At 44.2% G+C, this 72,089-nt stretch overlaps 1 protein-coding gene across 1 annotated transcript; it reads left to right on the forward strand.

Annotated features, from left to right (window-relative positions):
- Positions 1–33,655: 33,655 nt before the first annotated feature.
- LOC123407390 (peroxidase N-like) lies at positions 33,656–35,863 on the forward strand. Its single transcript, XM_045100518.1, has 4 exons — positions 33,656–33,945; positions 34,044–34,226; positions 34,317–34,482; positions 35,136–35,863. The coding sequence occupies exons 1-4, from the start codon at positions 33,721–33,723 to the stop codon at positions 35,555–35,557; spliced, it is 996 nt and encodes a 331-aa protein (XP_044956453.1). The 5' UTR covers positions 33,656–33,720; the 3' UTR covers positions 35,558–35,863.
- Positions 35,864–72,089: the final 36,226 nt, after the last annotated feature.

Below are 72,089 nucleotides of genomic sequence, written 5' to 3' on the forward strand. Positions count from 1 at the left end.
TCTTGCCGGATCAAGAAGGTGGACATCTTCACCAAGATGTACGTGTGCTGAACGTGGAGGTGCCCTCCGTTCGGTACAAGATCGGGACGGAGTTTGTAGGACGCTTACGATTCAGATCGCGAAGACGTTTGTCTACATCAACTGTGTTTTTAATGCTTCCCTCTTAGTGATCTACAAGGGCTTGTGGATCCGATCTCCCCTCTCATAGATGATCATCACCATGATAGGTATTGCGTGTGCGTAGGAATTATTTTGTTTCCCATGCTACATTCCCCAATAGTGGCATCATGAGCTAAGTTCACGAGTAGATAATATCTTGAGTAGAAAACAAAAGAGTTTGTGGGCGTTGATGTTCAATTTGCTGCCCTCCTTAGTCTTTTTCTTGATACGGCGATATTGTCGGATTGAAGCGGCCTGGACCAATATTACTCGTATGCTTATGAGAGAACGGTTTCATTGACTAACATGCAACTTGTTGCATAAAGATGACTGGCGGGTGTCTGTTTCTTCAACTTTAGTTGAATCAGATTTGACCGAGGTGGTCCTTCGAGAAGGTCAAATAGCAATTTGCATATCACCGTTAAGGCTTTGCGTAAGTAAGATGCGATCATACTAGATACCCATAGAAACCATGTCAAATTTGGAACAACAAATTAGAGGAAATCTAACTTGTTTTTGCAGGGTATGCATGTGATGTGATATGGCCAAAGACATGATATGATATATTAGATGTATGAGATGATCATGTTGTAATAGTTAATATCGACTTGCACGTCGATGCTACGACAACCGGCAGGGGCCATATGGTTGTCTTTAAACTAGCGTTTGTGCTTGCAGATGCTTTTACTATATCGCTAGGTTGTAGCTTTAGTAGTGATAGCATAGGTAGCACGACAACCACGATGGCGGCACGGTGATTGAGATCATGGTGCGGCGCCAGTGACGATGGAGATCATGCCGGTGCTTTGGTGATGGAGATCAAGAAGCACAAGTTCATTACCATATCATGTCACTTATGATTTGGATGTGATGTTAATCCTCTTATGCACCATATTTTTCTTAGAACAACGGTAGCATTATAAGGTGACCCCTCACTTAAATTTCAATATGAAATTGTGTTCTCCCCGACCGTGCACCGCTGCGACAGTTTGTCGTTTCGAGACACCACGTGAGGATCGGGTGTGATAGACTCTACGTTCACATACAACGGGTGTAAAACAGTTGCACACGCAGAACACTCGGGTTAAACTTGACGAGCCTAGCATGCACAGACATGACCTCGGAATAGAAGAGGCCAAAAGGTCGAGCATGAATCATATAGTTGATATGATCAACATGGAGATGTTCATCATTGAAACTAATTTCAACTCATGTGATGATCAGACTTGAGTTAGTGAATTTGGATCATGCGACACTCGAATGAATAGAGGGATGTCTAATTGAGTGGGAGTTTATTGGTAATATTATTATCTAACTCAATTATCTTGAACATAGTATAAGTAATCTTTGTAAAAATTTATGTTGTAGATCAATGGCTCGCGTAGTAGAAACCCTGAATATCAATGCGTTCCTAGAGAAAGCTAAGTTGAAAGATGATGGAAGCAAGTTTGTTGACTGGGCCCGTAATCTGAGGCGTATCCTTCAGGTTGTCCAAAAGTCATATGTCCTTGATCAACCGCTAGATGATGAACCACCCCAACCGGCATTGCCTGATGTTATGAACATCTGGCAGACGCACAAGGATGACCACTCGTTAGTTCAATGTGCAGTTTTGTATGGCTTAGAACCGGGATTTCAAAGACATTTTGAACGTCATGGACCATATGAGATGTTCCAGGAGTTGAAGTTTATCTTTGAGAAGAATGCCCGGATCGAGAGGTATGAGACCTCCGATAAGTTCTATGCTTGCAAAATGGAGGAGAACAGGTCTGTCAATGAACATGTGATCAGAATGTGTGGGTACTCTAACCGTCTAGCTGAGCTCGGGATTGTTCTCCCGCAAGATGCTATCACTGACAGAGTTCTTCAGTCACTGCCACCTAGCTATAAAAGCTTCGTGTTGAACTATAACTTGCAAGGGATGAATAAGTCACTCTCCGAGCTGTTTGCGATGCTAAAAGTCACAGTCGGAAATCTAGAAAGAGCATCAAGTGTTGATGGTCAATAAGACCACCAGTTTCAAGAAAAACTGCAAGGGAAAGAAGGGTAACTCCAAGAAGAGTGGCAAATCTATTGCCCCTCCGATGAAGAAACCCATGTATGGACACAAGCCAGAGACTGAGTGCTACCATTGCAAGGGGACTGGTCACCGGAAGCGGAACTGCGCCAATTATTTGGCCTATAAGAAGGCAGCCAACGCCAAACAAGGTATATTTGATATACATGTTATTGATGTGTACCTCACCAGCTCTCATAGTAGCACCTGGGTGTTTGATACCGGTCGTGTTGCTCACATTTGCAACTCGAAACAGGAACAGCAGAATAAACGAAGGCTGGCGAAGGATGAAGTCACGATGCGCGTGAGAAATGGATCCAAGGTTCATGCGGTCGTCATCAGCAAAATCTCACTTCAGTTACCATCGGGATTAGTGATGGACCTGAATAAATGTTATTTAACATTATATCTGGATCTTGTTTATTGCGATACGGTTACTCATTTAAATCAGAGAATAATGGTTGTTCTATTTATATGAGTAATATCCTTTATGTTCATGCACCCAATGTGAGGGGTTTATTCATGTTGAATCTCAAGAGTGATGATACGCATATACATAACATTGAGACCAAAAGATGCAGAGTTGATAATGATAGCGCCACTTTCTTGTGGCACTGCCGCTTAGGTCATATTGGTGTAAACGCATGAAGAATCTCTATGCTGATGGACTTTTGGAGTCATTTGATTTTGAATCACTTGACACATGCTAACCATGCCTCATGGGCAAGATGACTAAGACTCTGTTCTCTAAAACAATGCAGCATGAAAGTGACTTCATGGAGATCATACATACTGAAATATCCGGAGCGATGATCACAGAGGCGTGTGATGGAAATCATTATTTTCTCACCTTCACTGATGATTTAAGGGATATGGTTATATTTACTTGATGAAGCACAAGTCTGAAATGTTTGAAAAGTTCAAGAAATTTCAGAGTGAAGTTGAAAATCATCGTAGCAAGAATATCAAATTCATACGATCTGATCGAGGAGGTGAGCATGTGAGTTATGAGTTTGGTGCTCACTTAAGACAATGTGGAATTGTTTCACAGTTGACACCGCGTGGAACACCGCAACGCAATGGTGTGTCCGAATGTCGTAACCGTACTTTATTGGATATGGTGCGATCTATGATGTCTCTTACCGATTTACCATTATCGTTTTGGGGCTATGCATTGGAGACAGCTGCATTCACTTTAAATAGGGCACCATCAAAATCCTCTGAGACGACAACATATGAACTGTGGTATGGCAAGAAGCCAAAGTTGTCGTTCCTTAAAGTTTGGGGATGTGATGCTTATGTCAAAAAGCTTCAGCCTGAAAAGCTGGAACCCAAAGTGGAAAAGTGCGTCTTCATAGGTTACCCAACAAAGACAGTTGGTTATACCTTCTATCTGATATCTGAGGGCAAAGTGTTTGTCGCTAAGAACAGAGATTTTCTCTCGAAAGAATTGAGTGGGACGAAGATAGAATTTGATGAGGTTATAGAACCTTTGCTACAACCAGATGGTGGCGCATGATAGAAAGAAATTTCTCCCGAGGCTACACCATTTGAAGAGGCAGCTAATGATGATTATCATGAAACTTCGGATCAAGTTGCTAACGAACCTCGTAGGTCGACAAGATCACATACTTCTCCTGAGTGGTACATGAATCATGTCTTTTCTATCATGTTGTTGGACAACAATGAGCCTGCGAACTATGGAGAAGCAATGGTGGGCCCAGATTCCAATAGCTGGTTAGAGGCCATGAAATCCGAGATAGGATCTATGTATGAAAACTAAGTATGGACTTTGGAAGTATTACCTGAAGGCCTACATGCTATTCAGAACAAATGGGTCTTTAAGAAGAAGACGGATGCGGACGGTAATGTGACCATCTATAAAGCTCGACTTGTGGCAAAGGGTTTTTCATAAGTTCAAGGAGTTGACTATGATGAGACATTCTCACCCGTAGCAATGCTTAAGTCCACCCGAATCATGTTAGCATTAACTTCATTTTTTGATTATGAAATCTGGCAGATGGATTTCAAAACGGCGTTCCTTAAAGGGTTTCTTAAGGAAGAGTTGTATGTGATGCAACCCAAAGGTTTTGTTCATCCAGAGAATACTGACAAAGTATGCAAGCTCCAGCGATCCATTTATGGATTGGTGCAAGCATATCGGAGTTGGAATCAGCGTTTTGATGAGGTGATCAAAGCGTTTTGGTTTATACAAATTTTTGGAGAAGCTTGTATTTACAAGAAAGTGAGTGGGAGCTCTATTGTGTTTCTAATATTATATGTGGGTGACATATTGCTGATGGGAAACAATATAGAGTTTTTGGGAAGCACGAAAGATTACTTGAATAAAAGTTTTTCAATGAAGGACATGGGAGAAGCTGCTTGCATATTAGGCATCAAGATCTATAGAGATAGGTCAAGGTGACTAATAGGACTTTTACAAAGCACATACCTTGATAAGATTTTGAAGAAGTTCAAAATGGAACAATCCAAGAAGGTGTTCTTGCCTATGTTACAAGGTATAAAGTTGAGTCAGACTCAATGCCCAGTAACTGCAGAAGATAGAGAAACGATGAGTGTTGTCCCCTATACCTCAGCCATAGGGTCTATCATGTATGCAATGCTGTGCACAAGACTGGATGTCAGCCTTGCCATAAGTATGCAGGCATGTTTCAAAGTAATCCAGGAATGGAGCACTGGACAGCGGTCAAGAATATTCTGAAGTACGTGAAAAGGACTAAGGCAATGTTTCTCGTTTATGGAGGTGACGAAGACCTTGTCCTAAAGGGTTACGTCGATGCAAACTTCGACACTGATCCGTATGACACTAAGTCGCAAACCGTATACATATATATTCTCAATGGGGGTGCGGTAAGCTTGTGCAGTTCCAAGCAAAGCACACTCGATCCAATAAATCTATTATGTGAAAACACTGGTGCCATTGCTCTAGCCAAGGAACCAAGGGTTGACAAGAGTACCAGACACATTAAACAACGCTTCAATGCTATCCGCAATTACATCAAGGAGCAGGACATAAATATTTGCAAAGTGCACACGGATATGAATGTTGCAGACCCGCTGACTAAGCCTCTTCCAGGAGCTAAACATGACGAGCACCAGAACTGTATGGGTGTTAATTTTGTTACATTGTAAATCAAATAGAGATGTGCAGCTAGATTATTGACTCTAGTGCAAGTGGGAGAATGTTGGAAATATGCCCAAGAGGCAATAATAAAATAGTTATTATTATAATTCTTGTTTCAAGATAATCGTTTATTATCCATGCTATAATTGTATTGAATGGAAACTCAGATACATGTGTGGATACATAGACAAAACACTGTCATTAGTGAGCCTCTAGTTGACTAGCTCGTTGATCAAGGATGGTTGAGGTTTCCTAGCCATTGGCAAGTGTTGTCACTTGATAACGGGATCACATCATTAGGAGAATGATGTGATGGACAAGACCAGAACTATAAATGTAGCATGTGATCGTGTTATTTTGTTGCTACTCTTTTCTACATGTCAAGTATACATTCCTATGACCATGAGATCATCTAACACACTGACACCGGAGGAATTCCTTGTGTGTATCAAACGCCGCAACGTTATTGGGTAACTATAAAGGTGCTTGATACGTCCATTTTGCATCATGTTTTCATGTTGATATTTATCGCTTCTTTGGCTGTTGTTTCACTTCACGGTATAATTCTTATGCCTTTTCTCTCTTATTTTGCAAGGTTTACATGAAGAGGGAGAATACAGGCAACTGGAATTCTGGCCTGAAAGTGGAGCAAAGTTGAGATACCTATTCTGCGCAACTCCAAACGCCGTAAAAATCAACGAATATTTTTTCCCGATTTATCAAAAATATTGGGCCGAAGAAGTACCAGAGGGGCGCGAGGGGGTGGCCACAAGCCTGCATGGAGCGGCCACCCCCCAGGCCGCGCCATGGGGGCTTGTGGGCACCCTGCTGGCTCACTTGCCCCCCCCCCCTATTTTGCTATATGAAGGGTTTCGTCCAGGAAAAAATCAAGGAGGAGCTTTTTCGTGGTTTCGCTGCTGCCACAAGGCGGAACTTGAGCAGAACCAATCTAGAGCTCCGGCAGGACGATCCTGCCTGGGAAACTTCCCTCCCGGAGGGGACAATCGTCGCCATCGTCATCACCGCCACTCCTCTCATCGGAGGGGACTCCTCACCATCAACATCTTCATCAGCACCATCTCATCTCTCAACCCTAGTTCATCACTTGTAACCAATCTCCGTCTCGCGACTCCGATTGGTACTTGTAAGGTTGCTAGTAGTGTTGATTACTCTTTGTAGTTGATTCTAGTTGGATTACTTGGTGGAAGAGTTTATGTTAAGATCCTTGATGCTACTCATTACCTCTCTGATCATGATTATGATTATGCTTTGTGAGTAGTTACTTTTGTTCCTGAGGACATGGGATAAGTCATGCCAATATTAGTCATGTGAATTTGGTATTCGTTCGGTAATTTGATGTGTTGTATGTTGTTTTTCCTCTAATGGTGTTATGGGAACGTCGACTACATAACACTTCACCATTATTTGGGCCTAGCAGAAGGCATTGGGAAGTAGTAAGTAGATGATGGGTTGCTAGAGTGACAGAAGCTTAAACCCTAGTTTATGTGTTGCTTCGTAAGGGGCTGGTTTGGATCCACTAGTTTAATGCTATGGTTATACTTTGTCTTAATTCTTATTTCGTAGTTGCGGAAGCTTGCGAGAGGGGTTAATCATAAGTGGGATGCTTGTCCAAGTAAGGGCAGTACCCCAGCGCCGGTCCAACCACATATCAAACTATCAAAGTAACGAACGTGAATCATATGAACATGATGAAACTAGCATGACAGAAATTCCCGTGTGTCCCCGGGAGCGTTTTTCCTCCTATAAGACTTTGTCCAGGCTTGTCCCTTGCTACAAAAGGGATTGGGCCACTTTGCCGCACCGTTTCTACTTTTGTTACTTGTTTCTTTCTACGAATCATCTCACCACACAATCACTTGTTACCGACAATTTTAGTGCCTGCACATTTTACCTTGCTGAAAACCACTTGTCAGATCCTTCTGTTCCTCGTTGGGTTCGACACTCTTACTTATCGAAAGGACTACGATTGATCCCCTATACTTGTGGGTCATCAAGATTCTTTTCTGGCATCGTTGCCGGGGAGTGAAGCGCCTTTGGTAAGTGGAACTTGGTAAGGAAAATTTCATATAGTTTGCTGAAATTTATTGTCACTTGTCACTATGGATACTAATCCTTTGAGGGGCTTGTTCGGGGTATCTTCACCTCGAACGGAAGCAGAAAGAGTTTCTTCACCTACTGAAAATATTTTCTTTGAATTTCCTTCGGGTATGCTTGAGAAACTGCTGGCTAATCCTTTTACAGGAGATGGAACATCACATCCATACTTGCATATAATCTATGTAGATGAAGTTTGTGGTTTATTTAAGCTTGCAGGTGTGCCCGAGGATGAGCTCAAGAAGAAGGTCTTTCCTTTATCTTTGAAGGATAAGGCGTTGACATGGTATAGGCTATGTGATGATACTAGATCATGGGACTACAATTGGTTGAAATTGGAATTTCATCAAAAGTTTTATCCTATGCATTTAGTACATCGTGATCGGAATTATATTTATAATTTTTGGCCTCGTGACAGAAAAAGCATCGCTCAAGCTTGGGGGAGGCTTAAATCAATGCTATATTCATGCCCCAATCATGAGCTCTCAAGAGAAATTATCATTCAGAACTTCTATACTCGGCTTTCTCATGATGATCGCACCATGCTTGACACTTCTTGTACCGGTTCTTTTATGAAGAGAGATATTGACTTCAAGTGGAATTTATTGGAGAGAATTAAATGCAACTCTGAAGATTGGGAGCTTGAAGAAGGTAAAGAGTCAGGTATGAATTTCACTTTTGATTGCGTTAAATCCTTTGTTGAGACAAATACCTTTAGTGACTTTAGCGCCAAGTATGAACTTGACTTTGAGATAGTAGCTTCATTATGTGAATCATTTTCTGCTCATATTGATCTCCCCAAAGAGAAGTGGTTTAAATTTCATCCTCCTTTAGAAGTCAATGTAGTTAAACCCACTCCAGTTGAAGAGAAAGTCATTGCCTATAATGATCATGTTGTTCCTAATGCTTACATTGAGAAACCACCTTTCCCTGTTAGGATAAAGGATCATTCTAAAGCTTCAAGTGTGATAAGTAGAGGCTACATTAGAATACCTACACCCCCTGAGAAAATTAGAGTTGAACCTAGCATTGCTATTATCAAAGATCTTCTGTCTGAAGAAGTTGAGGGACATAATATTCACTTCTGTGAAGATGCTGCTAGAATTGCTAAACCTCACGCTAGAGACAAACATAGGCCTGTTGTTGGCATACCTGTATTTTCTATTAAGATAGGAGATCATTGTTATCATGGTTTATGTGACGTGGGTGCTAGTGTTAGTGCAATACCTCAATCCTTATACGATGAAATCAAAGATGAGATTGCAACTGTAGAGATAGAACCTATAGATGTCACTATTCAGCTTGCCAATAGAGATACTATCTGCCCTGTGGGAATTGTTAGGGATGTTGAAGTCGTGTGTGGTAAAACGAAGTATCCTGTTGATTTCCTCATTCTTGCTACTGCACAAGATAGCTTTTGTCCCATCATATTTGGGAGACCTTTTCTCAATACTGTCAATGCTCATATTGATTGTGAGAAGCAAACTGTCACTGTTGGCTTTGAAGGTGTGCCACATGAGTTCAATTTCTCTAAGTTTGGTAGACAACCTCATGAAAAGGAGCTGCCTAGTAGGGATGAAACTATTGCCTTAGCTTCTATTGTCGTGCCTCCTACTGATCCCTTAGAGCAATACTTGCTTCAGCATGAAAATGATATGCATATGGATGAAAGGGATGAGATAGATAGAATTGTCTTAGAACAATATCCTATCCTTAAGAATAATCTGCATGTTGAACAACTTGGGGATCCACCCCTACCAAAGGGTGATCCTGTGTTCGAGCTTAAACAGTTGCCTCATACTCTTAAGTATGCCTATCTTGATGAAAAAGAGATATATCCTGTTATTATTAGTGCTAGCCTCTTGGAGCATGAAGAAAAGAAGTTACTCAAAACTCTGAGGAAGCACCGTGCTGCTATTGGATATACTCTTGATGATCCTAAGGGCATTAGTCCTACCCTATGCCAACACAAAATTAAAACTGATCCTGATTTCAAACCAGTTGTTGATCATCAAAGGATATTAAATCCTAAGATGAAAGAAGTAGTGAGAAAAGAAATACTAAAGCTCCTACAAGCGGGTATTATCTATCCTGTTGCTCATAGAGATTGGGTGAGTCTGGTGCATTGCATTCCTAAGAAGGGAGGCATTACCGTTATCCCTAATGATAAGGATGAATTGATCCCACAGAGGATTATTACTAGCTATAGGATGGTGATTGATTTTAGGAAGTTGAATAAGGCCACTAGGAAAGATCATTACCCTTTGCCTTTTATCGACCAAATGCTAGAAAGACTATCCAAGCACACACACTTCTGCTTTCTAGACGGTTATTCTGGTTTCTCCCAAATACCAGTTGCAAAATTTGATCAGGAGAAAACCACTTTCACCTGCCCTTTCGGTACCTTTGCTTATAGACGTATGCCTTTTGGCTTGTGTAATGCACCTGCCATCTTTCAAAGATGTATGATGGCTATATTCTCTGACTTCTGTGAAAAGATTGTTGAGGTTTTCATGGATGACTTCTCCGTTTACGGGTCTTCCTTTGATGATTGCCTCACCAACCTTCATTGAGTCTTGCAGAGATGTAAAGACACCAATCTTGTCTCAAATTGGGAGAAGTGCCACTTTATGGTCAATGATGGCTTCGTCTTAGGACATAAAATTTCTGAAAGAGGTATTGAAGTTGATAAGGCTATGGTTGATGCAATCGACAAAATGCCATAACCCACGGATATCAAAGGTATAAGAAGTTTCCCCGATCATGCTGGTTTCTATAGAAGGTTCATCAAAGACTTCTCTAAGATTTCTAGGCCTCTTACCAATCTCTTGCAAAAGGATATTCCTTTTGTCTTTGACGATGATTGTGAGGAAGCCTTCGAAATACTTAAGAGGGCTTTGATGACTGCACCTATTGTTCAACCACCTGATTGGAACTTACCATTTGAAATCATGTGTGACGCTAGTGATTATGCTGTTTGTGTTGTTCTAGGGCAAAGAGTCGATAAGAAGGTTAATGTTATTCACTACGCTAGTAAAACTCTAGACAGTGCCCAAAGAAACTATGCCACTACAGAGAAGGAATTTTTAGCAGTCGTGTTTGCATGTGAAAAGTTCAGGTCTTACATAGTTGATTCCAAAGTCACTATTCACACTGATCACGCTGCCATTAAGTACCTCATGGAGAAGAAGGACGCTAAACCTAGACTTATCAGATGGGTTCTCTTGCTACAAGAACTTGATTTGCATGTTGTCGACAGAAAGGGTGCTGATAACCCAGTAGCAGATAACTTGTCTAGGTTGGAGAACGTTCTTGATGACCCACAACCTATTGATGATAGCTTTCCAGATGAGCAATTGAATGTCATCAATGCTTCACGTAGTGCACCGTGGTATGCTGATTATGCGAACTATATTGTTGCCAAATACATATCACCTAGTTTCACGTACCAACAAAAGAAGAAACTCTTCTTTGACTTGAGACATTACTTTTGGGACGATCCTCACCTTTATAAGGAAGGAGTAGATGGTGTTATTAGACGTTGTGTACCTGAATATGAACAGGGACAGATCCTACAGAAGTGTCACTCCGAGGCCTATGGAGGACACCATGCGGGAGATAGAACTGCACACAAGGTATTGATATCAGGTTTCTATTGGCCCACTCTCTTCAAGGATGCCCATAAGTTTGTCTTGTCTTGTGACGAATCTCAAAGAATAGGTAATATTAGCAAACGTCAGGAAATGCCTATGAACTATTCACTTGTCATTGAACCATTTGATGTCTGGGGCTTTGATTATATGGGACCTTTTCCAAAATCCAATGGGTATACTCACATCTTGGTTGCTGTTGACTAAGTCACTAAGTGGGTAGAAGCTATCCCCACTAGTAGTGTTGATCACAACACCTCTATCAAGATGCTAAAAGAAGTTATGTTCCCTAGATTTGGAGTCCCTAGATATCTGATGACTGACGGTGGTTCACACTTCATTCATGGTGCTTTTCGTAAAATGCTTGCTAAGTACGATGTCAACCATAGATTTGCGTCTCCCGATCAACCTCAGTCCAGTGGTCAAGTAGACATAAGTAATAGAGAGATTAAACTAATTCTGCAAAAGACTTTCAACAGGTCTAGAAAGAATTGGTCTAAGAAGGTCGATGATGCACTGTGGGCTTATAGAACTGCCTATAAGAATCCCATGGGCATGTCTCCGTACAAAATGGTGTATGGGAAATCATGTCACTTACCTCTTGAGCTAGATCATAAAGCTTATTGGGAAATCAAAGAGCTCAACTTTGCTTTCAAACTTCCCGGTGAGAAGAGGTTATTTGACATTAGCTCGCTTGATGAATGGAGAACTCAGGCATATGAGAATGCCAAGCTGTTCAAAGAGAAGGTTAAGAGGTGGCTTGATAAGAGGATACAAAAGGATGAGTTCAATGTAGGTGATTATGCCTTGATATATAACTCTCGTTTAAGATTCTTTGCAGACAAGCTTCTCTCTAAACGGGAAGGTCCCTATGTTGTTGAGGAAGTATATCGTTACGGTGCTATCAAGATCAACAACACAGAAGGTAATTGTCCGAGAGTTGTAAATGGGCAGAGAATCAAGCATTATATCTCAGGTACTCCCATAAATGTTGAAAGCAATATCATCAATACCATAACCCCGGAAGAATACCTAAGGGATATTTATCAGCCTGTTTCAGACTACGAAAACAAAGAGGTATGTGATTCGGTAAGAAAACAGAGTCCAAAACTTTTCCAGTAGGAATTTTTCTCCGTTTTGGAATATTTGAAAAAATACAAAAATTGGAAGTAGTCCGGAAAGTGCGCGAGGAGGCGACAAGCCTGCACGGCGCGGGCCCACCCCCTGGCCGCACCGTGAGGGCTTGTGGCCACCTCGTGCGCCTCCCGGACTCCGTTTTCGTGCGGGGTACTCCTTCTGGTCTGAAAAAAATCATTATATATACTCCCGTTTGGTCTGACCCCTGCATCACGCAGATTTCTTTGGTTTTTCGTTTCGAGCATGTTTTCTGCCGCAGATCTAGGTCAAGATGTCTTCTCAGGATTCTCACTACCAAAGGAAGACAACTGAGCATTGGTATGGGCAATCCCCTTGGCTTGTGCCAAGCTTGGGGGAGCTGCCCCGGTATTGTATCACCATCACATCTTTTGCCTTTACCTTTGTTTTAGTTTTCCTTTTCAGTTTTCTCTTTCTCTTGTAGATTAAAAGTCTTAGTGTTTTGGTCTTGAGTTTTGGTTTGTGTCACCCCCGATGTATTCTTGCTCGTGAGCCTTATAATAAAGAGTGTATTAGTTGAAGGGATTTGCCTCTTGTCATGATCAAAAGAGTGAGAATAGAACAAAAGCATGAAAGATCATGTAATGATCTTATGGGAAGTGATGGCTTCACATATAAAAAGAATGAGGATTGAAACTTGTAGAGGGTAGGCTAACGTAGACCTTGGTAATTGTTGCAATTAATAGGAAGTTATAAAGAAGGAGAGGTTCACATATAAATATATCATCTCTGACACCATCTATCATTGTGAACACTCACTAAACTATTGCATGCTTAGAAGTAGATGTTGGACAAGGAAGGCAACATAATGAATTGTGTTTGCTTGGCTCTGAACAATGTTATATGATTAGAGATCCCTTAGCATGTGACGATTGCTTCCACCTCATATTAGCCAAACCTCCCGCACTAAGTAGAGATACTACGTGTGCATCCATAAACCATCAAACCAGTTTTGCCATGAGTGTCCACCATACCTACCTATGGATTGAATAAGATCCCTCAAGTAAGTTGTCATCGGTGCAAGCAATAAAAATTGCTCTCTAATATGTATGATCTATTAGTGTGTGGAAAATAAGCTTTATACGAACCTGTGATGAGGAAGACATAAAAGCGATAGACTGCATAATAAAGTTCTTTATCACAGGAGGCAATATAAAGTGACGTTCCTCCGCACTAAGAGGACACGCATCCAAACCTCAAAAGCGCATGACAACCTCTACTTACCTCTACGAAGGGCCTATCTTGTACCTTTACTTTTTTCCCTTGAAAGAGCCATGGCGATCTTCACCAATTCCTTATTTCGCCTTTATCTTGGCTACCGTCATATGCTTGGGAAAGATCTATATTCATATGTCAACTTGGAGGTAGGCATTCATGAATTATTATTGTTGACATTACCCTTGAGGTAAGCAGTTGGGAGGCAAAACTATAAGCCCCTATCTTTCTCTGTGTCTAGTTGAAACTTTGATCTCATGAGTACCATGTGAGTTGTAGCAATTGTAGAGAACGAAAGAATGATTGAGTATGTGGATTTGCTTTACAAGCTCTTATTTGACTCTTTCTGATGTTGTGATAAATTGCAATTGCTGCAATGACTAAAGGCTATGGGTTGTTACTTCTCGGTAAGGTTCTTGATCCATGCTTTACTTTGTGAAGGAATTATCACTTTAGCATGAGAGATTATATGTTGGTATTGTTGTTCTGATCTTGATCATGATGCGTGCAAGTTCGTATCTTGTTTTGTCAACACCTCTCTCCCTAAACATGTGGACATATTTAGTGAGCTAGGCTTTCGCTTGAGGACAAGCGAGATCTAAGCTTGGGGGAGTTGATACGTCCATTTTGCATCATGTTTTCATGTTGATATTTATCGCTTCTTTGACTGTTATTTCACTTCACGGTATTATTCTTATGCCTTTTCTCTCTTATTTTGCAAGGTTTACATGAAGAGGGACAATGCCTACAACTGGAATACTGGCCTGAAAGAGGAGCAAAGTTGAGACACCTATTCTGCGCAACTGCAACCACCGTAAAAATCAACGAGGATTTTTTCCCGATTTATCAAAAATACTGGGCCGAAGGAGTGCCAGAGGAGCGCCAGGGGGTGGCCACAAGCCTGCACGGCGCGACCACCCCCAGGCCGCGCCATGGGGGATTGTGGGCACCCTGCTGGCCCACTTGCCCCCCTCTTTTTCTATATGAAGGGTTTTGTCCAGGAAAAAATCAAGGAGGAGCTTTTTCGTGGTTTTGCCGCTGCCACGAGGCGGAACTTGAGGAGAACCAATCTAGAGCTCCGGCAGGACGATCCTGCCGGGGAAACTTCCCTCCCGGAGGGGGAAATCGTCACCATCGTCATCACCACCACTCCTCTCATCGGAGGGGACTCGTCACCATCAACATCTTCATCAGCACCATCTCATCTCCAAACCCTACTTCATCACTTGTAATCAATCTCCGTCTCGCGACTCCGATTGGTACTTGTAAGGTTGCTGGTATTGTTGATTACTCTTTGTAGTTGATGCTAGTTGGATTACTTGGTGGACGAGTTTATGTTCAGATCCTTGATGCTACTCATTACCTCTCTGATCATGATTATGATTATGCTTTGTGAGTAGTTACTTTTGTTCCTGAGGACATGGGATAAGTCATGCTAATAGTAGTCATGTGAATTTGGTATTCGTTCGGTAATTGGATGTGTTGTATGTTGTTTTTCCTCTAGTGGTGTTATGTGAACGTCGACTACATAACACTTCACCATTATTTGGGCCTAGAGGAAGGCATTGGGAAGTAGTAAGTAGATGATGGGTTGCTAGAGTGACAGAAGCTTAAACCCTAGTTTATGTGTTGCTTCGTAAGGGGCTGATTTGGATCCACTAGTTTAATGCTATGGTTAGACTTTGTCTTAACTCTTCTTTCGTAGTTGCGGATGCTTGCGAGAGGGGTTAATCATAAGTGGTATGCTTGGCCAAGTAAGGGCAGTACCCAATCGTTGGTCCACCCACATATCAAACTCTCAAAGTAACGAACGCAAATCATATGAACATGATGAAACTAGCATGACAGAAATTCCCGTGTGTCCTCGGGAGCGTTTTTCCTCCTATAAGGCTTTGTCCAGGCTTGTCCCTTGCTACAAAAGGGATTGGGCCACTTTGCCGAACCGTTGCTACTTTTGTTACTTGTTGCTTGCTACGAATCATCTCACCACACAATCACTTGTTACCGACAATTTCAGTGCCTGCAGATTTTACCTTGCTGAAAACCACTTGTCAGATCCTTCTGCTCCTCGTTGGGTTCGAAACTCTTACTTATCGAAAGGACTACGATTGATCCCCTATACTTGTGGGTCATCAGTGCTCTACATGTATCTTCAAAGGTGTCCGTTGAGTTAGCATGGATCAAGACTGGGATTTGTCACTCCGTATGACGGAGAGGTATCTCGGGGCCTAGTCGGTAATACAACATCACAAACAAGCCTTGCGAGCATTGTGACTAAATAGTTAGCCACGAGATCTTGTATTACAGAATGATTAAAGAAACTTGTCGGTAACGAGATTGAAATAGGTATGGAGATACCTACGATCGAATCTCGGGCAAGTAACATACCAAAAGATAAAGGGACTGATATACGTGATTAAATGAATCCTTGACGTAGAGGTTCAACCGATAAGATCTTTGTAAAATATGTAGGATACAATATGGGAATCTAGGTCCCACTATTGGATATTGACCAGAGAGTGTCTCGTTCGTGTCTACATAGTTCTCGAACCCGCAGGGTCTGCACACTTAAGGTTTGGTAATGTTTCGGTATAGTTAAATTATTGATGTTAGTAACCGAAGGTTGTTCGGAGTCCCGAATGAGATCCCGGAAGTCACAAGGGTTTTCGGAATGGTTCGGAGACGAAGGTTGATATGTAGGAAGTATTGATGACCCACAAGTGTAGGGGATCTATCGTAGCCTTTTTGATAAGTAAGAGTGTCGAACCCAATGAGGAGCAGAAGGTACTGACAAGTGATCTTGAGCAAGAAATAACTGCAAGTACTGAAAGGTAACTTTTTATGAGTTTTCTGGTATAAGCAAACGGAAATAAATGCAATGAAAGTAAATGGTGCTGAGGAGCAGTAAGTGGCCCAATCCTTTTGTACACAAAGGATAAGCCGGTGTACTACACTTATAAAGACTAAGGCGTTCATGACCACATGATGCTCCAGAGTCCCGTTGTGCTTCTCCAAGGTCTAGGCATAGGACAGGAGAGCATCCTTGGTCTTGATTGAGATGATTTCTCCATCTTCTCCTCTCCGATATACCATGAATAGGTCCGGTGAAATAGGGCAGCCTCTGTACACTTACTTGATACGTCCGAGTGCACAATGGACCGCCATGTCCCTTCCGAGAATCCAGATGGGTGCGATGAACTTGAAGTCCACAGGCTCAGTGCATGGCTCGAATGTCCTTCCGGCGACGTGCACCTCAATCCTGTAGCATGAATCTTCCAGGTAAGACGAAGTAGGCTTCCCTGTGATAGTCGGCAGAGCAATCCTCAAGTCCTTGGTGATCTGCATCAGCTCCTTTCCGAAAGGCATAGTGGCGTCGGGCTGGCAAAACTTCGTGAACTTAACGGGGATGAAGGTGGCCATCTAAAACATTGGAAAATCGGAGAGAAGTCAGAAATGAGCAGAAGAGGAAATAGAAGATTTATAGACATAAGAAAAATAGTTTTCTTCCTAAGGCTTTTCCATTCCTAAAGGTTACGTCCTATGGTCAGCGTGTGCTCTGATACCATATCTGTAGCGACCCGACCTGAAATGGCCAAGTCTCTGGTGTTTTCATACCATCCCAAGATCATGTTGGTACACACACAGTACATCAATGTACATATCGAAAGTTCAATCACACAGCTTTATTAATCGAAATCTCATATCGAGTACTTTATTACAATAATGAATTACAATAAGGTGGCTGAAGGCCATCTCATGAGATACCTAATGAAGACTAGCGGAAGCTTCAAAGGTAGACGAGTCCATCCGACTCCAGCGCATATCACCGAGCGTAGATCGTAGCCTAACTCCTGGTCGGAAAAATACTCTGCAACATGATACGTTGCAGCCGTGTAGGTCAGCATATGGAATATGCCGGCAAGTCATCAAAAAGAGGGGGTTGCAATAATAATCATCTATTCTACATGCATATATGGCAGGCGGGGCTATAAGTTTTTCAGCGAAAAGCAAGTTTTCTCCTACATCAAGAGAGGGTTAAAAGCAAAATATTACTACATTGTTTGTTGTTAACGAGATGGTTCCGCCAACCAATTTCTCGTACCCGAGTTGTCAATAATTCCCACATCATTATTAAATTGTGTTGAGAGTTCAGGAAAAATTCAATGCCATCGGCTCAAGTTGTCCATGACCGTGGACACGGCTAATCGAGTAGGTTTGGATACTCTGCAGAGTTTTGCACACGTTCCCCGCAAGATTTGATCGCCTCCGGGTATGTCCTCGCACTTCAGGGTGTTTGAAGACCGGATGATCAAAACATGGTCTTTCAACGAGTCCCTCTGATCCCCTGTCGTTGCCCATCCAATCCTACCGTTCTTCTACATCTGCTAGCACCACCTGTCCAGAGTCGCCGCGTTTTCCAACCAAGCCAGAGCCCATAATGACTTGTGGCTATGCAGGTAAGCCTTGGGTCTTGAAGCCTCCGTCCATCACTTCGAGCCTGGGTGAAGCTTTCTGCAAGATGTCATGGCACTTCCCCATGCATCATGGGTTGTCCACTGGTTTCTCCAGGGAGCCCATCTAAACCGTCCTTCACCCAGAGTTGCATTGCATCACGAGGTCTTCAAAAGTCTTGACTTAACCGGTCTTGGTTATTAAATTATTCTCGGATCACTTGTGATAAACTCTCAACCAGAACCCCGTCTACACAAGCATAGCAAAGTAAAGTTTGTTGTCCCGGGCCAAGTAACGGGGTTGTTGGGTGCCTACCACAAGATACTACAACAAGTAACCAAAATTTCCATGTACCTAATCAGCATGCAATAGGGTGTTTGAAGGATAGAACTACAATGCATAAAACATAGGTAATACATGATCAAATGACTTGCCCTGCTGATAGTTCTCGTTATCGAGCGCTTCTAAGTAGCACGCTTCACACTCCGGGTGATCTATCGATACAAACAAATACACACCATAAACACTACAATCAATAACAAGCAAAATAACATCACTAACATATAATCACCATTGCACAATGTGAAGAAAATCACTTAACATAAGAAAAACAGAATCTGTTTTTGATTAAAACCAAATTAAAATATTTGAAAAAAATTGAAACTTAAACTACAGAAATATATGATCACTAGGAAGCAGCAGAAAAAAGAATCAAATTAAAAGCTATTTTTAAACTCCTGGAATAAGCAAAACAAGATTTAAACTAAATCTGATCTAATTCAAATTTTGAAATTTCAAACATAGGCAAATAATATGTTTTCGAAAACTACAGAAAAATTGTGATTTACTGGAAAAATATTCAACTCCATTGGAGTTCTGGATCAAAAGTTATGGAGGAAACAAAATTGGAACTCTCTCTGTTTTTGAATTAAAACTGAAAAACATAATAAGCTAACTAGTGAACGGGAGGGGGTACGTGTCAGCTCCTGATTCGCTAAGGGGGTGTGTGTTGCGGGGATAAGCAGAAAATGGCCGGTTTGTAAGTAAAACCTCTCAGCTAAATAGTAAGTGGGGTAAAACTGGTTCGGTTTTTTTAACTAAAAACCGAAGGGGTGTCTATTTCTAATCTACACCGTAGATGAAAGATCATACGGCTATAGGAGAGAGATGGGGAGATACTCACAGGCAGGAGCTCCGGCGAGACTCCGGCGAGCAGGGTGGTGGTGGTCGACGGCGACGGGGCTCCGGCGGGTCTCCGGTGAGGCCGAGGGTTCCAGAGGATGGCGGCGGGGCTCCTCCGACGGATGGCGGCGACGATGAGGCAGCTCGGGGCCGGGGAAGAGCTGCAGGGCGCCGGGGAGCTTCGGCTTAAGCCGACTCCGATGAGGGAGGCAGGCGGAGGCGGCGGGGCTTGGGCAGGGGAAAGGCGAGGGGAAACGGGGCGAGGAGAGGGCCGGGGGGCGGCTTATATAGGGAGAGAGGGGGGCTCCAGAGGGAAGGAAATTGGGGCGGAGGGCAACTCCGGCGAGAGTGGGCCGGTCGGCTGAGAGAAAAGGAAGGGGAGGGAGAGAAGAAAGGAAGGAGGAGGGGGTGAATGGCTCGGGCAGGGGTCGGTCGGGCGGGTCCCACCGGGCAGAGAGAGAAGGGCGCGGGCGGTCGGTTCGGTCGACCGGATCCTACGGGATTCGGTCCCGGGCCAGAAGGGGAGTGGGCTGGCAGGTTATAATGCGCGTGGGGCGCTTTCCTATTAAAAAAATATACTTCCCGATTTGTTTTTTTTCAGAAAGTAATAAAAATAAAAAGGAAATAAAATAAATACCAAATATAGGGGTATTATATACCAAAAATTTCAGAAAACAATTTCCTACTCGTTTATCATTTTTCCAAGACCAAAATGAAAACTTTTTTTAAAATGTTTTTTTCAGAAAAAACCCTAAGGCTTTATTTTCTTTTTGCAATTATTTTCTCCATAAAACTTTGGTTTTTCTTGGCTCAAATATTTTCAAAAAAATGCCCCTGATTTGGGAGGGTCATATTCCTCCTCTCTTTCTTGTTTGCAAGAATTATTTCGGGGCATTTCTCGTGGGAAGAAAAAAAAGCAAAGGCAAAATTGAAAGAATCCAAATGCAAAGCTTTATTGCAAACAGTATGCTTAGATGCTTAGCTACATTTGTAAAACATTCCAAATTAGGAAATTTGGGATGTTACAAACTATGCGAGGTAAACCAATTATAGTTGGGCAATTCACAGAATTATAGACGCACCGCAATGCTAATCATGCTCCTTGATAGTTAGATGCTCAATAGTAATGGGCAGTATGCCAAATCAAGTAGACCGTTTATTCATCAGCATCTACTTACTAATCATCCACCTTGAGATATCTATCTAGAACATCTCACTGGTATTAAGTTGCGAGTCCCACCTAAATTGTAAACTCAAAGCAACGGACAACTGCATTAACAAACTTTGCGTAAGGTAAACAATCCTTGCAACCGTGGTCACAAGCACCATTGTTTTCTCCCTGGTGGCAACATCACATCCCCTAGTCTCATGTTTTTGTCACTCAAGCTAGACATCAGGGGACATGAACCCACAATCATGCATAACGCTCCCTCTAGGAGTTCCAATCTACTACTTGGCCAAAGCAATAAAAAGCAACGGAGAACATGCATGAATCACTAAAGAACATAATATAAAAGGAGAACCAAATATATAACTCATAACAATCTGAACATAATCTCATAATCCACCGGATCCCAGCAAACTCAGCATAGCAACAATAAGACGATTACATAGATGCCTTGATCATGTAGGGCCGCTCACAAGAACTAACCATTGAAGCACAAGATTGGATAGAAAACATCACATAGCTACTGGTCATGGACTCATGGTCCAAGGAGGACTACTCACGACGCATCTGGGAACCGTCCATGGTGGTGGAGAAGCTCTCAGAGATCAATCCTCCCTCCGGCAGGGTGTCGGGAAGAGGTCTCCTAATGCTCCCGATCTCGGAAGCGCTGCGACGGCAGAACGGTGGAGGAATTCGTTATTCCGGATACGGTACAAGGGTTTTCTATCTGAAGGGTAAATATAGGCGAAAGGAGGGCACCAGAGGAGGTCGGGCCCACCCAGGCAACCTCCCTGCGCGACCTGGGGGTAGGCCGCGCCACCATGTCGCGTGGAGGCCTGGTGCCTCCCCTCTAGCCCATCTTCGGTGATCTGGAAGCTTCCGTCACGCTGATTTTTATATATTTTTCTCGAGATTTTTGAGACTCTGGAAATTTGGGTAAAAGTCCCTGCAAAAAATACATCAACATACAAAAACTGGCACTGGGTGCACTGAGTTGGTAGTTTAGTCCAAATATGTGTAAAATTATATAGAAGTGTTGCAAAACATACAACAATGTCACCCAAAAGATCATGGAACAAGCAGAAATTATAGATACGTTAGGGACGTATCAACATCCCCAAGCTTAATTCCTGCTCGTCCTCGAGTAGGTAAATGATAACTCAAATAATTTATGTGATGACATGCTAACACACATATAAGAACTGCAAAGTAAAGACAGTAAGATATGCAATTCAAGTCAAGACAATAACAAGAAAGAGTGTATATCAAGTATTGAAATTAGCAAAGTAAGAACATAAAGGTATAAGAGCTCTCGCTGTCCGTGACTCAAATGTCTCCAAATGGTATTTGCATGCAAGAAGTGGGAAATGGGTTGAGAGCATAAAAATATTTTTTAAATTGAGAACTCAGTCTACTAAAATTTCACATTTGGTCTCCTTCAGAATCTTCTTTTGACTCATCCCCAGACCACTAGTCAGGCATAGGTCAAAATGATCCTCTCCCTTTCGACTTTGAGGACTCATGCAATGGATGAGCGTAAGCAAGATATATTGGCACTTAGGATGGCAAATAGAATAATGATGGGGAAGGAAGACAAAAGAAGGTGTGAAAGTCTCACATCAATGAGGACAATCATAGGTGAAAGAAAACCAAATGATAGATATGATGTGAGGGGTAGGGATTGCCATGCAACGGATGCACATATGAGCTATGGTAAGCTCTCCAATGGAACTAGTGGGGGTGCATCCAACTTGCTTGCTCATGAAGACCTAGAGCTCATTTGAGGAGGCTCATCATTGGAATATACAAGTCAAGTTCTATAGTGTAAAGGTCCCCACATAGTTATGCATGAACGATAATCTTTATGGAGCACAAATATAACAATGGAGTACGAGTGTGGATCTTTCAAAAGGAATAGTAGTGTTGTCCCCTTCTCTCTTTTTATTTCCCTTTTTTATTTTTTGTGGCCTCTTTGGATCCTTCTATTTATCTCTCATTTGTCCTCTTTGGGATCTTTTCATTTTGTCCTCTTCGGGATTTTTCCTCACTTAAGGGCAAAACTCTATTTTTTACAAGAATAGAAAGAAAAATCTTCACACTTTATAAGAAGTACTCAACATAAAGAACAATGAAAACTATCATGGTGTATGCAAATGTATGCATCTTCTAGTGTAGCAGGATATGCAATGATACTAGGGCGTCATGGACCTATAATAATAGCAAAGCCCAACTAACATGTGACTCCTCGACCAAGCAAACGCATGTATGACATGAAGATCAAGTCATGAGATGGTGGATGTTGCATGGCAATGTATCTCGTAAAGGCTATGGAAATACCTTAATAGGTAGGTATTGTGGCTGTTTTGGTGCCCCCCCCCCCACACTCATGCCATGGCGCAAGAAGAGGGGAGAGGGGGGCACCCTAGCGCAGGTGGGCCTAAGGCCCACCAGAAGGGTGTGCCACCCCTCCTCCCCTCCTGGCCGCCGCACCTCCTCCCATCTAGGGTTGCCGCCCCTCCCAGGAGAGGGAACCCCTCAAGGGGGTTCAGCCCCTCCCTCCCCATATATATAGTGGGCACTTTGGGCTGTTGGAGATACCATTCTTCCTCTCCCTTGGCGCAGCCCTGCTCTTCCTTCTCCTCCTCTCTGCCGGTGCTTGGCGAAGCCCTACTGGGAGACCTCGTCTCTCCATCGACACCACGCCGTCGTGCTGCCAGAGATCTTCCCCAACCTCTCCCTCCTCCTTGTTGGATCAAGTTGCGGGAGACGTCACCAGGCTGCACGTGTGTTGAATGCGGAGGTGCCGTGGTTCGGCACTAGATCGGAATCACACCGCGATCTGAATCGCCGCGAGTAAGACTCCATCAACCGCGTTCTAGCAACGCTTCCGCTTAGCGATCTTCAACGGTATGAAGATGCACTCACCCCTCTCTCGTTGCTGGTCTCTCCATAGGAAGATCTGAATATGCGTAGGAAAATTTTTCAATTTATGCTACGTTACCCAACAGCTCCTTGCTCTACCGCCCCACGCCTTGCCTCCCACTCCTTTTTCCTCACCGGCTTCCTCGTTCTGCTCTGCTTTGTTTCCTTGCGCTAGAACATTGAGGATGAAGGGGTATTAGGTATAGCACTGACAGGGCAAAAATGTCCAAAGTAACGCGTCGTTTGCAGTCAAACGGTGCTGACTGGACGAAGATATGCCGGAAGGGCAAAAACGCAAGAAGAGGGAGGTGAGCTGGGCAAGACCGCGTGTTTTCAAAAATTAGGGGCAAATCAGTCGAGGGGGACACAACTAAGGGCATAAATACAAAAATCCCTACTGAAAAACATAGGGAGTTAGCGCTACTCGAGGAGTAATTCAACATAATACAGGTGGCCTAGTGCTGATGGTATTGGTCCCAAATAGAGCAGCTTATTAACGCTACTCGGGGCAACTCGGTGTCTGGTGTGGTAACCATCGCTCATTCGGTGTGCCCTGAGAATGAGATACACGGCTCCTATTAGGATTGTCGGCTCGTCGGGAGGCCTTGCTGGACTTGTTTTACCTTTATCGAGCGTCTCATGCGTGGGACGCCGAGGATACTTTGGGGCTCTCTCGGGGTTGAGGTTTTCCAATAGGTACCTCAGGAGATCACGGGTTTTCCCTGTTTGAGGTCATTCCGGCACAACGTGTGGTAGTTTGTGATGGACTAGTTGGAGCACCCCTGCAGGGTTAAATATTTCGGAAAACCGTTCCCGCGGTTATGTGGCAACGTGGAAACTTTGTTTAACATCCGATTCTAGATAACTTGAAGTTAACTTAACTAAAACTTGCCAACTGAGTGCGTAACTGTGACTGTCTCTTTCATGAGCTCCTTCTCCGATCGAGGACACGGTGGGGTTATGTATGACGTAAGTAGGTGTTCATGATCATTCATTTGATCGTCATTAGTTCACGTACGCTATGCATAGATCATCCCCCTCCTATTCTAGTACTCGTAAGTTAGCCACCTCAAATAAATGATTAGTCGCTTGCTGCAGCCTCACCACTTAACCATACCTCACCCATCAAGCTTTGCTAGTCTTTATACCTTTGGAAATGATATTGATGACTCCCTATGGCTCACAGATTACTACAACACCAATTGCAGGTACAGGTAAAGTGATATTAAGACATGGGTGCAATGATTGTTCATTTGGAGTTTCTTCTTCTTTGTCGTCGTTGATCTAGGATGGGTTCCAAGCCGGCAGCCTGGGATAGCAAGGATGGACGTCGTTTCTTTTATTGTTTGTTTTCATACGTAGTCGGACCCTGCTCTTCTTCATGATAATTGAGTATGTTGTTGTATTAATGTGACTCTGATGTAGCTTGTGGCGAGTGTAAGCCAATTCCATCTACTCATCTTTTCAGTACATGTACTTGTAACGATATCCATTATTTCAAAACAACGAGATGCACTTCTATCCCTGTCGAGGTCCTCACGCCAAAATAAGGATAGGATGCCATCTTGGGCGTTACAGTACTTGAGCGAGAAACTGCAATCTGTTTCTTGGTCTTCCAGTCAATGAGAGAGCCGACAAGAAAAATACAGTAAGAAGATAGCGAGCGGTGATCAGAGGGATTACTAGCCCACATAGTATCAGAGTAGGCTTGGAGCTCGAATGAGCTGGAACGGGGGAAAGAAAAGGCGATGAGATATCATGCCACGAAGATATCATAGAACACGAAGGAGGTGACTATAGTGGACAAAGGTGGGGGCTGCAACAAACTAGCTGAGAATGTGGACAGAATAAGAGATGTCAGGATGCGTAATAGCAAGATAGACAAGGCTCCCAACAAGGTGGCAATAGCGAGTGGGATTAGGTAGAATATCACCGTGAGAAGCACGAAGCTGAACGTTGAGCTCCATAGGAGTCACAATAGTGCAGTCATCACCGAGAGCGGAGCGAGAAAGAAGACCCCGAATATATTTTTCCCTGGAGATTAAGAAGCCATCAGGGGTCGAAGAAATCTCAATCTCAAGAAAATAACGGAGGGGACCAAGATTAGACATGAGGAACTCATCGCAAAGGCGGGCCTTAACAAAGGCAATGTAGTCAGAGTCATCACCAGTGATGATCATGTCATGAGTATAGAGAAGGAGAAGAGTACGACTATGAGGAGACATGTGAACAAACTGTGTAGGGTCATGATCACTCGGAGAGAAGCCCGCGGCAGTCACGAGAGAGGCAAAACGCTCAAACCAGGCGCGAGAGGCCTGTTTTAGACCATAGAGGGACCATCAAAGTCGGTAGACCATACCATCAGGAGCATGGTAACCGAGTGGTGGATGCATATAAACCTCCTCCCGTAACTGAACATTGAGAAAAGCGTTCTGGACGTCAAGTTCAGATACAGGGCAGTGACAAACAAATGCCACATCAATGAGAGTGCGGACAGTGGTCATGTGGGCTAGAGGAGCAAATGTCTCATCATAATTGCGTCCTTGCTCCTACTATAAACCACGAGCCACAAGACAAGCTTTTTAGCACTCCAGAGAACCATCAGAGCGAGTCTTAATCTTATAGACCCACTTGCAGGTGATGGGACGAACACCGGAAGGGAGGGAAACCAGATCCCAGGTGCGATTGTGCTCAAGGGCAGCAAGCTCCTTGGCCATCGCAAGCTGCCATTTAGGTTGAGTCATGGAAGCCCGATAAGAAGTGGGCTCTGCCACAACAGAGAGACCATAATGCTTAGGAGAGTAGCGATCAGGTGGGGGAGAGGCCGAGCATGAAGTTTATGAGCTGAGGGAGGCGTGAAGGGAGGCGCTCCGGAAGTGAAGGGCATGTCAGTATGATCATATTCACTACGAGGGCGGCGAGTGTAGTGGAGAGGAAAGGGAGAGACGGATGATGAGGGTGGGTAGGAGGATGGAGGAGAAGGAGATACGGATGATGAGGGTGGGGAGAAGGACGGAGGGGAAGGTGATGTTCGTGGTGGACGAGGAAGAGGGAGATGTGACGGAGGAAGGGGGAGATAGGAGGCACATAGGAGGATGTATTAGAAAGAATAAGAAAAGAAATATCGTCCATGGAAAATCTCGAGGAGGAAGGTCAGGGGTAAGAAGAACGAGACTCAACAAAAGTCACATCATGCAAAATGCGCAACCAACGACCAATAGGATCCCAACAACGATAGCCCTTGTGCTCATCACTGTAGTCAAGAAAAACACACTCGACCGACTAAGCAGTCAGTTTGGTGTGTTCTCGCAGGGCAAGAAGGACATAGCATACGCACCCAAATATACAGAGAGCTGAATAGTCAGGAGAACAACTAATGAGACACTACATAGGAATGGCACCCTGCAAGGCACTCGATAGGTGGATGCGGAGACGACCTCAGCCCAAAAATGGGGTGGAAGGGAAGCAACGATCATCGGCGCACGAGCCGTCTCAAGTAGATGATGATGCTTGCATTCCGCAACAACATTCTGGGCATGGGCACCAGGACATCAGAAATGGGCAAGAGTACCACTACTGGAAAACAGTTTTTTGCCATCTACCTAGTCTTTGCCGTCTGCTAGCTGATGGCAAAGAGTGTCTTTGCCATCAGCTTCAGCAAAGCAGACGGCAAAGCACATGCTGATGGTATAAAGTCTTTTTTCCATCTGTCACATCTTTGCCGTCTGCTAGCGGACGACAAAGAGTCCAAAGGCAGACGACAGAGATATAGATAGGCCCACCTGACCGCGGGGTGGCTAGGTCAAACTGGAGTCAGACCTTTGTCGTCTGCTAGCGGACGGCAAAGAGTCCGGAGGCAGACGGCAAAGAGTCTAGACTCTTTGCCGTCCGCCGGCAGACGGAAATGCACTAACACCGTTAACGGCTCCTCCCCCCCCCCCCCACCCCGCCCCCCTCTCTCTCTGTAACGGTCACCCCGCGCGCCCCTCTCTCTCTCCCCACCCCGCGCGCCCCTCTATCTGTAACGGCCGCCGCCGCCACCATCGCGCCGCCGCCCCTATCGCCCCTGCCGCCGCCCCTATCGCCCCCACTGCCGCCCCTCTCGCCCGTGTTGCCCCCGCAGCAGCCCCTCTCTCTCCCCACCTCAACCCCGCTGCCGCTGCCCCACCACCGTCGCGCCGCCGCCCCTGGCGCCCCCGGCGCCGCCCCGCCACCCCCAACACCCCGGCCCCTCCACAGCCGCCCCTCTCGGTGAGCCCCCACACCCCCACCCCCACCCCCACCCGCATTATTTTTTAGTAGTTTTATTATTTTTTCTTAGTTTTAGTAGTTTTTATTGTTAGTAGTTTTAGTGGTAGATTTAGTTAGGTTAGTTAGTTAGCTTGGTTAGTTAGGTGGAGGAGGATAAGAGGAGAAGAGGAGGAGGAGGAGGACAAGAAGAGGAGAAGAAGAAGAGGAGTAGGAGGAGGAGGAGGATGACAAGAAAAAGAAGAAGAAGAAGAAGAAGAGGAGAAGAAAAAAGTAAGAAGGAGAAGAAGAAGAAAAAGAAGAAGAAGAGAAGAAAAAAATAAGAAGGAGAATAAGTAAAGAAGAAGAGAAGAAGAGAGAATAAGAAAAAAATAAGAAGGAGAAGAAGAGAAAAAAGAAGAAGTTGATTTTTTATTGTTTGGTATTTAGTAGTAGCTAGATTCTTTTTTAGTTACTTAGTGGTAGATTCTGTTTTTGTTATGGTGGTAGATTCTGTTTTTATTATTTTTTTGCTGTTTAGTGTTATCTAGGTTTAGCGATAGGTTTAGTTAGCTTGGTTAGTTAGGTTAGTTAGTTAGTTAGCTTACTAGAAAGAATAGGAAGAAGAAGAAGAGGAGGAGGAGGAGAAGAGGAGAAGAGGAGGAGGAGGAGAAGACAAAAAGAAGATCACATGTTCGGTCTTTAGTTTTTTGGAATTAATTAGTAGTTTTAGTGGTAGATTATGTTAGTTAATTAGTAGATTTAGTGGTAGATTCTGTTAGTTTATTCGCCCATCATTATTGCTTAGGTTCAAGACTACTTCAAAGAAGATCACATGTTCTTTTGTTGAAATCAAGTCTGTCAAAATAATGTATCGTCTATATTTATTGGTGCCGGAGCAAAATAGGACAACTTAAATAATATTGCCATCCTCAAATGTAGAAAATATAGAAAAGTTTTATATAACCTGAAAAGTGGTATAGGTAACCTGGAAAGTCCTCTGGACCAAAAGGGCAACTTCTGGACCTGCGAACTATGCGTGGTAGGTGCATGTCCATGCACCAGGGTAATTAACCCAACAATGACATAATTAGCCCATTTAGCTCCAAAATACCATAATAAGCTCAAAATGGCATAAGAACCTTGGTTAGCTCATTAGTATTATATACTTAGCTTGTTTTCCTCTAAAATGGGATAATTAGCCCATTTAGCTCAAAAAGACATAATTAGCTAATTTAACTCCAACAAGAGGAGAAGAGGAGAAGAAATAGGCAAAATGAAAAGAAAGAAGAAGAAGAAGAAGGGAAGAAGAAGAAGAGAAGAAGGAGAAGGAGGAGGAGGAGGAGGAGGAGAAGGCCAAGGACCTTCTAGTCCTTCTCCTCCTCCTCCTTCTCCTCCTTCTCCTCCTTCTTCTTGATTTCTTCTTATTCTCCTCCTCCTCCTCTTTATTCTCCTCTTTCATATTATCCTTGCTTTAATTAACCTAACAATTACATAATTAGCCCATTTAGCTCCAAAATACCATAATAAGCTCAAAATGGCATGAGAACCTTGGTTAGCTCATTAATATTATATACTTAGCTTGTTTTCCTCTAAAATAGGATAATTAGCCCATTTAGCTCAAAAAAGACCTAATTAGGTAATTTAGCTCCAACAAGAGGAGAAGAGGAGAAGAAATAGGCAAAATGAAAAGAAAGAAGAAGAAGAAGAAGAAGAGAAGAAGGAGAAGGAGGAGGAGGAGGAGAAGGAGGAGGAGAAGGCCAAGGACCTTCTATCCTTCTCCTCCTCCTCCTTCTTCTTGATTTCTTCTTCTTCTCCTCCTCCTCCTCTTTCTTCTCCTCTTGCATATTATCCTTGCTTTAATTAACCCAACAATGACATAATTAGCCCATTTAGCTCCAAAATACCATAATAAGCTCAAAATGGCATAAGAACCTTGGTTAGCTCATTAATATTATATACTTAGCTTGTTTTCCTCTAAAATGGGATAATTAGCCCATTTAGCTCAAAAAAGACATAATTAGGTAATTTAGCTCCAACAAGAGGAGAAGAGGAGAAGAAATAGGCAAAATGAAAAGAACGAAGAAGAAGAAGAAGAAGAAGAGAAGAAGAAGAAGAGAAGAAGGAGAAGGAGGAGGAGGAGGAGGAGAAGGCCAAGGACCTTCTAGTCCTTCTCCTCCTCCTCCTTGTCCTCCTTCTTCTTGATTTCTTCTTCTTCTCCTCATCCTCCTCTTTCTTCTCCTCTTTCATATTATCCTTGGTTTAGTTAACCCAACAATGACATAATTAGACCATTTAGCTCCAAAATACCATAAAAACCTCAAAATGGCATAAGAACCTTGGTTAGCTCATGAATATTATATACTTAGCTTGTTTTCCTCTAAAATTGGATAATTAGCCCATTTAGCTCAAAAAAGACATAATTAAGCAATTTAGCTCCAACAAGAGGAGAAGAGGAGAAGAAATAGGAAAAATGAAAAGAAAGAAGAAGAAGAAGAAGAAGAAGAGAAGAAGAAGAAGAGAAGAAGGAGAAGGAGGAGGAGGAGGAGGAGAAGTCCAAGGACCTTCTAGTCCTTCTCCTCCTCCTCCTTCTCCTCCTTATCCTCCTTCTTCTTGATTTCTTATTCTTCTCCTCCTCCTCCTCTTTCTTCTCCTCTTTCATATTATCCTTCCTTTAATTGACCCAACAATGACATAATTAGCCCATTTAGCTCCAAAATACCATAATAACCTCAAAATGGCATAAGAACCTTGGTTAGCTCATGAATATTATATACTTAGCTTGTTTTCCTCTAAAATGGGATAATTAGCCCATTTAGCTCAAAAAAGACGTAATTAGGTAATTTAGCTCCAACAAATGATATATAGTTCACCACACATATACTTAGCTTGTTTTCCGCTAAAAATGACATAATTAGCTGAAAAACATCATATTTTGTTCTTCTTCTAACTTTCTTATTCACATTTTTGCAGACTGGATATACTACATGCATGGAAGCTGGCATTCATGGAGTTGAACAATGTCGATGGATGAACTTTATATGTATATCATCTAGTTTTCATTTGAGTTGATGAACAATGTCGAACTAAATGTATATGTATATATGGATAAACAGTACAATACTTGGTATGTTGGTTCTTTGGATATATGGGGATGTACATTGGTGAATCATATATGTGTGGTGAATTATATATATGTGTTGGCAAGTATATGTGTGGTGAACTATATATCATATATGTGTGGTGAATTATATAAATGTGCTGTCAAATATATATATATATATATATATGTGTGTGTGTGTGTGTGTGTGTGTGTGTGTGTGTGTGTGTGTGTGTGTGTGTGTGTGTGTGTGCTATGAAATAATATATAACAAAAAAAACATGAACTATATGGGCTCTTTGCCGTCTGCCAGCTGATGGCAAAGACCTGTGCCATCAGCTGGCAGACGGCAAAGGTGCCACATGGCACCCAGATGTGCATCCTGGGGTGTCTATGTAGTCTCTTTGCCGTCAGCCTCCAGGGTGGGCAGACGGCAAAGAAGAGGGAACAGAGGAGGGGGGAGGAGGAGGCAGACGGCAAAGAGTCGAGAGAGGGGGAGGGGAGGAGCAGGCAGACGGCAAAGATGGACGGGGAGGCAAACGACAAAGATGGAGGTGGAGGGGAAGGGAGGAGAAGGCAGACAGCAAAGATGGACGGGGGGGGGCAGATGGCAAAGATGGAGGGGGAGGCAGACGGCAAAGCCTCCGTTAACCCCTAACGGAGGCAACACGTGTCGGGTGCCGTCTCGAGCACTTTGTCGACTGCTCCTAAGGAAAGCTGACGGCAAAGAGCTTTGCCGTCCGCTTTGGGGGGCAGACGGCAAAGAAGGTCCTATGTCGTCGTAGGCTGACGCAGAAATTTTGCCGGCCGTGAGAACCTTTGTCGTCTGTGATATTGTCTTTGCCGTCCGGGATATTGTCTTTGCCGTCTGTGATGGCAGACGGCAAAGAAGCTGATTCCTGTAGTGTACCCTGTTCCGTGAGAAAGGCATACAACATCTGGGAGATATGCTCTTCCGAGGATTCAACATGAAAAGTACGAATAGGCGTGGAAAATTCGGTGTGAACCATGGCAGCAAATCATTTGTATATAGAGAGAACCTTGCTACGATATTTCATAAAGTATAGCCTAGTGTAGCGAGAGAAATCATCAATAAACAGAACATAATAGCGATGGCCACCTTTCAAATCAAAGGGAGTAGGGCCTCACACATCACAATGAACTAAGTCAAAAGGACGCTGAGATACTGACTCACTACTAGGATAGGGTAATTGAGTCTATTTGCCAAGTTTACAACCATTACAGTGTAAAGATACATCTCCAGAGACAGACCCTAATTAAGACACCCTCACGCACGAAAGACGACAAGCGGGAGCCACATAAGTGACCAAGTAGATGATGCCATTGCTGGAAGGTCACACAAGAGGAGGCATCAAGTGCATGAGAACTGGCAGAAGTGGTGCCCGCGGAAGGAACATGAACCCAGTCAACCTTCCAAAGACCCTCCGACTCACGGTGCCGAGGGCCAGCACCAACCAGAGACTTGGTGCGAAGATCCTTAATAGAGAAAGAGTTAGTACCAAGAATTACACGACAATGAGAATTAGTATGTTGGGCAGCGGAGAAGAGATTCCTCGTAAGGCCGGGAACATGAGAAACACTAGGAACAGAAAAAGACGGAGTAGAATGGGTGCCGTGAGTCGGAGGGTCTCTCTCTCTCTCTCTCTCTCTCTATCTCTCTCTCCCTCCCTCTCTCCCTCTCTCTCTCTCTCTCTCTCTCTCTCTGAGAGAGTCAACCCAGGCTGATCCCGGTCTGGATCAGCCCGAGCGGAGAGCGGCAGGGTGACAGCGGCTATCAGACGAGCGCCAGATGCAGTAGCCTCGGTCAGACGAGGGATGGAGACAGCCGGCGTCGAGGCAGAGCAGGGGCAGTGGCCTGACCCGCGGAGCCAGGGACGGACGAGCAACAGCCGCGGCCGGGCGAGGGAAGGAGGCGGCTCGCCGGCAACGAAGCCGGGCGAGGCTGAGCGGGAGAGGGCCAACCGACGATGGGTCCGGGCGAGGTTGATCTGGAGAAGGCCAGCCGGCGGCGAATCCGGGGGAGGCCGAGCGGAATACGGCCTGCCGACGACGGATCCTGGCGAGGCCGAGCGGGAGACAGCCAGTCAGCGTCAGATCCGGGCGAGGCCGAGCTGGAGATGGCCGACGGCGAGAGAAGCTGGGCAGGTGCGGCCGGCGGCGAGCGAGGCTGGGAGGGGGGCAGCAGCGGTTGCGACGGGGAGGGGGGGTGGTAAGAGAGCACACGGAGCTGCAACGTGCGGAAAGGAAAACGAGGCATCTGATACCATGTTAGGAATGAGCGACTCACATTCGCAGGGAGCAAGGACTAGTGCATATACATGTGGTAAAAGGCAAGAAACCCCTTATACAATGAAGATATACACAAAAGGAGCCATGCACATCTAACAAATATAAGTTCTATTTTCATTCGGTTCTGCTGCGTGTTCTCGAAAACTAGCTGCTTACGCGTAGCTAATCCGTGTTCGAGTTTTCTGCTGTAATGCCAGTCTATATGGATAGCACTCTGACTAAATAAACTGATCTATATTCAGTTTGACTTGAAGCACCATCACATTCACTGAACTGTAATCCACTGTAAATGGAGATGCACTTCAGGCACCATTTGCAACTCAGCTATCGTTGAAAACCTCTTCTGGATCACCAGATTAATTTATCTCCCCACAAATGCAAAACATGCCACTATTGCACATATACTTAACTGAACCTTGCATGCACTTGCTAAGTGCTAGGCAAAATGCAATCCACAAGCTCTGCATCATGGAGAGGAATAATGCATGCGGCCCAATAGCCACACGAAACTGCATGCAATACATTACAATTTCCTATGGTTGGATCTCCACTAGACCACTACACCTTGGACTTGAGACAAAAAGGCACGGAAGCATGCTAAGTGCAGCACCATCATACTAGTGACTTCCCCTTGCGGCCAATTGCTATTTTCAGAATGTGCTGTTTTGGCACAAACAATATTCGCTAACAGGAGAAGATCGGTGCATGCGCCGCCGCACCACCATCACAACGACTTGTCGTACCGGAACGAATATTTACTACTTTAACCATCTATAAAAGCAGGCCAAGAAACCATGAACTATGCAGGCAGTCCCAAGTCTCAAAGACAGTGTAGCTAGCAAGTGAGACTGTAAGTGTAAAGACATGAAGCCCTCTCACTGCAGCAGGTTGCTCCTGGTGTGCTCAGTTCTTGTGCTGTGCCTTGTAAGCGGAGGCGCGAGGTGTGACAAGTTAAGCAGCAATTTCTACAGTTGGACATGCCCCGGAGTGTACAACATCGTCCAGCAGCACGTGTTTTCTGCCGTGAGGGAAGAGCTGAGGATGGGGGCCTCCTTGCTTAGGCTCCATTTTCATGACTGCTTTGTCAATGTACCTCAAGTTTCTTCTGAACTTACTATGAATGTTATGTTGCTGTCCATCTACTATTGTGTTGCAGTTACTGAAAAAGAAATTTGTGATGTATTCAGGGCTGTGATGGTTCAATCTTGCTGGATGGTGCTGACGGCGAAAAGTTTGCACTACCCAATAAGAACTCCGTCAGAGGGTACGAGGTCATCGACGCAATCAAGGCCGATCTCGAGAACATGTGCCCCGGGGTGGTGTCCTGTGCTGACATTGTAGCCCTTGCAGCTGGCTATGGACTACTCTTTGTGAGCATCTTACATCTTGTGCTCCATTTTGTCTGATACATTCAGTTTGTCGTACAACGTATTGAGTAACTGTGCACTGATTTATTTTAGAGTGGAGGGCCTTGGTATAATGTTCTACTGGGGAGAAGGGACGGTCTGAAGGCGAATCAGTCAGGAGCTGACAACGGGCTGCCCTCGCCGTTTGAACCGATCAGCTCCATCGTAAAGAAGTTTGCCGATGTCGGCCTCGACACGAAGGATGTCGTGGTTCTTTCAGGTAACGATTGTCAGACTGATCACAAAACTAACTACCTCCACGAAAGTTCACCCCTAGAATTAAATCCCGTGCTACATCCCTGAAAATGAAATTGTGACTGTGTGGCCATGCCTAGCTCGAACAGAAGCCATTATTGTCAGTTCTGGAACATCATTCCTCACATGCAAGCTGTCACAAAATTTTCTTAGGCTAATTATCATACAGTTGACCAGATCTTATGGAATGGAGTGCAGAACGAAAAACTCTGTAATTTTGTCAAAGAAACAGGCATGCTCTACATTGTGAGAGTGTGGCCATGCTACTCAGAGTAGTAGCAACAACTAGTAGTTGTGAAACTTCACTCCTGACAAGCAAACTGTCACAAAATTTTCTTAGGCCAATTCTAATCACTTTGATTATCGTACAGTTGACCTGATCTTATGGAATGGAGTGCAGAACGAAAAACTCTATTTTGTGAAGATAGAACACATGACCTAAATTTTGAACGCCAAAACCTGTTGAGTTATTTAGGAAATACTATATAATAGTGTAAAATTTATTCTACTTTGTCTTGTACTTCAAGAAGGTCATGTACTTTTTATACATACGCCATCTAGGCTTAGCAATAAACAACAATTCCATCAATTTCCCTTTTAATCCCTCTTACATGATAGGTGCCCACACGATCGGGCGAGCCCGGTGCGTGTTGTTCAGCAACCGGCTGGCGTCTACCACGAGCTCGGCCGACCCGACGCTGGACGCCACCATGGCCGCCAACCTGCAGAAGCTCTGTACCGGCGGTGACGGCAACCAGACCACCGCGCTGGATGTCAGCTCCGCGGACGTGTTCGACAAGCAGTACTACCAGAACCTGCTGAGCAAGAAGGGCCTCCTGTCCTCCGACCAGGGCCTCTTCTCCGCCAACGAGGACGTGGTCGCCAGCACCACCAAGGCGCTGGTGCAGAAGTACAGCGACGACGGCGAGCAGTTCTTCTCGGACTTCGGTGCCTCCATGGTGAAGATGGGGAGCATACCGTTGCCGGCGGGATCCGCCGGCGAGATCCGCTGCAACTGCAGGGTTCCCAACCCCAAATGAGCAACGGCGAGCAGGGTTCATTGGCGGTTATATGGAAAAGATGAACGGGTAGCTAGGAAGAACTACCGACTGGGTAATAAAAAAGCAGGACTGAGGATTCAATCCCAGGCGCTTGTCGCTACTAGAATGCAGCACCGAGGGACACACTTTGTAAGTGATGATTAACTCCTGTAAATGCTGCAACGATCACTGTCATACTGATTAGTAGTATATGTAGAATCAAAGGATGCCACACTACCGAAATGTTTGTATTTCTTCCTACTTGTGCCATCTGCCCAGAACATATACATCAACTTACCTTCATCACTCACAACGAAACCATAGAAAAATGCTGAATTAACTTTATGCTTTCTTGATTTTTAATTTGAGGCCCCGGTGGTGGTTTTGCAAGTCCCTCTGTAGAAATATTAGGCAATTTCGTGATTAATATCTGTAAAAAAACATCACTAAAACAAAAAGTAGCATACAACAATCTCACATTCTAGAAGAATATGAAAACAAGGACAACATTTTTTTATTTTTAAAAAAAGGAGGAACACAACACACGGCATTTGCATTAATCGATGCATGCATTCATCTTATTAAATAAGTACCAGAAGTCCAGAACAAAGTCTTAGATCCTAAAAAAAGCTAACAAACTGGATAAAGAAACAAGTGCCAAAATAGATTAAAAACTGCCACATCATGCAAAATCAAAAATAGACTACGATGTCTATACACCTATCCTATTAATAGCTTGTCATCCAAATCGACTAAAGATAGCCCGTGCGACTGTCTCCCACCGGTTGCATCCAATAGTCATAAGCTTCCTGGAATCCACATGATTGATTAACGATCACGTACGGATCAAAGTCGTGGCTCTGTAGATAACCTGTAAAAAATTATGAAAACTCTTACCATTAAAAATCAAATCGTTTCTAGTGCTAATATAATGCACTTATTCTAATCCGAATATGATTTGCTATAGTTCCGTCTACTCCACTAAGCAACATCCTAAATAGTGTATTAATGCTCGTTGGTGAATTAATGTTGAAGGCTATATAAACAATGTGTCATAGTAGTTTTGCTAGTGGACAATCAAGAAAGAGGCGTCATATTGTTTCATTTTGATCACAATAGCAACATTTAGGACTACCTATCCATCTTCATTTTATCAAATTATCTTTTGTTAATACAACCACATTGTGTATAAACCACATGAAATTTTTAATTCTGAGCGGCACCTTAATCTTCCAAATATGCAATAATCTTGAAAGGGGACAAGAGTTAATTAGATCCATGTACATCGAATTCACTAAAAAACTACCATTCATAGCTAATTTCCAATGAATACTATCTGAATGGTCCGAGAGTTGAACATCCATCAATCCTCTCACCAAGTGCAACTAGGAATTCTAGCGTTCTCCCACTGGAGCTCGCCTAAATTGGATATTAAGAGGTATTGATTGTAATAGTATGGCAACATAATCTTCCTTATGTTGTGCAATATTATATAGGGTAGAATATTGTAAAGCTAGCGGTGTATTTTCCAAGCCATGTATCCTCCCAGAATCTGGTCGTGGTACCATTGCCAACTAAAAACTTCATCCTCTGGAAGAAGGTTACCTTCACCTTCATTAACTCCTTCCATAAAGGAGAGTCATTAGGCCAAGGAGTTACCTGGACCAAAGACTAAGACTGTAAGTACTTATTCCTCAAAAATTGTACCCACATCTCTTTGATCACAGTAGATAACTTGTATAGCCATTTGCTAAGCAAGCATCTATTCTTCACTTCTAAATTCTCAATGCCTAGACCCGCCCCCCTTGGTATTTGTGTATGCAAATAATATCCCACTTCACTAATCTGTATTTCTTCTTAGTCTCATCACATTGCAAGAATAAAAGAGATCGATAAAAGTCTAGTCTTTTTCGTACACCTACCGGTACTTCAAAGAACGATAGAAGAAACATTGGCAAGCTTGACAACACCGAGTTTATCTACACCAGCCTAGTTCCATAAGACATAAGATTGCCCTTCCAGCAACTTAGTATTTTTTTCGAATCTATCCTCAATACATTTCAATTCCCTATTTGGTGAACGTCTATGATGAATGGGGATCCCTAGGTAACTAAACGACAATGAACCCATTTCGCATCCGAATAGTTGTCTATAATCATCTTGTTCCTCATTTGCCCCCCCCCCAAGCAGAACACTTCACTTTTGTTAAAATTTATTTTAAGTCGAGACAATTGTTCAAATAGGCACAATACAAGCTTCATATTTCTAGCTTTTGCGCGATCGTGTTCCATGAAGATGATTGTGTCATCCGTGTATTGTAGTATGGACACTCCCCCCTCTACAAGGTGTGGGACAAGCGCTCTTACTTGGCCATTTTCTGTAGACCGACCAATAAGGACTGCCAACATATCTGCTACTATGTTGAACAACACAGGGACCTGGAACCTCCTTGTCTCCATCCCTTATGAGTCTAAAAATAATGACCTATGTCATCATTAACTGTAATCCCAACACTTCCTTTCCTAATGAAAGCAGCCACTTGATCCCTCCAGGAATCATTGAACCCGTTCATATGCAAGCCCTGTTGAAGGAATGGACATTTGACCTTCTCATACGCCTTCTCGAAATCCACTATAAATATAACCCCATCAAGTGTTTTGTATGGATTTCGTGCAAAGTTTCGTTTAAGACGATTCCCCTTCTAGGATGTATCTTCCACACATGAAAGTTGTCTGAGTCGGTTGGACTACTGAGTGGGCTATCTGCGACTACCTATCCATGCCAACCTTTGTAAAAGTTTTGAAACTGACGTTGAGCACACATATCAGTTTGAACTGCTCAATGCGAATAGCTTCCACCTTCTTTGGCAACAACGTTATTGTTCCACATTTTAGGTAAAATAGCTAAAGGTCAGCATTAAACAAGTCATGGAACATAGGCAAAAGATCACCCTTTATAATATGCCAACACTTTTTACAAAACTCGGCGGGAAACCCATCCGGTCCCGGTGTCTTATTATGTTTTATTTGTGCTATTGCGTCAAACACCACTTTCTCTGTAAACGGGGCTGACAATACCTCATTCTCATCTGACCTAGGCTGAGGTATGTCACCTATTGTGTTCTCATCGAGAGAAACAAAATTCTCTTTGAGTTCACCAAAAAGTTTCTTATAGTACTCGGATATGTACAATTTTAGGTTCTGATGTCCTACGATTGTACACTCATTGTGTTCTGGTTGGATAATTTTCTTCTTCCTATGTTTGCAATTCGCGATCATGTGAAAGAAGTGTGTGTTATCATCCCCACGGACAACCTTCGTCACCTTTGCTCGAAGGGCCCATTTCATCTCATCCTCTCTCAGGAGTTTGTAACTTCTCCTCAGCCTCTTTCTTAATACTCCGATCTGATGTATTAAGAAGTGTAGACTCATTTTTCACATCCAACTCATTAATGAGTTGAATAAGCGTGTCTTCTTCCACTTTGTAAATGCCAGTTTGATTCTTCGCCCAGCCTCTCAAAAATTGATGTAAGTGTCTAATTTTGTGTTGCCACATGTCCATACTAGATGATCCACCATAATCCCTTGCCCATTGAGAAACAATGAGATCCGTGAATCCTTCTCTCTCGAACCATCTTAATTCGAAGGAGAAATCATGTTTGTTACCTACATGAGTCGCTTCCCCAGAATTCACGAATAGAGGTGTGTGGTCCGAAATTGCCCTTTGCAAAGCATGGACTGTGGCAAGTGGGTACTTCTGTTCCCACTCGACGCTAGTCAGAACCCGACCAACTTCTCATATGTTGCCATCGGTAATGAGTTAGCCCACATGGATTGTCTAGCAGTGATGTCAATCTCCCTCAAATCGAGACTCTCAATGATCATGTTGAACATGAATGACCATCTTCCATCAAAATTTTCATTATTTTTTCCTCTTTTCTTCTGATGATATTAAAGTCTCCACCAACCAGAATGGGGAGCCTCTAATCTCCACGTATTCTCACTAAATCGGTGAGAAAATCATATTTTAGCTCCGATTGTGCTGCCCCATATACAACCACGAGAGCCCATCTGAAGCCATCAACCTTCGACCTTACACGAAACATGACAGCAAACTCACCTTAAACCATGTTCAACACCTCTAATGTTTTGCACTTAACCCCAAGTAAGATCTCATCGTATCTACCTCTCGATGGTAGACAATGCCATTCAAACTCAACTCCTCCTGAAATGTTGCTGAGAAATTGAGGTGTAAAGTTATCTCTACCCATCACTTATAACGCCAAAAGTCTAGCTTATAGTCTAGAGAGGCGTCCCTAAGGAATCTCGTTTTAGCCAACTCCTCTAGACCTATGCTATTCCAAAAGATCCCTTCCATATTTAATCATGGAATTTTTTTTGTTTTGTTTAACTCTCGCGCCCCTCCAAACCGCTGATACATGATAAACTTTCCTCTTCCAAGGTCTCTTAGGTTTATCTTGTATCATGCCGGCGTTATCATAGGTGGATGTTACATGAGGAAGGCTATCGGGCATCGAAGGGGCCATATACCCTAGAATCCCAAGTCTTCCTCTTCCACCTCCTGTCCCTCTATTTCTATTGAGTCCTCACATAAGCTCTGGAATTTTGTGACTCCAAGATTATTAATATCCGTCTCATTCATCGGTTTAACCGCTGCTAAGTTTGTAATAATTTCCATAGCTCTATCCGCTTCTAAGTCTATAATGTCATTAGCATATTTCACAATTTATTTTTCATTACTACCTAGAGAGATTCCTAAGTTGCTTGCCTTGTCTACAATTTCATGCTGAGAGAAATGAAGGTTGAAACAACTTGTATTAACCGACATACCTGTATTTGCCTCGCTATCGCGAAGCTTGGCGGCCCTTATGCCACGTACCAACTATATGTCGTCGGCATCCGAATGTCCCTAGATACGGTGACTGTAATGCCGCCCCCCGGAAGTAGGATCCGGAATTCCTCCAAAACTGATAACATCCTCCATGGATAATTCCGACGGTTTTCAGCCTCCTGTCTCATTCCCGACGTCGTGTGAAACTTGAAACTCAGTTGTCGTAGGCGCCATTGTTGCGTCCTCCAATGGGTGCCCCACGCCGGCCCCTAATGGTGCGCATGAGAGGACCTGTGGTCCATCCACGTTCGCCAAAAGAGGCGAGGCTGGATGTGAGAGAGGTCGGGCCTCCTGCCTGAGGCCCTCGTACCCCACCTCTCTAGTAGAGAATGGACGAGGTAGAGATACACATGCACATCAGGCCTCTTGCCTGTGGTTGTCTGTCCCCGTCCCTCCATCCAAAGAACCTTGTGGCCGCGGTGTCTATTTCACAAGAGACCTGCTGCCCTCTCTCAGATGATCACAATCCATAGTATTGTCATACATCGCTTCTCCGTTTAGATCCTCCACCTCCACTCGGTCCCCCAAAGGCGACTCAGCATGGACATTGGCTGAAATGAACCAAAACAGAGAGAAGCCATCTGTGTTGAAGAGGGTGGTGTACCCTTATCAGATGGCAAAGTAGTAGATTTTGAGGATTGGGATCCGTGTCCCTTATTTGTGGACCCATTACCATGATTACCAACGTTCCCATTGGCCCCTTGGTCTCCGCTTCCATCACCGTCGTCCATCATATCAACATCACCATTCAGATTATTATTAACCCACTATGCTGTTTCCTCAACCTCCACATCAAGATCATAATGCAAGCCATCATAAGACCATGGAAAAAAATCTGCCAAAAACTCGGGATCCAACACACCAAGCAGCCTCAGAATCCCGTGTTTTAGCATAAACGACATATCTACCTTATACGGTTTTACAAGAAGAGAACCAAAACTCCAGTTAATAAGAAAATCATTAAGTAATGTCTCTCGGACACCAGAAAATCTCATCCAAACCTTCTCAAGAGGCAATCCTTTTGGTTCAGTTCTTTTGCACTCATTAAATTCTAGCATACAGCTACGTGTCGTCACTTTGCTGAACCCAAATTTCAAGAGGCGCTAAAGATCCTCTCTCCTTGGAAATTCCACTCGGGTCACGTGATTGTCCACTCTTACTGGTTCCTAGTGATATGACTCAGAAACTAGCCTCCTAAGCTGCTGATAAACCTGATCTTTTGTCAACATCCCATGTGTGTCCTTTACCAAACAAGTCCTCAAACTCTCTAGACGAGGTGGCTTGGTAACATAAGCACTGTGCGGAGTCCCAAAAAATAAAAGTTTGCTCTAAGAGAGTCCATAAATATTGACCACAGGTTTAGGGGCCAAGAGAAACGGACATGCTACCGCATAATGGTCTGGTTTGGGACAGATATCGCAGAACACCACCCTACAATCCATCACAAAGTTCCCCGAAATCCCACATCTATAACAGCATAATTTCTCTTTCTTACGTGCCTCCTTGCTTGCCCGTGTGTTGTCTGTTTTGTCACATCACTTGTCGCTATTTTTTTCTTTGTCATCATCCATTGTGCCAGGCGGAATAATCACCGCCATTAGCATCTTGATCACCACCGTCACTACCTCCGGGAGAGCAACAATCATTGTGGAGGTGGTAGGTGCATCCACCTTGGCCGCCCCTCCGCCAGGCTTCTCCGGCTCCTCCATGGCCGTGTGTCTTGGAACATTATTGAGGATTGTTGTTCGTCGGGGAGGAGGTTTGCGGCCGAAGCTACGGGCACCGCCTCCACGCCCACGCTGCCGCCAAAATGAGGAACTCGTAGCTCCCTCTACGAATTTATCCATGGGAGGAGTGAAGTTTCGGTGCCAGTGATTTGCATCGTAGCCCAGACCACCTCAATCAAGCCATTGTCCACTTCCCGGTCCTCCTCTGTTGTCACCCGAGTGCTAATTCGGTCTCTTTCCTCGGTATCCGAAGTCACCAGCACCATGGCCAGCCCCAAACCCACCACGACCACCGGCATGGGCATCAACTCGGCCACCTCGGCCTTGGATTTCACCGTGGCCGCCTCGGGCGTTCGTACACTGATACGTCTCAAACGTATCTATAATTTTTGATGGTTTCATGATGTTATCTTGTCAACTTTGGATGTTTTATGTACCTTTTATATCTTTTTTGGGACTAACTTACTAATTCAGTGCCAAGTGCCAGTTCCTGTTTTTTCTGTGTTTTTGACTCTTTTCAGATCTGATTTTGGAACGGAGTCCAAACGGAATAAAATCCCAAAAATAAATTTTTCCTGAACAGAAGAAGATCGGGGGACTTGAGGGCCAAGGCAGGAGAGCCACAGGGGGCCCACAGGCCCTGTAGCCGCAACCACGGGGGCCCGCGGCTACCAAGCTGGTGGCCCCCCTGGAGCTCCCCTGCCCTAGCTCTTTCGCCTATATATTCCCTAAAATCCCAGAAAAATCATGGCATCCACGAAAAGACTTTTCCGCCGCCGCAAGCTTTTGTTTCCGCAAGATCTCATCTGGAGACCCTTCCCGGTGCCCTGCCGGAGGGGACTTTGGAATTGGAGGGCTTCTACATCAACATCATCGCCTCTCCAATGACTCGTGAGTAGTCCACTTCAGACCTACGGATCCGTAGTTAGTAGCTAGATGGCTTCTTCTCTCTCTTGGATCTTCAATACAAAGTTCTCCATGATCTTCATGGAGATCTGTCCGATGTAATCCTCTTTGGCGGTGTGTTTGTCGAGATCCGATGAATTGTGGATTTGTGATCAGATTATCTATGAATTATATTTGAGTCCTTGCTGATTTCTTATATGCATGATTTGATATCCTTGTAAGTCTATCCGAGTCTTGGATTTTGTTTGGCCAACTAGATCTATGATTCTTGCAATGGGAGAAGTGTTTGGTTTTGGGTTCATACCTTGCGGTGACCTTTCCCAGTGACAGAAGGGGCAGCAAGGCACGCATCATGTTGTTGCCATCAAGGGTAACAAGATGGGATTTCATCATAGATTTGAGATTGTCCATCTACATCATGTCATTTTGCTTAAGGCGTTACTCTATTCTTATGAACTTAATACACTAGATGCATGCTGGATAACGGTCGACGTGTGGAGTAATAGTAGTAGATGCAGAAAGTATCGGTCTACTTGTTTTGGACGTGATGCCCATAGATATGATCATTGCCATAGATAACGTCATGACTTTGCGCGGTTCTATCAATTGCTCGACAGTAATTCGTTCACCCACCATCTACTTGCTTTCATGACAGAAGCCACTAGTGAACACTACGGCCCCCGGGTCTATAAACAACTATCGTCTCCACTTCCACTTTTACTTTGCTTTGTTTACTTTTTGCTTTCAGTTCTCACTTTGCAAACAATCTATAAGGGATTGACAACCCCTTCATAGCGTTGGGTGCAAGCTCTTTGTCTTTGTGCAGGTACTTCTGACTTGACGCAATCCTTCTACTGGATCGATACCTTTGTTCTCAAACTGAGGGAAATGCTTACCGCCGCTTTGCTACATCACCCTTTCCTCTTCAAGGGAACACCAACGCAAGGCTCCAAGCCCGCGGGGAAATCCTTTGCATATTTGCCAAGGAAGTCCCTGTAGGCGTAGCCCGTAGCAGAAGGATTCCTGGCACCGTTGCCAGGGAAGGTCTGTTGACGCAGTAGCAGAAGGATTTCTGGCACCGTTGCCGGGGAGAAGAGATCAAGTCAAGATCTATCCAAGTAGGTGTCACAAACTCATCCCTTGCATTTACCTTTTTTGCCAGTTGCCTCTCGTTTTCCTCTCCCCCACTTCACATTTATCGTTTCCATTTTCCTTTCTCCTTTTCCTTTTTTTCATTTGCCTTTTTCGTTCGCCCTTTTCTCTCGCTTGCTTTCTGTTCGTTTGTGTACCATGTGCCTTCAATATACGTGCATCTTCGCTTGCTGAAAATCTAGTGATATGGATCCTCATCCGCTTGCTAATCTCTTTAAGAGATCCAATTATGTTGATCCAATTGCTAGTAAGTCGAGTGCACTTGACTATCTCACTACTGGAATTCCTATATTTGCCGTCTGCCAAATCTTTGCCATCAGCCAGCGGACGGCGAAGAACCTCTTTACCGTGTGTTGGCAAAAAACAGACGGTAAAGAGGAGGCTGATGGCAAAATACATATTTGCCATCAGCCACCTCTTTGCCGTCTGTCAACAGACGGCAAAGGTAGGGATGGCAGACGACAAAGCTATCCCACCCCACCCCTCCTCTCTCCCCATCCCACCCCGGCCCCTGTACGAGCTTTTTGTGGTATGTTTTTTTTCACATTAGCCAAATCATGTGTGTAATGTCTGTTTCAATACTAACTAATACGACCCACTCTTCAGGGTCTGTGCGAGAAGAGCGGTCAAGTCCCTCCGCCGATGCCCGTCTTCTCTTCGATTGGCACGGTGAGTTTCATTATAAACTAGTATTAATAATTGAGTGTCATCATGCTAACTGAGACATTGCAAAATATCTTTTCTGCAGAATAACTCCCGAGTGGCATCGCATGACCCTTCTCCAGGGCAACCGTCTCCAAACGAAGCCGGCGCGAGCAACCGTGGTGTTTCTCCTCCTTGATGACCACTACGGTAAGTTTCTCCTCCAAACTTAGCTTGTTTTCCTCTAAAATGAGATAATTAGCCAATTTAGCTCCAAGAAGACATAATTAGGTAATTTAGCTCAAAAAAGACAAAATTAGGTAATTTAGCTCAAAAAAGACATAAAGAGGAGGAGGAGGAGGCCAAGGCCAATTTGGCGTCCCAGCCGCCAGAATGTCATCGTGAGGGCGTCGAAGTCCCACGCGATGGGCCCGAGGGTCCGGAGAAAGTCCACACCGAGGATGAAGTCGAAACAGCCAAGGTCGATGCCGGCACAGCTAATGGAAAAGTGTTCGCCCCCGATGGTGATGGGAACGTCGCGGGCGAGTCCATGACACTCGAGGCAGTCACCGTTGGCCACCGTGATCCGAAGGCGCTCCCCGCCCGTGGTCGGAATAGCTAGACGACGCATGGTTGCCTCAGGCAGGAAGTTATGAGTGGAGCCCGTATCCAGCAGGGCGACCAGCTGCTCGCCATGGATCGTCACGGGCAGCAACATGGTCCGCTCATGGCGGATGCCGGCGAGGGCGTGGAGAGAGACGACGCAGGCCGTCGCCGTCGAATCTGCGGCCGGGTCTGGTGCGTCGTTCGTCTCGTCCGCCTCGGTGTAGTCGACCGTCTCCAAGTAGAAGAGGCGGGGGCAGACATGTGTCGGCGTGTAGGGCTCATCGCAGTTAAAGCAGAGACCCTGACGTCGACGCTCGTGCTGCTCGACCGGGGACAACCTGCGGAAGGTCCGTGTGGCGGCCGGAGGTGCGGCCGTTGCGGGTGGCGGAGGCCGGCCCGGTGCTGGAAGGGTCGGCACGGGTCGACTGAGCTGGCGGCCGCCCCGTCCGAGCGGTTGCTGCAGTGCCTGGGCCCGCTGCTCGAAGGCCCGGGCGTAGTACATGGCGGACTGAAGGTCGGGGGGTTCCCGGAGCTCGACATCCACGCGAATATGGTCCGGTAGGCCACCCACAAAGAGCTCAGCACGCTGAGACGCGGATATGCCTGGCGCGTGGCATGCCAGGGCTTGGAATCGGTCGGCGTAGTCCTGGACCGTTGAGGTAAATGGTAAGCGGCCGAGGGCTGTCAGTCGGCTGCCATGGATGGGGGGGCCAAACTGGAGAAGGCAGAGCTCGCGAAAGCGGTCCCACGGTGGCATGCCGCCCTCGTCCTGCTCGAGGGCGTAGTACCAAGTCTGGGCAGTACCACGGAGATGATAGGACGCGAGCCAGGTGCGATCCGACGCGAGCGTCCGCTGCCCCCGAAAGAACTGCTCGCACTGGTTGAGCCAGTTGAGGGGGTCTTCCGCGCCGTCGTAAGTGGTGAAGTTCAGCTTAGCGAACCGAGGAGATGTCGGCCCGCCGTGTCCGGGAGCCGCGGATGACGGTGGCCTCGCGTATGCCGGGTCGGGAAACTCTGGGCCGTAGGGCGCCGAGATGGAGGACCGCTCGAACGGCAGAGAGGGCGCCCGGTGTTCCGGTGCCGGGGTATAGATCGGATCCGAAGATGATCCGGCTGCCCACGCGGGAATTGGCGATGGCGATGACGGGAACTGCACCTGGTGCAGGGGCCGACCGGTGGTTCGGGGCGCTGGAGGTGTTGCTGTCGATGGCGGCGGCGGCTGCTGGTGCGGCGCCGGAGCCTGCGCCGTGGTGGCCGGTAGCGACTGGTGGGGCAGCCCCCCCAGCGGCGCGGTGGTGGCCGGCCACACCGGCCAGGGAGTGCCCGCGGCGTGGTAGTGCTGCAGCAGCAGCTGCGGCGGCGGCGGCGGCGCCCCTCCGTGGAGTGGCTGGAAGGCCGGGGTGGCCCACGGCAGCGACGGCGGCCCGTAGGTAGTGGGGGCGATGCTCGGCGGCGGGGGTTGGGTCCCAGCGAGGTAGAGGCTGATGCCTCGGACCGCTTGGACAAGCTCCCGCAGGGTGCCCGATATCGCCTCGGGCGAGAGTATGGGGAGCGGCTCCTCCACGGTGATGATCGGCACTGGCGAGGGAGCGGTCCCGGACGTGAGCGGCAGCGGCGGCGGGGCGGTGGTGGTGGTTTGCGGCAGTGGGGCGGTGGTTGTGTTGAGCGGCGGCGGTGGTGGAGGGAGCGACATGATCAGCCTGGAATCTGTGGATACCAAATTGGTAGGACTAGGGTTCCTACCGGGCCTCCGGCATAGGTTGTAAGGGCAGGGAGGAGGGGAGCGAGGGCTGGAGCGGACGCGCCGGCGAGATGGCGCCCTCGCGACTAGGGTTAGGTGCGGCGGAGGCTAGGGTTCCGGCTCCTTGGAGAGCCGGGCAATAGAAGATAATATCTTTATTGCTTGATCTCAATTGATGTCTTACAACTAGTATTTATAACTCGAGCCTAAGATAACTTTCCTAAAGTAATTTACCTAAGATAACTTCCGGGCCAAGCCGCTAATATTAACGCCCAATGGGCCTACGCCGGCCATAGGCCAAGCCGGTCATAACAGAGGAGGAGGAGGAGGAGGAGGAGGAGAAGGCCAAGGACCTTCTATCCTTCTCCTCCTCCTCCTTCTCCTCCCCCTCCTCCTTCTTCTTGATTTCTTCTTCTTCTCCTCCTCCTCCTCTTCCTTCTCCTCTTTCATATTATCCTTGCTTTAATTAACCCAACAATGACATAATTAGCCCATTTAGCTCCAAAATACCATAATAAGCTCAAAATGGCATAAGAACCTTGGTTAGCTCATGAATATTATATACTTAGCTTGTTTTCCTCTAAAATGACATAATTCGCCCATTTAGCTCAAAAAAGACATAATTAGGTAATTTAGCTCCAACAAGAGGAGAAGAGGAGAAGAAATAGGCAAAATGAAAAGAAAGAAGAAGAAGAGATGAACAAGAAGAGAAGAAGGAGAAGGAGGAGGAGGAGGAGGAGGAGGAGGAGAAGGCCAAGGACCTTCTATCCTTCTCCTCCTCCTCCTTCTCCTCCTCTTCCTCCTTCTTCTTGATTTCTTCTTCTTCTCCTCCTCCTCCTCTTTCTTTTCCTCTTTAATATTATCATTGCTTTAATTAACCCAACGAACCTTGGTTAGCTCATGAATATTATATACTTAGCTTGTTTTCCTCTAAAATGACATAATTCGCCCATTTAGCTCAAAAAAGACATAATTAGGTAATTTAGCTCCAACAAGAGATGAAGAGGAGAAGAAATAGGCAAAATTAAAAGAAAGAAGAAGAAGAGATGAAGAAGAAGAGAAGGAGGAGGAGGAGGAGGAGGAGGAGGAGGAGGAGAAGGCCAAGGACCTTCTATCCTTCTCCTCCTCCTCCTTCTCCTCCTTCTTCTTGATTTCTTCTTCTTCTCCTCCTCCTCCTCTTTCTTCTCCTCTTTCATATTATCCTTGCTTTAATTAACCCAACAATGACATAATTAGCCCATTTAGCTCCAAAATACCATAATAAGCTCAAAATGGCATAAGAACCTTGGTTAGCTCATGAATATTATATACTTAGCTTGTTTTCCTCTAAAATGACATAATTAGCCCATTTAGCTCAAAAAAGACATAATTAGGTAATTTAGCTCCAACAAGAGGAGAAGAGGAGAAGAAATAGGCAAAATGAAAAGAAAGAAGAAGAAGAGATGAAGAAGAAGAGAAGAAGGAGGAGGAGGAGGAGGAGGAGTAGAAGGCCAAGGACCTTCTATCCTTCTCCTCCTCCTCCTTCTCCTCCTTCTTCTTGATTTCTTCTTCTTCTCCTCCTCCTCCTCTTTCTTCTCCTCTTTCATATTATCCTTGCTTTAATTAACCCAACAATGACATAATTAGCCCATTTAGCTCCAAAATACCATAATAAGCTCAAAATGGCATAAGAACCTTGGTTAGCTCATGAATATTATATACTTAGCTTGTTTTCCTCTAAAATGACAAAATTCGCCCATTTAGCTCAAAAAAGACATAATTAGGTAATTTAGCTCCAACAAGAGGAGAAGAGGAGAAGAAATAGGCAAAATGAAAAGAAAGAAGAAGAAGAGATGAAGAAGAAGAGAAGAAGGAGGAGGAGGAGGAGGAGGAGGGGGAGGAGGAGGAGGAGGAGGAGGAGAAGGCCAAGGACCTTCTATGCTTCTCCTCCTCCTCCTTCTCCTCCTTCTTCTTGATTTCTTCTTCTTCTCCTCCTCCTCCTCTTTCTTCTCCTCTTTCGTATTATCCTTGCTTTAATTAACCCAACAATGACATAATTAGCCCATTTAGCTCCAAAATACCATAATAAGCTCAAAATGGCATAAGAACCTTGGTTAGCTCATGAATATTATATACTTAGCTTGTTTTCCTCTAAAATGACATAATTGGAATATTTAGCTCAAAAATAAGGAGAAGGAAGAAGAATAAGAAGAAGAGAAGAAGAATAGAATGAGAAGGAGAAGAATAAGGAGGAGGAGGAGAAGAAGAAGGAGGAGGAGGAGAAGAAGAGAAGAAGAACGAGAAGGAGGAGAAGAAGAAGGAGAAGGAGAAGGAGCCCTCCTTCTTCTCCTTCTTCTTCTCTCCTTCTTCTCCTCCTTCTTCTCATTCTTCTTCTCTTCTTTTTTCTTCTTCTCCTCCTCCTTCTCCTTCTCCTTCCCCTTCCCCTCCTCCTCCTCCTCCTTCTTGTTTTTCTTCTCCTTGTTATCTTATTGCTTCTTCTCTTTCTTCTTCAATTTAGCTTATTTGTCATATATATGTTGTTGTTCTTCTTCTTCTTACTTTCTTATTCCCATTTTGCAGATTGGATGTACTACATGCATGGAAGCTGGCGTTGGAGTGCTTTAGTTTCCGTTTTTATTTGAGTTGATGAACAATGTGTTGGTTCTTTGTATGTGTTGATGAACAATGTGTTGATGAACAATATATGTGCAACTATATGTATGTATACATGGATGAAACTTCGTATGTGTTGGTTCTTTTGATATATGGGATGTATGTTGATGAACAAATGGCATTGATGAGCTTTATATGTATATCATATATGTGTTGTGATCTATTTATGATATATGTGCTCTGAATTATATGTATATGTGATGTGAAATAGAAAAAATAAATAAAAATGGGACAATATAGGATCTTTGCGGTCTGCCAGCTGATGGCAAAGGCCTTTGCCATCAACCAGCAGACGGCAAAGGTGCCACGTGGCGCCCAGCTGTGCAACCTGGGCAGTAGCAGCTGGCCATATAGTCTCTTTGCCGTCTGCCTGCTGGGTGGGCAGACGGCAAAGAAGAGGGCACAGAGGAGGGGGCAGAAGACAAACGTGGAGAGAGGGGGGACGGGAGGACACGGCAGACGGCAAAGATAGTCAAGGGGGCGGACGGCAAAGATGAAGGGGGGGAGGGGAGGGGAGGAGAAGGCAGACGGCAAAGCTTGACCGGGAGGCAGACGGCAAAGATTGCCGAGGAGGCACACGGCAAAGGCTCCGTTAACCCCTAACGGAGGCAACGCCTCTCGGCTGCCGTCCCAAACTCTTTGCCGACTGCTCCTAAGGAAAGCGGACGGCAAAGAGCTTTGCCGTCCGCTTTAGGGGGGCTGACGGCAAAGAAGGTCCTATGCCGTCGTAGGCTGACGCAGAAAATTTGCCGGCCGTGACAATCTTTGCCGTCTGTGGTACTGTCTTTGCCGTCTGGGTATTTGTCTTTGCCGTACGTGATGGCAGACGGCGAAGAAGGTGATTCCTGTAGTGTCTTTATGGAGTTTTGCTTGAGATGCGTGAATCTGAAAATTGTGAGGAAGAAATTTACGAAGTGATTCACGAGGGCTCCTTGGATGAAAAGAAGGATTGCAATGGTTTCACTATAAATTCTATTAGTGACAATCATGCTAAAAATATGCAAAACCCTAAGCTTGGGTATGCTAGTTTTTCTATGTCCACTACTTGTTGCAATGATCATGAGTGGGGTGATGATTTTTCTTATGATCTTGAAAATTTGTTTAAGCCTCATGATGAATATGATATTTGCAATATTATTGAAAGTGGGTTTGAAGAAGTCATGACTTCAGTTGATGATAATCCCACTATTTTTGAAGAGCGTCAACTTTGCATGCATGTGGATCATGAAAAGAATATCCTATGTGATACTTACATTGTTGAATTGAATATTATCCCACATGTAATTATTATGAGAGAGGAAAATATGGTGGTAGAAACTTTCATATCACTAAATCACCTCCCATTATGTTGAGATTGCTATTATCTCTTTCTTCTTCCTTGCACTGGGTAACTATTGGTTGTCTTGCCAATTTGTTTTCCTATAAAATGCCTATGCATAGAAAGTATGTTAGACTTAGATTGATTTTCACATGCTTTAGGATGCTCTCGTTGTGCTTCAATTCTTGTCTTTTGTGAGAGCATCATTGAATGCCTAGCTAAGGGCGTTAAACAATAGCGTTTGTTGGGAGGCAACCCAATGAATTTATCTTTTTCTTTCTATTTTGTGTTTTCCACACTTTCATAATTATGTTATGATTGTGTTTTTTGTGTTTCTTTTGCGTTTGTGCCAAGTAAAACCGTTATGATTAGTCTTGGGGATGATTGTTTGGTCTTTCTGGAAAAGACAGAAACTTTCTACTTACGAAAAGAATTTTCTTTTTTTTCTGTAAGAGATTTTGAGTTGATTCTTTTTGCTTCTAATTTCTACGCAAATTCTTCAGAATGTCGTAAGTTTTCATAATTTTGGAAGTAAAAGAAGTATACGCAGTATACAGATTTCTACAGACCGGTCTGCTGTTAACAGATTCTATTTTTGTTGAGTTGGTTGCTTATGTTGATGACACTATGGATAGTATCGGGGGGTATTAGCCATGGAAGATTGAAAATACAGTAACCCAACATAAACATAAGTGGAATTTAAGTTTGCTAAAGTACCTAAGGAAGTGGTGGTTTGCTTTCTTATACTAATGTTATCACGAGTTTCTGTTTAAGTTTCGTGTTGTGAAGTTTTCAAGTTTTGGGTGAAGTTCTTATGGACAAAAAGATAAACAGTGGCAATAGCTCAAGCTTGGGGATGCCCAAGGCACCCCAAGTTGATTCAAGGATGTCGTAAAAGCCTAAGCTTGGGGATGCCCCAGGAAGGCATCCCCTCTTTCGTCTTCAATCCATCGGTAACGTTACTTGGGGCTATATTTTTATTCACCACATGTTATGTGTTTTGCTTGGAGCGTCTTGTATCGTAGGAGTCTTTTATTTTTGTTGTGTCACAATCTTCCTTGCTTCACACCTAGAGAGAGAGACATGCACTCACCGTGATTTTGTCGAGCTTCACTTATATCCTTTGGGTAGACAATTCAGCTCACATGTGCTTCACTTATATCTTTTGAGCTAGTTGATTTTGCTCTATGTGCTTCACTTATATCTTTTAGAGCACAGAAGTGCGTGGCTTGGTAGTCGATCTATGCTATGAAAGTAGTCTCATAAGGGGTAGTTATCCAAAGGGATATGAAAACTTCCACCTTCATGTGCATTAAGTAGTTAGAGAAGTTTGATTCATCTCAATTAGTTTTGAGTTGTGGCTGTGGTAATATTGAAGTTATACTAGTAAGGTGTTGTGGATCTAGAAATACTTGTGTTGAAGTTAGTGATTCCCGTAGCATGCACATATGATGAACCGCTATGTGATGAAGTCTGAGCATGATTAGTCTATTGATTGTCATCCTTTGTGTGGCGGTCGGGATCGCGCGATGGTTTATACCTACCAACCCTTCCCCTAGGAGTATGCGTTGAATGCTTTGTTTCGGTTACTACTAAAACTTTTGTAACAAGTATATGAGTTCTTCATGACTAATGTTGAGTCCATGGTTTAGATGCACTTTCACCTTCCACCATCACTATCTTCTTTAGTGTCGTGCAACTTTCGCCGGTGCACAAAACCCACCACTAGCCTCCCTCAAAACAGCCACCATACCTACCTACTATGGCTTTTTCAAAGCAATTCCGAGATATATTGCCATGCAACTACCACCATGACATGTGCCACCACTTCTACATTGCCATTGCATGATCATAAGATAGCTAGCATGATGTTTCCATTGATGTCTATGCCATGCTAGATCATTGTCACGGTACACTACCGAAGGCATTCCATATAGAGTCATCACTGCTCTAAGTTTTGAGTTGTAAGTGTGAAGATCATCATTGATGGAGCATTGTCCCATGTGAGGAAATAGAAGAGCCCAAAGATGCCCACCAAAAAAAAAGAGGCCAAAGAGCCCACAAAAAAAATGAGAGAAAAATAGAGAAGGGACAATGCTACTATCTCCTTTCCACACTTGTGCTTATTGAGCACCATGATCTTCATGATTGAGAGTCTCTCATTTTGTCACCACCATATAGCTAGTGGAAAATTCTCATTATATAACTTGGCTTGTATATTCCAGTGATAGGCTTCCTCAAATTTGCCTTAGGTCTTCGTGAGCAAGCAAGTTGGATGCACAGCCACTAGTTTTCTTTACGAGCTTTCACATACTTTTAGCTCTAGTGCATCATTTGTATGGCAATCCCTACTCATTCACGTTGATATCTATTGATGAGCATCTCCGTAGCTCATTGATATGCCTAGTCAATGTGACCATCTTCTCCTTGTTTGTCTTGCAACCTCCACCACACTCCATTCCACTTATAGTGCTAAAACCATGGCTCACGCTCATGTATTGCGTGAGAGTTGAAAAAGTTTGAGAAAGTAAAAGTGTGAAAACAATTACTTGGCCAATACCGAGGTTGTGCATGATTTAAATTCGTTGTGCAAGGATGATAGAGCATAGCCAGACTATATGATTTTGTAGGGATAACTTTGTTTTGGCCTTGTTATTTTGAAAGTTCATGATTACCTTGCTAGTTTGCTTGAAGTATTACTGTATCCACGTCAATAGAAAACTATTGTTTTGAATCTAATGGATCTGAACGTTCACGTCACATAAGAGGAGTTACAAAGGACATCTATGCTAGGTATCATGAAAGCATCAAAAATTCATTCTTTATCACTTCCCTACTCGAGGACGAGCAGGAGTTAAGCTTGGGGATGCTTGATACGTCTCAAACATATCTATATTTTTTGATGGTTTCATGTTGTTATCTTGTCAACTTTGGATGTTTTATGTACCTTTTATATCTTTTTTGGGACTAACTTATTAATTCAGTGCCAAGTGCCAGTTCCTGTTTTTTCTGTGTTTTTGACTCTTTTTAGGTCTGATTTTGGAACGGAGTCCAAATGGAATAAAATCCCTGAAATATTTTTTTCCAAAACAGAAGAAGATCGAGGGACTTGAGGGCCAAGGCAGGAGAGCCACAGGGGGCCCACAAGCCCTGTAGCCGCCACCAGGGGGGCCTGCGGCTACCAAGCTTGTGGCCCCCATGGAGCTCCCCTGTCCTAGCTCTTTCGCCTATATATTACCTAAAATCCCAGAACAAATTAGGGCATCCACGAAAACACTTTTCCGCCGCCGCAAGCTTCCGTTTCCGCGAGATCTCATCTGGAGACCCTTCCCGGTGCCTTGCCGGAGGGGACTTTGGAGTTGGAGGGCTTCTAGATCAACATCATCGCCTCTCCAATGACTCGTGAGTTGTCCACTTCAGACCTACGGGTCCGTAGTTAGTAGCTAGATGGCTTATTCTCTCTCTTGGATCTTCAATACAAAGTTCTCCATGATCTTCATGGAGATCTATCCGATGTAATCCTCTTTGGCGGTGTGTTTGTCGAGATCCGATGAATTGTGGATTTGTGATCAGATTATCTATGAATTATATTTGTTTGGGTTGGTTCTGTTTCCCATGCCAACATGATCGCAGGAGGGATCTCTGGCACTAGAGTAAGCCGCGTCGCACATCCCTGCTGTGAAGGGAAGCTAAGGGAGCCTTGCCACCGAACCCTAGCCCCTGTGAAACAATCGATCACGGCGGGCGGTACGTCGATCGAAGCGCTACTCTCAATGTCCGAATGATGACGAGCGATGCAAACATCAGGCGCCAGGCCTGCTGCATGTTCCTGGCCATACACCGAGTTTTCACCAGCCTGACCTAGTCCATCTGCGGCCCAATCGATCCCAACAACAAATTCAAGCGCGTCTCTCTCACGGGAGCTCCTACCTGCCGCTCATTGCGGCAGGGAGCTCCAGCGCCGCATAGGGGGGCAACCCTAATGGGTCGGCCTAGTTTTATTTCTTTTTTCTGTTACCTTTTTCCTTTACTGTTATTTTTATTTTTTCAAGTTTTCTTCTTTTTACTTTCTTTTTTTATTTAAAGGAAAAACATTTTTCGAATTTAAAGAACAATTTTCAAAAAACATGAATAAATTTGAAAGCGTGAATATTTTTTGAATCTTGAGATCAAAATTTTGAAAAGGAGAACAATTTTGAAAAATTCGAAACAAATTTGAAAGCGGGAACACATTTTTCAAGCAAGCACATTTTTTGATTTTTGAGAACAAAATTGAAAAAAAAGAACATTAATAAAATCTGTACAAAATCGTTTTTCCAATTCCGGAATATTTTTTCAAATTATGGAACATTTTATAAAATTCCAGAAAAAGTTTCAAATTCCATAACATTTTTCCAAATTTCGGAACCTTTTTTCACATTCTGGAACATTTTCAAATTCGAGAACATTTTTTAAATTCGGAGCATTTTTTCAAATTCCAAAACAATTTTAAAATTCCAAAACATTTTTGAAATTTCGAAAATTCTTTTCAAATTCAGAATCATTTTTTCAAATTTCGGAACATTTTTCAAATTCCAAAGCATTTTTACAAATTCCAGAACATTTTCTCGAATTTCGGAACATTTTGTCAAATTCCTGAATATTTTTTTAAAAGTTCCGGAACATTTATAAAGGTCGGAAACATTTTTCAAATTGCTGAATATTTTTTAAAACTCCGAAATATTTTTGAAATCTCGAAACATTTTTGCAAATTCTGGAACATTTTTTCAAATTCCAAAACATTCTTTCAAATTCCGGAACATTTTGTAAAGTTCTGAAACATTTTTCAAATTCATTTTTTTCAAATTTCGGAACAGTTTTAAAATTCTGGAATATGTTTTCGAATTTCGTAACATTTTTTCAAATTTCGGAACATTTTCTCAAATTCCGAAACATTTATCAAATTTCAAAATATATTTTTTCAAATTCTAGAACATTTTTTCAAATTCCAAAACATTTTTCCAAATTCCGGAACATTTATTCATATTCCAAAACATTTTTTTCAAATTCCGGAACATTTTTTCAAATACCAAAACATTTTTTGAAAATCCAGAACATTTTTGAAACAAAAACAGGAAAAAGAAGAAACCAAAAAGTATAAAAAAGAAAAAAAAAGAAAAACTGGTTCAGGGAATATTCTAGAAAGTTCTCAAAACGAGAGAAAACCGGTTGGAAACCTGTAGAAGGTTTCCAAAACCGGGCACATGTGGGTTAGCCCATTCACCCCGCCCGTTCTGTGCGAAGCCTTGACACCACTTCACACAGAGCGGCAAATAGGATTTTCCCTCTGTGACGGCGCGGATTCCTGTCGACGCATCGACCGCTAGTGGCTACGGCAATGCCCCCTGTTGCCGCTCTTCTTTTCTTTCAACGAATTAGTGTTGTTTTCCAATTGTTAATGAAATCTAAAAGAGTTAGGGCAGGAAGATGCATCTTAGGTAGGGGACCCTTCCATGGCTTCACCGCAGACCGTGTCATTCTCCGGTGTACGACTCGTTGGGAAACCTCAACTTTATCGACACCATCTAGCCCTGCCCATGCAAGATCAGTGTTTGGCACTATAGCTTTAATGCATGACGCGGTCTGATCTTTCGAATATCCCACTCGTAGAGATTTGCAAACATAGTTAGAGGGAGTCAGAGAATATTTCCACCTCTGCTTGCGGGTGAGATCTTGATCATCTTCGTCTTCGTTTTCGTCAGGATTGGATCCAACGATTGCCCAAAACCGACTGCCCCATTGAAGCGGGTCCGCTTTGGCTGCCGGCGCCTTACCCATCGTTGATCTGCAAAGGACGTTGTGTTCGCCTCCATGCTCGCGAGCGCCAGACATGTCTCTTAAAAATGGGAGGTGTCACAATGGAGTCTAAGAAACATGGACAACAATATCGCACATATAGCAACAACCATAATTTAAGACAAGAAAATATCACAAAGGATGGCGTACTATTTGTTCGTTAGTACCTTTGCTGGAGCGACATTGTTGATATATTGTTGGTGCCAAAAATGCTGACTATGGTGAGTAGAGGCGTCTGACTTGAACGAAAGACGGCCCATGGTGACAAACATGAACACTAACGTAGAACGCTTCCGAAAACGTAATACGTTTTTTTCGAGTGCGGGTTCACAAGGAAGAATGGCTTTGGAGACTTGCTTTCCCATGTGTCAATGCATGCCGACGTTCAGGATGGATTAGACTATGTTGACAACCCAATTTGCAAGATGAGACAAAACCCTAGTTGTTGTTATGCATGGCCCGTAAAAGTATATATATGAGGACCAGAGGTGGTAGTATGCAGTGTTCACAATCTCAAAGTAACATGTTTTCCAGGCCATGAACTTACTGGACAAGTAAAGGATCAACTTCTCTCACCTACAAGGTCACACACCTGATTTTAACGAATCATTCATGTGCATGTTGCACGCCCGCGCCTAAGCCCAGCCAAGCGAGGTGAAGCGAGCGTGCACGTGCTATCTTCTCTTTTTCTCCTCAACAGATGATCTAGTGTGCCGGGAATAACCCCCTATATAAAGAGTCTCATTTCCTCCACTAGGGGGATTAAACTTTTCTTTTTTGACATGAATAATACACCCATTATTCATGGGACTATTGAGAATTCATAAATTGTACATGGGCGCCCATTATTTCTAACAACCCCCCGTCAAATCTCAAATATCCATTTAAGGATTTGCCTTTTTTAATTACTTTTTAATATTATTACCAATATTTGAGAGGAGACCGTTAAGTTGAAATTTTTCCTTGAGGTTTAAGCTACATCCATCCAGAACTTGACAACAAACTATGCCTTGAATTGCAAGTTTAGTGTGAACATGTTTCACTCAAACTCTTAATCATCACATGGCTGCCAGTAGGCTACCCCGTGGTTTGGAGTATATACGTCATACTCCCTCGTCTCTTGGTGAGCTTACCGGATATGACTCAAGTTTCATAACTGTGACGCTTATAGTCGAGGATCATATAGGTGCGTTCTTTCATGACATCTCCATAGGAAAACATCTTTTCTAATCATAGTCAATAGAACCACATTAAGGCATGTTACCAACCAACCTTAGAGATCTAAGACTTACAAACAATCTGTAAGCCTGATGCCAACCTTGATCAACACTCTGGGCGCATCAAAGGCATTAAGCTATCCATCAACGTCAACCTCAACCAGCTTCGAAATGGTCTGGATCATTCATCACCACCCGCTGATCCGTCCAAGGGCACTCCAACACCGCCACCATGTGCATAAGGGAGCGGAACAGCTGGACACGATGGGCACCGCACTGACACCGAGTTCCGGGGTCTGGACATAAACTCTATATCCCGCCTCTAGTTAGAGGTGTGCAACTTGACTAGTTCAATTCCCAATCTCCACTCAGTTTAATTGAATACTGATACGTCCATTTTGCATCATGCTTTCATGTTGATATTTATTGCTTTTTGGGCTTTTATATTACTTGTGGTACCATATTTATGCCTTTTCTCTCTAATTTACAAGGTTTATTTGAAGAGGGAGAATTCAGGCAGCTGGAATTCTGGACTGGAAAAGGAGCAAATCCTTGTCCACTATTCTGCACATCTCCAAATGCCCTGAAAAGTTACGTGGATTTTTTTGGGATTATATAAAAAATACTGGGCGAAAGAACTACCAAAGGGGGCTGCCAGGGCGCCACAAGCCCTGACACCGCCACCCCCTGGTGGCGGAGTGGGGGCTTGTGGGCTCCCTCACGGCCCACTAGCCCCCGTCTTTTGCTATATGAAGCGTCTTGGTCCAGAAAAAATCAAGAGGGGGCCTTTTCTTGGTTTCGCCGCCGCCACGAGGCGGAACTTGAGCAGATCCAATCTAGAGCTCTGGCAGGACGATCCTGCCGGGGATACTTCCCTCCCGGAGGGGGAAATCGCCGCCATCGTCATCACCAACACTCCTCTCGTCAGAGGGGAGGCATCTTCATCAACATCTTCATCAGCACCATCTCCTCTCCAATCCCTAGTTCATCTCTTGTAATCAATCTCCGTCTCATGACTCCGATTGGTACTTGTAAGGTTGCTAGTAGTGTTGATTACTCTTTGTAGTTGATGCTAGTTGGATTACTTGGTGGAAGAGTTTATGTTCAGATCCTTGATGCTATTCATTACACCTCTGATCATGATTATGATTATGTTTTGTGAGTAGTTACTTTTGTTCCTGAGGACATGGGATAAGTCATGCTGATAATAGTCATGTGAATTTGATATTCGTTCGGTATTTTGATATGTTGTATGTTGTCTTTTCCTCTAGTGGTGTTATGTGAACGTCGACTACATAACACTTCACCATATTTGGGCCTAGAGGAAGGCATTGGGAAGTAGTAAGTAGATGATGGGTTGCTGGAGTGACCGAAGCTTAAACCCCAGTCTATGCGTTGCTTCGTGAGGGGCTGATTTGGATCCACTAGTTTAATGCTATGGTTAGACTTTGTCTTAATTCTTCTTTTGTAGTTGCGGATGCTTGCAAGAGAGGTTAATCATAAGTGGGATGCTTGTCCAAGTAAGGGCAGTACCCAAGCGCCGGTCCACCCACATATCAAACTATCAAAGTAACGAACGCGAATCATACGAACATGATGAAACTAGCATGACAGAAATTCCCTTGTGTCCTCGGGAGCGTTTTTCCTCCTATAAGAATTTTTTCAGGCTTGTCCCTTTCTACAAAAGGGATTGGGCCACTTGCTGCACCGTTGCTACTACTTGTTAATTGTTACTTTTTGCTTGCTACATTTCACCTCGCTACACAATCACTTGTTACCGCTACTTTCAGTGCTTGCAGTTATTACCTTGCTGAAATCTGTTTATCAAAGCCTTCTGCTCCTCGTTGGGTTTGACACTCTTACTTATCGAAAGGACTACGATTGATCCCCTATACTTGTGGGTCATCAAATACCTGTGTCTGAATTCTTTTGATGGTTTTGGTTTGGGCCTTAGATTGAGTTGCCTCATTTTGACGGTGCCAATCCATAACTCTAGCAATCACGAAGTGAAGACTACTTCAAGCAATGGAATACACCACAATAGCTTTCGGTTTCCTATGTTTCTTCACTATTGAAGGGTGTTAAGCTATCCATTGACGACAACCTCGACGAGCTTCGAAATGGTGTGCATCATTCGTCTCAACCCGCCGATCCGTCCAAGGGCACTCCATCACCGCCACCGTGTGCATCAGGGAGCGGAAAAACTGGACACCACGGGCACCGCATTGACACCTAGATCCGGGGTCTGGGCATAAGCTCTATATCCGGCCTGTTGTCAGAGGTGGGGAACTCGACTAGTTCAATTCATGATCACCACTCAGTTCAATTGAGTACCTGTGTTTGAATTCTAATTATGTTTTTGGTTTGGGCCTGAGATTGAGTTGCCTCATTTGGACGGTGCCAATCTATAACTCTGGCAATCACGTAGTGAAGACTACTTCAAGCTATGGAATACACCACAATCACTTTCGATTTCCTATATTTCTTCACTATTTGAGGGTGTTAAGCTATCCATGAACGTCAACCTCGATGATCTTTGAAATGGTGTGGATCATTCGTCTCAACCCGCCGATCCGTCCAAGGGCACTCCAACACCGCCACCATGTGCATCAGGGAGCGGAACAACTGGAGACGATGGGCACTGCACTGACACCGAGATCCGAGGTCTGGGCATAAATTCTATATCCCGCCTGTGGTCAGAGGTGTGCAACTTGACCAGTTCAATTCGCGATATCCACTTAGTTCAATTTAATACCTGTGTCTGAATTGTATTGATGTTTTTGGTTTGGACCTCACATTGAGTTGCCTCATTTTGACGGTGTCAATCCATAACTCTGGCAATCACGTTGTGAAGAGTACTTCAACCTATGAAATACACCACAATCGATTTAGATTTCCTATGTTTCTTCGCTATTTGAGGGAGTTGTTGCCCATCGGCTGGAGTGTGTGTACCGATGAGTTCCTCACATTAACTGAGAGGTATTTTGCCGCCTACTAAAGTCCTGTTTTGGTCACAACCAACACCAAGCTATTTTGAGGATACAATTCAACATCAATTAGTAAATGGTGGAGGATTATGTTGAGTGATTCTCTTGTATGTATGACCAACTATCAACATATGAAAAATTTGCCAATATAGTGCACAATGTTAACGGGTTCATGGAAGGACTGAAACCTCCAGTGAGAATTGCATTTGGTATACAATAATCTGTTTATCTAGACACAACCTATGAATTAGCAATCCTTCATACATAATTGGGTTCTGTAATTAGTTTGAACACCTCCCCCATCTCCTCCCATAGGGCAACAACCTTGTCATTGCCTTTGCACTTGCTCCAACTACACTTGGTCGTCTTCCTCAAGACAAGCTATGTAGGCATGGCACTAAGAACAAATGGTGTGACCTACGTGCCTACTGCAAGGAAAAGGGAATTTATTTTACATGGTGAACATTGGGTTTGTGATCATGTTACGACCAACATGCGGTCCTTTCCGATCTGGGGTTCGAGGCCCCAAATAGGAAAGAAGCGCATCTAAGCGTTTCGCAAGCAAGTAAACATAGCACATAATAATAATTACAGTAGACAATCTGGGATTCAACTGTCTTCTTATTAATAATACAGAGTACAACGCAGATACAAACAAGGTAGTTCCGGTACGGACTACAATACAAGGGAAATGCTATGCTACCCGCTGCAGGCCCACCATCACGACCACGGCTCAGTCCTCTCGATAGTTCACGTAAAGGCGATCTGTCTCCTCGTCGTACTGCCACGCCAGCTGGGTGCTGTCGGGATCACCTGTCTCTGGGGTACCTGTACCTGCTGGGAGTTTCGGAGGAATCCGTGAGCCACGGGGACTCAGCAATCTAGGACCTTGGTGCCAAATCTAGTCACGTTATTTGGGTAAGGAAGGGATGAAGTGTTTCAGGCTGCTGCAACCTATGATTGAATAAGTGGCTAACTTACGCAAAAATGAAGTGAAAGTGGTCTACGCCAACGATCGAGAATACTTGATCAGAAAGTGATCCTGAACACCTACCTACGGCATTCATAACCCCACCGTGTTCCCAATCGAAGAGAGATCTCCGAAGGGACAGTCACGGTTACGCACACAGTTGGCATTTTTATTAGTTTATGTTTAAGTTCTCTAATACCGGATGTTAACAAAATATTCGAAGTTGCCACATAACCGCGGGCACGGCTTTCCGAAAGATTAAACCCTGCAGGGGTGCTCCAACTAGTCCATCACAAACGAACACAGGCCGCAAAGGCATCCTCTATCACGAATCTCGTGATCTTGTCGGATTCCTTAGAGGAAAACCTCAACTCTGGGGGAAACCAAAGCTTCACCGGGATTCCTATACGCAGGATATACCGCTAAGGTAAGGCACGACTAGCAGGACCTCCCGACGTGTCGACGACCCTGATAAGAGCCGCGTATCTCAGTCTCAGGACACGCCGGATGAGCGATGGTTACCACGCCAAAACATCGAGTTGCCCCGGGGAGCGTAATAAGCTGCTCTGGTTTGGACCAACACTCATGAGGAGCACTGGCCCGGGTTGTTGCTTAAATTCCTCGGGGTAGCTATTCCCTATGCAGATTATTATTAGGTGATTAGCAAATAATACCAATGTTGGGTCCTGCCGGACAAGCCTTAACACTACGCGATTTATCAAGGGGGTCCCCATAACAACCCCGAACGTGTTAGGAGCGATCATTATGGAATCAAACACCGGTAACCGGTAACAAAGGCGGCAATAACAGAACAAGACACCCGGCAAAAGGCTAGGCCTCCCGTCATTTACCAAGTATATAGTTACATTAATTAAATAACAGAATTTAATATATTGATATCAAGCTCATGTCAACACATGAGTTTAAAACACCTGCAACTAACAATGCTAACATTAGAAGCTGAGCAAGCCTACCTAGCCATACAAGTTTGCTAGGAAAGAGTTCAATGTATAGGCTCATGGCATATGAAGAGGCAATATATTTTTAGTGGTAGGCAGCGAGCAATTTGACATGGAATCGAAACTAACATAACAAGTCTAGAGATGGGATCAAGGTCATATCATCTTGCTTGTGATATCCTCAGCTTGGAATGGTTCTGGATCGTTCTGCACGTACTCTCCGGACTCCACGTATTCGTTCACCGCTCCCGGTGCTACCCAACATAAGAATAACAGCCAATGAACAGCAACACCACAAAATGCAACAATCACATGATGCATGAGATGAAAGTTGAGCATGCACCACTATTTCTATCACTAGCACAAGCAAAATAAACTACAGCAAGTTTCTGGACAGAACTTTGCACTAACTATTTGGACATGCATGGGAATTACATGAACAGATGCAGCTCGTCAAAACGGAGCAAAACCATATAAAGTACATTGCAAATGGAGCTACGGATCAACGGGAATCAACGATACAAGATATGAAGCTCTACGTGAAAGATTCAACACCACACACACAATTGGCACAAATCTGGTATTCCCAGGTTGCCAAGACATATATTAATCCAACATGAATGAAATGGAGCAAGGTAGAACACCACAACAACAATTAAGCACAAACTTTGAACAAAATGGCACAACTACATAATCTGCCAGTTTCTGCATCTTAGCTGTTTGGGAGCAACATGCAACATAGCTACAGGTCTTCAAATATGACAAATAATATATGTGCCTGTTGCCAACCAAGAACACTACAAGCCCCAGAAAGAATCACAGCAAAAGGAATTAAACTCTAGAAGATACAGGGCAACAAACTTGCCCAAAACCATCAGATCCCAGGGACTTAGTAAAAATTCCTACACCTGAGTTTCTGTTTCTGTTCTGAAGCTTTTTGACAGCAATCAAAACACAAGCTACTGGACTCCAAATGACTTGAAACTTGACAGTAAGCCTCACAAACATACCAGGTTCAAAATACTAGCACTGAACTAAGTCCAGTTCTCAACAGAATGACCAGCACATACTCATCTACAGGGGAAGAAAATGTTTCCAGCATTCCAGACTTAGTGAAATTTTCAGAGTTCAAAAATCTGGAATTTTCCAGCCACATGCCCACTTTGTCTAGGCATAGTTTGCACACACATGTCACCAAGAGGTGATTGACACCACTATGGTGTTGAGCACAAACCCCTACTACTAACACACAAAGATCCATGCCCTTGGGCTCCATCTATACCGTGGAATCAAAGACCAAACTTCCAACAAAATGTAAATGCAACTCCCTAAGGTATTATTCTAAGATGACAATCACATAGGAGAGTTTCATGTGCACAATGACAAAGTGACATGGGGGTTTGAACCCCATGTTTGTGTCATGCACATCAACAACACCCACACCCATATCACAATATCACTAGCATCAAGTACATCACAATATGACTCTATGCTAACAAGAGAGTATGCACCCCCCACATATGGGCATGTGATGGTACACACTCTCACATGCATTACTAGGATCATCCTAGGAATCATGTCATCCTCAAAGTGCAACCCCCACAACAATCTACCCTAACTTAACTAGGAATCCACACCTACACATGTTATGATGGCAATAAACACTAGAATAAGCTCACACACACAATTATATGTGGTGAGGGAGGGCACCCCTACATTCACACCAACTTGCACAAGGCCACCATCATGAGGACAACTAGCACCCACATGCACTAGCCTAGAAAGGCACACAAGTAAGATCACAAATATACACACACTTGCACACACATCACACCTCAAGCACCAACTCACAAGCACCTAGATCCACACCACTACTACCATCACAAATCTACTCCTACTCCTCCAACAAATAACATGGAAGGAAAGAAATACATAGGCCATAGTATTCCATTGAGGTAGACATGGAGTTGCACACATAGCCAGGAAAAACAACTGCAAAAACAGAAAGAAAAGATAAAAGAAAAAAACAATCTGGGGCTCACTGGGATTCGAACCCCAGATCCCCTAGTGCAACAACACCACGCATACCACTGCGCTGCTGCATTAGCTGTAGACAGGAGAAGGAAAAACGCAGGGTAAGGCTTGCCTGCAGGTCACTGAACCGAAAAAACAAAACAAACTAAAAAAGGTGCCGAGGGGGGGACTCGAACCCACGCCCTCCTACAGGCACATGCGATGACAGTGCTACTACTACCACCAGGCTACGGATCGACGTCTGGCTATAACAGGTAGGAAAAATCAGAAGAGCCCTCTCCACTACAGAGGAGAGCCCCGCCGGCGGCCGAACCAGAGAGAGCTGGCGGCACCTCTCTCGTCTACCTACGGCAGGGAGGACTCTCGGCGGGGGAAGTGTGAGCCTCAGGGATTCCATTCCCGAACTGAACATGGGAAAAGGACCTCGCTTGGCTTCCCTAAACTGCACCGGAGGTGCTGCTGCTGCTACTGCTAACGTTGGTAACCGGCTACTCCGGCAGGCATCGGGCTCTGTGCTGCTACGCATGCTACGCCGAGAGGGGGAGCGAAGGAAGGGCACCGCAGCTCACCTTGCTCACCGACGGGGACGATCGGAGAGGAAGGAGGGGGGAGCGAAGGCGATGCAGAGGAGGAGGTCGGCCGGGGAAGACGCGGACGTCGAGGAAGTCGAGGACGTCGACGTGTGGCTGCAGGAACGCGGCCTCCTCGGCCACCGCGTCTTCCTGGCGCTGCTGACGGGGCGAGGCGGTGACTCCTGCTGCCGCTACGAGCTCAGCGAGGTCCGAACCATGGCGGTATGCGGCTCCTATTCTGGCGGCGCGAGGGACGAGGGGAGGGAGAGACTAGCGCCCTAGGGTTGCGAGGAGGAGGTTGGCTCCTTATATAACCTCGGGAGGCACGCTCGGAGCCACCAGATCGAGGGGAAGGGAGATCGGGAGGTGGAGCTTTGGTCGTACAGGGTGACGTCGGGAGGAAGAAGAGAGGTATCACGTGGGCTGCTGCACTGCTCGAAGGGGTATGGGCCTGGAGAGAAACTGGGCCTCTCTGGGTGGGAGTGAGCCCACCAGAGAAGGAAAAAAAGAAAACAGCCTGGAGTTTCTTTCTAATTAGGTAGCAAAACCAGAGAAAGGAAAAAAAACCATCATGACTACTGCTGAAATAAAAATCAAAACAAAAATGCCCCTGGGCCTAAAAATACCTAAGCTTTTAAAATAAAATGCAAAAAGAATTTTATGGGGCATTTAAATAAATACCAAAACAGCGATTAATTACACTGTTTTGTGGTTTATATACACCCCCAAGGCCAAAATAAAACTCCACATCATCACATCGTCACCCCCATAATAACCTCTAAATACAAGACAATGTAAAACAGCTCTTGTGAAGATGGAATTTGAACAAGAGAAAAATAGGAGAGGAAAAGGGTTGAACTTTGCAATGAGCCTTGATAATCCCAAGAAACCACTCCCACACTCCACACACCATCTTCACACATGAAATCACAAAGTGACTAACCACAAGATCACCACCTTAATATAATACTAACACCACAAGAAATCATAGTGCAACAACTCAAGGTAAGGGCATGCCATGATATGCTTTGCATGCATGCATGAGAAGGAAATAAAAGGAACACACATGAAACCATGGTATCAACTTAAACATCATAACCTCTGACAAGGTGGTCCCACTTGAAGTAGGTCCAAAAAGGGAAGGTTCTACACTTGGGGCATTACAGATCATCAATGCAAACATGAAGTGAAACTTCATGTGGTGTAGGAAATGGTGTAGTTTCTACACGTGATACGTCTCCAACATATCTATAATTTTTTATTGTTCCATGCTATTATATTACTATTCTAGGATTCTTTTTAAGCATTTACTTGTCGATTTATATTATTTTGTAGCACTAACCTATCAACCAAGTGCCAAGTTGTAGTTGCTGTTTTCTGCTTGTTTTTGGCTTTTCAGGAATATTGCATCAAACGAATTCCAAATACCCCAAAACTTTTTGATGATTTTTTTCTGGACAAAAATAAGGCCTCGGAGCTTTGGAGGAAGACTGTACGACACACGAGGCAACTCCAGGCCAACAGGGCACACCCAAGGGGGGTGGCCGCGCCCTGATGGCTTGGGGCCACCTCCCAGCTCTCCAAGCCTCGTTCTCTTTGCTATAAATTCACATATATCCCAAAAACCCTAGAGAGTCTCCCGAAAACTTTTTTCACCGCCGCCGGTCCCTGTTCCACCATGCGTGCATCTAGAGCCCTGTTCCAGTGCCCTGCCGGAGGTGGGAACAATCACAGAGGGCCTGTGCATCAACCTTGTTGCTCCCATGGTGATGTGTGAGTAGTTCACGACAGACATACGGGTCCATAGTTAGTACCTAGATGGATATTGTAAGTGCATCTACTGCCCCTTAGTGTTTTTGGTGTATTGAAGAATTATGGGTTAAGGGACTAATACGTTTGTGAGTGTACACATGATCTATAAGTCACCGAGGAGTTTGAGTTATTCGAAGAATATCGACCCCTAAAATGAACGTCTCCAGCTGAAGAGTTTGATAATTCCTCGAAGACTTTGAATGCAAGGAAATTTGTGTGTCCTTGAAGATATCAATGCGAGGACTTTGAAGCGTGACTACTTTTGTTTTCTTAGTTTCACTTCCTTTCTTTTGAGTCATAGGAACACCATAACGTTAAAGGGGATCGAGGTAAAACTAAGGAAAAGTTTCCAACTGATGATCATCTCAAAGCCTACACATACCCAATCCTTCAAGTGAAGCCTTTAGAAATCTTTTATAGTTTAGTAAATTTCTTAAGTGACAGAGACAAAGATCTTATAGTCCCTAAGGAAATTTCTCTAACTAAGGTTTTAGGATTTCACCAGTGCGAATGACCTACAAGTGAGGAAAATGAGAGACAAGAGGACTTTCACAGCTTGAAGGTGTCGACCATTGCTACGCCGCGTGCTAGCTGTCCCCAAACCATATCGACATAACTGTCATATCATTGGGGCATTTATGTCAAATCATGTCGAGATTGCTCCCAAGATATAAATAGCCACCCCCATAACCACTAGCTGGTTGGCTTCTCCATGACAGAAACTGACACTTCTCATTTGAGAGGAACCCATTCCTCGCTGACTTTGAGAGAAAATCATAAGTGAGGAAAAACCCCAAAACCCCCCAAACATCCAAAACACCCAAAACAAAACCCCAAAACCCAGACTGATTGAGAATCACTGAAGAGATTTTTCATGTGTGTGGAACCGATGCTTGTTACCTTTGAAGACCGTGCATCTTCCAAACGGTTAGGCCTCCCTAGTCTAGAGCATCAAGCTGTAAATTGTGGATTGTCGGGTGACCGAGTTTGTGACGGTTTGGAAGTCTGCCCTGAAGACTTACCATGAGTGTTGAGCGAAGACTATGTGTTCTTAGCTCAAGGATAACACGGTAATGACTTAGTGTCCTGGGACTATGTGTCCTTTGGTTTAATACCAAGCTGCTCCATACTAGACGTATGACTGTCACAACAGTTGGAACTGGGTCATCAAATCACTGTCTTCTCCGAGTACCTCGTTCTATTTCATGAACCATTCTATTTCCTCATTTACGTGTTGATGAAATTGATCGTTACTATTTGAAGAATTTGACTGAAGACTTTCTCAATTTCCTCATCTCAAATTCTTCACTTCACTTGTTCTTCACCTACGTATCTTGATCATGCTACTCGCGCTAGGTGTTTGGTTAACTTCATCATGATGACCATGCTTTTGGCATGTTATGCTTATGTCTGAGTACTTATTCCGCTGCTATTCGTGACTTAGCAATTTCCTCACAAGGAAATTCCTCACTTGTGAATTCATAAAAATCAGCTATTCATCCCCTCTAGTCGATATAACACACTTTAAGTTGGTATCAGAGGAAGGTACTCCCTTGTTCTGTGTGGTTTTGGTTTAACCACCTAGAGTTTTAGTTATGTCGACCATAGTTATGATGATGGTCACTGAAGGCTATCCTACCTTTGAAGGGAAGGACTACCCCTACTCGAAGAACAAGATGTGCATGCATCTTGAAGCAATTGACAATGATCTCTGGTACGTTGTGGCAAGAGGTGTTCCCACTGTATATGAAGCTATCAACGCTGCTGATGTGAACAGATTCAAGCAATTCGACTCTCAAGCGAAGAATTTGATTTGTGGCCATCTCAGCAAATGTCAATATGGAAGAGTGAGTGCTTTGGGATCTGCAAAACTCATCTCGGACAGGATCTCCAAAGTCAACGAAGGAGTTTCTACTCAATGTGACTGGTTGATGTTCTTTGCAATTTCTTCAACCGCATCAAAAGACTTGATAGTGAAAATTTCTAGCAAACCTTCGATGTACTCACTGATATCTCCAATGAGCTATAGGCTCTTGGGGCCACTAACATCATCGACCATGAGCTTCTCTTGATTCTTCATTTGATACACTGGTTCTGCTGATTCAAGGGTGTTGGGACTACAAATTACTAGATCCTACTAATATTCTTGAGATACTCAATACTCATGAATTCCAATGAGTCGAGAAGAGAGATCTCTATGGGCCAAGTTATGGAAGATCTCATGCGTTGAAGGCAAAGGTTGTTTCCTCATCTGAAGAAGAAGAATTTGATTGCAGTCTTGGTGATCATGAAGAACTTGGTCAGGAACTTGCTATGCTTGTGAGGAATTCCATAAGTTCTCCAGATGGGTTTTGTTTGGCAAATCTTTAAGAAGAGATGTGAGGAAATCATAATCTTCATGTGAGGACTACAACAAAAGAACCTGCCATAAATGCAAGAAGTGTGGTCACTACATTGCTGATTGTCCTCACTTGGTAAAGGAATCAAAGAAGAAGTACTAGAAGGATGAAAGTTCTGATGACTCAAAGAAAAAGAAGAAATCTTCAAAATCCTCATCATCAAAGTCGTCATCGCGCAAGAAGAACAACTTTAGAAAGGCTCGGACTCTTATTGGCAATGAAATGGATTCTGAGGAAGAATTTGAGGAATGTGATGAAGAGGAAGGATCTGAGGAGGAGTCAGTGTATGGTGTGGCAAGTCTAGCCCTTACTACCGCATTTGTCAGCAAGTCCATCTTCGACCTCAAATAAAATAATAACGTCAACAACACTAATAACAATGATGACGACTTTGCTCCCACCAATTGCTTCATGTCAAAAGCTACCAGGGTACCCAAACATAATCCCTCTTCTAACTCAAGTGTGAGTGAACATGATGATTATCAGAAACCGAGTTACTACTGATACCTCTCTAACGTATCTATAATTTCTGCTTGTTCCATGATCTTTTGGGCCATATTGCAATATGTTTCGCAACACTTCTATATCATTTTACACATACTTGGACTAACCTACTAACTCAGTGCACCCAGTGCCAGTTTCTGTGTGCTGATGTCTTTTTTCTAGGGACTTTTACCCAAATTTCCAAAGTCCCAAAAATACCGAGAAAAATATATAAAAATCAGCGCGACGGAAGCTTCCAGATCACCAAAGATGGGCCAGAGGGGAGGCACCAGGCCTCCAAGCGGCTTGGTGGCTCGGTCTACCCCCCAGGTCACGCAGGGAGGTTGCCTGGGTGGGCCCCACCACCTCTGGTGCCCTCCTTTCGCCTATATTTACCCTTCCGATAGAAAACCCTCGTACCGTATCCAGAATCGCGAATTCCTGCACCATTCTGCCGCTGCAGCGCTTGTGAGATCGGGAGCGTTAGGAGACCTCTTCCCGGCACCCTGTCGGAGGGAGGATTTATCTCCGGGAGCTTCTCCACCACCATGGACGCTTCCCTCACATGCCGTGAGTAGTCCTCCTTGGACCATCAGTCCATGACTAGTAGCTATGTGATGTCTTCTCTCCAATCTTGTGCTTCAATGGTTAGTCCTTGTGAGCTACCCTACATGATCAAGGCATCTATGTAATCATCTTGTTGTTGCTATGCTAAGTTTGCTGGGATCCGATGGATTATGAGATTATGTTCAGATTGTTATGAGTTATATATTTTTTTGTTCTCCTTTTATATTATGTTATTTAGTGATTCATGCATGTTCTCCGTTACTTTTTTTTGCTTTGGCCAATTAGTAGATTGGAACTCCAAGAGGGAGCGTTATGCATGATTGTGGATTTATGCCTCCTGATGTCTAGCTTGAGTGAAAGAAACATGATACTAGGGGATGTGCTGTTGCCACCAGGGAGAAAACAACAGTGCTTGTAACCACCGTTGCAAGGATTGTTTTCCTTACGCAAAGTTCGTTAATGCAGTTGTCCGTTGCTTTGAGTTTACACTTTGGGTGGGTCTCACAACTTAATACCAGCGAGATGTTCTGAACAGATATCTCAAGGTGGATGATTAGTAAGTAGATGCTGATGAATAAACGGTCTACTTGATTTGGCGCATTGCCCATTAATTTTGAGCCTCTAACTATCAAGGAACATGATTAGCATTGTGGTGCATTTGTAACTGTGTCAATTGCCCAGCTGTAATTTGTTTACCTCACATAGTTGTTTATCGTCTTTTGGGAGAGAGACATCACTAGTGAACATCAAGAGACTCCGGTCCATATTTCCACCACTATTTACAACTCCACCATTTACTTCTTTATATACTTTTCCGTTGCTATCACCATTACTATTCCCGCTTGTGCTTCGGTCCTTTGCAAACTGCAAGGCCGGAGAGATTGACAACCTCTCTGTACTCGTTGGGAGCAAAGTTATTTTTGTGTGTGTAGGTGCTACTGCGTCAACAAACCTTCCCTGGCAACGGCGTCAGGAATCCTTCTGCTAAGGGCTACGCCTATAGGGACTTCCTTGGCAAATATGCAAAGGATTACCCCGCGGC

This window comes from Hordeum vulgare, chromosome 1H (assembly GCF_904849725.1).
Source record: "Hordeum vulgare subsp. vulgare chromosome 1H, MorexV3_pseudomolecules_assembly, whole genome shotgun sequence".
NCBI lineage: Eukaryota > Viridiplantae > Streptophyta > Magnoliopsida > Poales > Poaceae > Hordeum > Hordeum vulgare.

Coding starts and splice junctions, on each gene's coding strand:
- LOC123407390 (XM_045100518.1), top strand. CDS start 33,721: ATGAAGCCCTCTCACTGCAGCAGGTTGCTCCTGGTGTGCTCAGTTCTT. Junction 33,946..34,043: donor TTCATGACTGCTTTGTCAAT/GTACCTCAAGTT, acceptor TGATGTATTCAG/GGCTGTGATGGTTCAATCTT. Junction 34,227..34,316: donor CTGGCTATGGACTACTCTTT/GTGAGCATCTTA, acceptor GATTTATTTTAG/AGTGGAGGGCCTTGGTATAA.